Source organism: Mercenaria mercenaria, chromosome 18, assembly GCF_021730395.1.
Source record: "Mercenaria mercenaria strain notata chromosome 18, MADL_Memer_1, whole genome shotgun sequence".
NCBI classification, from domain to species: domain Eukaryota; kingdom Metazoa; phylum Mollusca; class Bivalvia; order Venerida; family Veneridae; genus Mercenaria; species Mercenaria mercenaria.
The window spans coordinates 60,006,661-60,078,749 of record NC_069378.1 but is presented as its reverse complement, the minus strand read 5'-3'; the positions used below and the strand labels follow the sequence as shown (position 1 = coordinate 60,078,749).

At 33.3% G+C, this 72,089-nt stretch overlaps 1 protein-coding gene across 3 annotated transcripts; it reads right to left on the bottom strand.

Moving 5' to 3' along the window:
- Positions 1–19,333: 19,333 nt before the first annotated feature.
- On the bottom strand, positions 19,334–51,240 carry LOC123539209 (annetocin receptor-like). 3 transcript variants are annotated; one of them, XM_045323736.2, is made up of 3 exons: positions 50,830–51,240; positions 22,716–23,716; positions 19,334–19,773 (listed from the first exon to the last, which is right to left on the bottom strand). In XM_045323736.2, exons 2-3 carry the CDS (start codon positions 23,692–23,694, stop codon positions 19,517–19,519), a joined length of 1,236 nt encoding a protein of 411 aa, XP_045179671.1. In that variant the 5' UTR covers positions 23,695–23,716; positions 50,830–51,240; the 3' UTR covers positions 19,334–19,516. The 3 variants fall into 3 exon arrangements, with proteins under 3 accessions (XP_045179671.1, XP_045179669.1, XP_045179670.1); XM_045323734.2 differs by lacking the exon at positions 50,830–51,240 and adding an exon at positions 39,174–39,619; XM_045323735.2 differs by lacking the exon at positions 50,830–51,240 and adding an exon at positions 31,769–32,180.
- Between the last annotated feature and the right edge of the window lie 20,849 nt (positions 51,241–72,089).

The following is a 72,089-nucleotide window of genomic DNA, read 5'->3' as shown; positions in this document are numbered from 1 at the left end:
AAAGTGTATCTCATTCCGTGAATAATGTAAATAGTAATAAGGACACAGTGCGAATAAGAGCAGCCACTTATTTGTTTACCGTTTAGTCTTGATGGATGCCTTTGTAATTGAATTCGATATTAACAATTTCCCAATCTATTGAACGAAGGAATTGAACTCTTCATTCAAAGCAATGAAGACAAATTAAGCGGAAATGAATGGTAGAGAGAAAAACATATACCATGATATTAGTATTGGAATTGGTCATTGAATTAGATCGAAAATTTCCCGAAATGAAAGCAACTAATTTCATTCATTTAATGAAAGCTTGTTCGTGTTTATGCTTTGGATGGAATTCGTGCATGGACTGAAATATAAGCATATCAAAGAATAAACATGGACTATATTTAAGAAATAATTTATAGCGAAAGAGTGCTTTAACACTATTTATGCACGATGAGTGGTTATTCGTCGGGCGTAATAATTTCACGAGAGCGAAGCCCGAGTGAAATTATTTGAATGACGTATTACCACCCGAGTATATAAATAGTGTTAATGCACGCTTATGCTGTAAATTATTTCGATTCTGATATGCCCTTAATCTCAAACACTAGATAAAATATGGAAGCGCTCTTTCTTGGTCGCAACAAAAATGTTGAGGTCATCGCACGTTAACGTGACGTCATTCTAGCGTAAGAGTGTTTTAGCAGAGACAAGCATATTAGAATATATACAATATGCTAAAGTATGGAATATCATTCCACAGAATATTTGTTGTGTTGATTAACTTACTTCTTTCATATATAAAAAAGTCGCAGCTTATTCAGATCCTAATATATATATATTAGGATCTGAATAAGCTGCGACTTTTTTTCTGCCATTGCTATTTATTTATTTTCTTCAGTGTGGGTGAATGTTTATTTGTGTGGTTTGACTTTTGTTTTCTTTTATTATGATGATATACAAGTGTACATATTCTTTCTAATTAAACGGAGTGTTTGACAAGAGTGGATGTTGTATTTAAATGTTTATCACTTAGATTCTGTCTTTTATTATAATTAGATAATCAGTTTTTATCTGTGTTTTTTTTTGTGTGTGTTGAACTGTGGTATTAATTTTACAGAATGCCACATTGAACTTAAGATGTTTAACACATTCTAACACTGTCATATATCTTTATGTGTCACCGTCTTTATATAAAGCTATCATTATCATTATCATTATCATTATTATTATTATTATTATTATAAGCATTTTTATTGTAAATTCTTTATCTGGCAAACATAAGTTAATCAAAAAAAATGTTCCAAAATATATCAGGTGATAAGGATTTTTTAAGTTTATCAGTATACCAACTGAACTGTTAAAATCACCTAAAACAAAAGCATTCATGTAAAAAAGGATGATTAGATACTATATTTTCTTACCTACAAATAATTATTTGGCTTTGCACATTTTTTATCCATTTTGTATAAGTAAATTACCTTTCGTGAATGGACATCGTATATATGTAGGGATTTTATAATCACTGGAACGCACTAATAGTAATATAGCTTTAGCTTGGCCACCAAAATTACATAATGTCTTTAAAACAGCATATTCAATGAAATTCAAAACAGTTTCATTTCCTTGTCATTTAAAAGAATACAAAACTGTTACAGGTGCACCTTGTATTGCCAACGTGTTATGTATTACGTTTTAGGTCGCCAGAAGGGTGTAATTGTTAACACATGTCAAATATTTACTGTTAATCGTAGAAATTCATCAAATAAAGGTTTTGTATTTGAACTTTTAAATTCATTTTTTTTGCATCTGATAGAGGAAAGTATGTGAATAAAAAAGTCCAAAAATGTCAATGGACCCCTAAAAGTGTCATTAACGTATTTTAGCTGATACGACAACCCAATGTAGCTAATCCTACAAATATTTATTATCAGGATAATGAAATTAGTGGCTTTTAGAAAAACTAGCAAAAACAGAGTAAAGTGTTTTGATACAGAAGAAATAAAATCAAAGGCTACGTCATTAATGGAATTGTGAAATCTTTCAGGTATACGAACACAAATCAATTTATAGTAGTTTGAAATTCAATATCCTTTGATTTTTAATCCTTCTAGTGGATCTGGGATTTACTAAGATCACTTGAAGGCCTATACTTAAAGCGTCATACAAGAAAACGGTCGTTGTAACGCTGATAGTACATTTTAAGAAACGGTACGCATTAGCGTAGGTCAAAAGTTTTAAAGAACTTCATCTGGAAACAGATACCTTTATGTTTTTTGTTTTGTTTTTGTTTTGTTTTGGGTTTAACGCCGTTTTTCAACAGTATTTTAGTCATGTAACGGCGGACAGTTAACCTAACCAGTGTTCCTGGACTCTTTACCAGTACAAACCTGTCTCCGCAAGTAACTGCCAACTTCCCCACATGAATTATCAGAGGTGAAAGACTAATGATTTCAGACACAATGTCTTTTATTAAATCGTCACGAAGAACATACGCCCAGCCCAGGGATCCAACTTGCGACCCCGCGATCCGTAGACCAACGCTCTCCCTACTGACCTAAGCGGGCGGGCGATACCTTTATGAGCATTGGAATGAATGAATGGGAGTACAAATTATCTGTATAAATACTGCATTCGCATAATGGTATTGAGAGGTCTTAGATCTAATTTGAACGTGTGTATGTGTTATTTTATGACAGTCCCTTGTAAGTAATAAATATGCAAATATATTGTGTTTGATTTATATCGAAGAATCTCAATGGAATAATTTGTCCAGGAATTCATTCCCTATATACCTAACTTTTAATGTATCTAGATTTCAGAGTGGGAGTGTACATATTGATATGTGGAAATAGGTCATATTTATTACATACTCGTTAAGTTACAATGGTTACACATGTATCGGAAATGTCTATATCTTCCCATCAGCTGACGCCTAAGTTTTATATCGGATGCGTGACGGATTCAAAATGTGTATCGTTGCATTAATTATTTTATTTAGTTCAGTATTGTCAATCTAACTCAGGCTATTGAACAAATTCATAATATATATATTAAATTTATACGCGTAGATACGTATGTAATAAATAAAGGTTATTATATCTTTGCATCGGGAAATATAAAATTAAAAAACCGCGCAATATTTGTGTTGCAGACGTCATGCATATTTCCCGATACAAAGCTAATGACCTGTAAGAATAACATAATTATATCTAACTGGTAAGAGGACGGTCTGAGGAATCAAAATGTGTTGCCAGCGAAGGAAATGGTATTGTTTTGTTTCATGTGAAATAACCATAAAATGTGATTTTATGACAATAAAGCTGATCCCGGGATGCCAATTTCCAATTATATAAAATTAATCATAAAAAAGTGTAATGCGCTTGTGTCAGACACGATATTTCACGTGTGATTAAGCACTCTTGGCGCGTTCACTAGAAAGCAAAATCAACATTTACAAATGAATCAGTGAATTGATTTAATTATCCCCTAACTTTGAACACAATGAAGTTAATTGCAATATAATAAATCACAACAGCTCATACACAAAGCTGACTAACTATTACCATCTCAGAAATAAATATTTATTGAATTGTTATTTTTGTGTACAGAAGAAATCCTTTGTTAGGTTTTAAATTTATTTTTATTCTGTAAAAAAAAGCTAAATTTTTGTAATGTTGTTTTTTTTTTCTCAATGAACAGATAGTAGGCGGTTTTATTTGGTTCAAATCAGACAAGGGACTTATAAATTGTACTTTGATAAAAAAAAAGAGGAAATGTTGTGTTTTAGTATTTTTGTCAAATGACATTTGATTTTACCTCAATCCTATTCGTCTTTATTTAACACACTTTATCATTACTTTTGTAACGTTTTACCCTGTTTCATGCCAGCCATAATATAAAAGATATTTAACTGAAATGCCATATTCCGGCGGTGAAAAATCTACGATGTGTTTACATAAAATAAAATCAAAATTGATTATTATAGTTTTTGCATAATATGAAAATATTTACCATGAATGATATTTTATGATTTTCCGTTATGCTCTTATAAAATTTCAAAAGTAAACTCTAGTAAACTGCAACACTAAATGCAATTAATAGGTACAATAAATAAGATTTTATCTCAGTCGTTGTTGCGCCGTAAAGGTGAGCAGTCAAAAAGTCAAGTGATGTAAATATATACTTTTAATTTTGGTCATTATCATGCATGTTTGAAAGACAAAAATAAACTGAAAAATATGTTAGGTTGACATCCTAGTATTCATTTGTCCCCATAGAAACAGAGTCCTTTTGTATGTCTGCACTCTGCAACAGCATTCATACTCTCCAATGCGTTCGTTACAAATAAGATTTAATTTAATATATGTGTTTCTTATTGATTTATGTATATCCCTACAATGCCATATCACCGTAATTCTCTTGGTCAGTTTTACTGTTTGGAATTAATTCCATGTTCATTTATAATAGAGTTCACCTTAAGCTACGGGGCGTGTTTTACGTGCTTACAGCTCATGATCAGCCGTAGTAAAAATGAGCCCGCTTTTATAACAACTGTCGAAACGCAGTTTGTTCGCCATATATTTCAAATGCATTGTTAACTGGTAATTCGTTTGAAACAAAAATGCATTTATTTGGTAACGAACAAAACATGTGCTGGTAAATAAATGCACAAAGTTATATGAAAGTATCCATTTTAACCGTTTAAGTCCGATAACTCGTATTCAAAATATTAATACTCAGCTTCATAACATACAAACAGCATTGTGCTTTTATCAATTTCAGTGACAAAAACAAGAAGCTTCCAACAGTCTAGTCTTTACACAAACAGAGCATTTTTCTTAAGGAAAAATATATAGCAAAACTTGATGTGAGTTTTTCCGTTCTGACGTCACAATATCGTCTCTGGCGTCTTGAGCGTCAATCTTATTTCGCTGAAATTTGTACCATTGAGTAGTATTTTCTGAATGCAAAGTGACAATTATTTTGTATTTTTCATTAATATGACATTCGGATCGCAGGATAGGAAAAATGCCTAGAGCATTCGGAACTGGACGTTGCACGAAAAGTGACGTCAGGGGCCATGTTTCTGATATAATAGCAAAAAACTCGAACAATATGGCGACAAAGTAAAATCGGAACTCTATCGCATATATCCTGAATTTTGTACAGTTAAAATTTCAAGATGAAATTCGGCCAAAAATATTGGGGCGCATTCCACCTTAAATTTAATTAAAAGATATGAAGGGTGTTGCACATTTATTACCCACACAAACAGAGCATTTTGATTTCTGCCTCCTTTGCTCAAAAAGGTCTTTCTTATAGATTTTGTTTCTGGAATGTAACCTTTCCTGTTGAATATTTATCATAAGTGAGGTAATTTGAAAATTAGACCTTTGACGATTTTCGTGCAATTTCAGCCCTGTGTACCACAGAAGGAATAAGGTACATCGCCGAATAAAGATATCTATAGATTTTATTATTATTTTATATTTTTATAAAGACGCATATTTGTATTTAGTTCTGCTCAAGTAGGGACTACAGAGTATAGACAGTGGCAAGCGTGTCCGCCCTCAAACAGAGATCGCAGTATTTTCTTCTTTTTTGTCGTTAGGCGACCTGTGAGTTTCCACTTGTTCTCTTGAGTGTTGTCATATTATACATGCGTGATTGTTAATGTCTACCTTGTATTCGCCATGTCTTAAATAATGCATGGAACAAACAATAAAGCACAAATTTTTAACCAAAATACTGTCATAAAGCAAAGAATAAAGGCCTCGAATTAAGAACTCGGACTAAGCGTGCTAGCACAATTTGGCGCAGATAATGAACGCCATGTTGTTCTCCAAACTATGCATTTTTCACGTTTATTGATGCAAATTATTGTTTTGCTGTTTATAATGGAAGGATATATGAATATCAATGGCCTTTAATTTCGCTGAAATATTCGCCCTTTTGATTTTATCATTCTACTTTAATCTGATCTCTAACAAATATGTGTTTCTTATGCATCTTTAAAGAATAAATACGTTTTATCATGTATTCCAATATACTCCTTTTCGAAACATATTCTTTTGTTGCACGTTTGTGAAAACTTGAAAATTGGAAAAGAAACTCAAATAGTACACCAGCCTTTCTGTTATTACATGATTTGGGATGTTTTAAGCATATGATGTATTTAAGTAATAGATCAGAAGGTACGAAAATAAACTAAGGATAATTCATGTTAAACAGGTATTACTTGAAATACCTTCATCTTGGCACTCAATTAAACATCTTTAATTACATCCTCCTGTCTGAATGTTATTGCTGTGTAATTGTTTCTGTAATTCATTTAGAAATTGAACTCTTCTTAAATCGTTATTAACATTTCCGCTTATTTGCTCTCTTTTATTTTGATGTGAAAATTATTGGTATTGCTAAACTAAAGAAAGATAAACCTTACATATGCTTCGACAGATAATTAGTGCCACGTGAGTGTTATAAATTAACATGAAATTTTACGTACTAAATCAAACTGCTGCCATAGTATCCCGAAATTTCGACTTTTAAAATAACTATGGTCATATATAACCTTGCAAAGACCAGGCCCCAATTTCGCGAAAAAACTTAAGTGAATACTTAGGTAAGTTTGGCATTTCAAATGCTTGTTGTTGCCCTTCATGTGTCTTCAATGTTGACTTTTTCATCTGTATCAGAACAGTACATGATTATTTCAAAGATCAAAACACAACAATTCTGAATTTTACAGAAAACGAAATATAGAAATAAGAAATATACTTAAGAAAATACCAAAGTTCGTTACATCGTGCTTAAATAGAAATATCATATTGCTGTGACTAAAATAAGTACTGAAGTCAAATACTACTAACCGTGATATAATTTAGCTATAAATAAATTGTTGCAAAAAGATCAACATTAAATAACAATAACCTTAGCAACAGCACGACTTTAAAATAAAATACTTCGGCAAGCAATTACTTAAGTCTTTTTGTGCAATTGAGGCCAGATAAGTGTTTTGTTTGATTAAACGTCGCAACGACACAATTAAATAATCATATGTCGACTTTCCAGCTTTGATGGTGGAAGAAGGCCTCAGTTGCCTGTCCGTACAATATTTCATCACGAGCTTCCGTAAGCCAGGGGGTAACTATCTCACATGAAGAATTCAACGCCTTGGGTAAGGCTCGAACCCATGTCGGTGAGGGGAAAGTGATTCGAAGTCAGCGGCCTTAACCACTCGGCCACGGAGGTCCCTTACTCATGAGAGAGTGGGTATATGCCGTGACTACCATAACGGTTTAAGACTTAGATCTACTACGTTGGGTATTTTTAGAGGTGAGAGAAGATCATAGAATATGACTGAAAGTGTTCTTAACTTTTCACTAGTTTGGATATATTTTGCATTTAGTTCGAGGCCTTCCGAACAGAACATACCCCATATTACATACAGACATATAGTATTATCTCCTAAAATGAAAACTTTCTTGGGAGATTCGATCCTTCAAGTAGTACGTTCGATTCTTCATAGGCCAATTCTGCGTATCTTTCCATCCGAATAATGGTAATTCACTACTGAACAAAGATACACCACACAAAAAAATGGCGTATCTATTTAATATATTACCTCCCTTGAATAATATCAGGTATGTATATTGCTTTACAGAAAACCGGACTGTCTCGGACAGAAAGGGAATATACAATAAAATATGTATTTGTTCATTACTGAATGTTTGTGGTACCAGAAATTTACGAAGGATATAATAGGTTATATGTTGTAATAAGGGGATCTGAGATAGTAAAACACGGCATACGTATAATGCAAACAGCAGAGAAAAGACAACAGGACAAGGTTTTCACAGGTATACGGCTTTTATTTACAGTTACAATTAATTTCGTCAGTTGTTGTTCACCATTCAACGACGGTACTTACGGAAAGGTAAAAAGTTTATCATATCAATTATTTCTTTTTTTATTAATTTTCTAAATGTAAAATTGAGTGAAAATATTTATGACGTACACATTATTTTTATTCAAACTCTTATAATTTGAGTTTGATCATGTATTGTTTAAGAACCCACCAGTTCTATTCGCATCTTTCTAAAATATTCAACTTTATAAAAACATAGTGATACATTTGTGTCTGATATTATTTGCATTATAAAAACGAAGAAAGAATTGACATTTAAGAAAAACGAGTGGCTTTGGTAAAGGTTCTTTAATGGGACAAAACAACTCAGTCTGATGCAGATCATTTTGGTTGTTTAGATGGTGTGTAAAATTATGATTAAAAGCGTTTGTTTGGTCGGAAATTTCCAATGATAAAATCTATACCGGGATACTTCAACACCTCTTTTCAGTGTTCAATTGAAAAAAGATTTTGTGGAAGAAAGTATTCAATACCGTTTATCAGTAAGCTATGATAAATGCATGCATATAAAAGGAACGTCTGAAAATAAAATTATCTTCATTTACAAATTCAAGTCATATATGTAAAGTGAAGCCGTGTATACAGTGTTAATATATACGTTTGCTGCTAGAAAATACATAAACATAATGAAACGCCATTAGTTAGATGTCGCTGCATTCCAAAATCGATAGTTACGTAATGTCCGGCTGTGCTGTTTATGGTTTCTAAATGGTATTCTTGGAAATTACATTTATTTTCTTCTGATTATGTCTACCTTATTTGTAGAGTAGGTGTTATATTTATACACGATTTTATTCTTTAAATTATAAAACGTACCCACACATCTACTGATATGGATTTTAATTAACCACAGCCAGAAATTCAGACACGCAGATTATGACGAAACGTGACAATTAACCAGAAATAACGCCAGACAAAAGGAGCTGCAGAAACCACTAAAAGACATTACTATTTATTGACCTAACTAAGTATGTGCCTGTAATGTTGTGATTAAAATATTAAAACTGTTTGCTACATCTTAACAACAAAATTGAAAGATTTGGGTGGACGGATAGCTCAGTGGTTTGCACACTGGCCTTCCAATCCTGAGGTCGGGGTTCGATCCCCGGCAGCTACTCGGGAATTTTCAGAAATGCTTTTCAGTGTTTCCCACCCAGCTAGAGGTGTACTGGCCAGGAACCCAGGCAATCCTTGCGTGTATCAGTGCTATACACTGGGCACGTTAAAGAACCAGGCTGTCTATTCGCAACGAGCTAGGCTAAGTTAGCCGGACAAGCCTGTATCTGATTTCTGATCTCTCTGTGGGGGCTTTGTCTCACTCTGTCCCTCTGGTCAGATCGCTCTGTGTCTGTACTAGTAGAGGATGATTTCGCGCCCTGTGTGGCTGCAGTTGCTGTAAAGCGCCTTTGAACGTGTTTATCATGAAAAGGGCGCTATATAAATCTGGTATAATAAAAATAATAATAATAATTAATTTTATCCACATAACTGCGTAAAATGTGTCTTTAATGTTGTGATAACAATATGAAAGTTCTTATATTTTAAAAAAAAAACAACAAAAAAACAAAAAAACCTTTTTACGCCGGTGTACATGAACTGTAATACGATACATGCGAAAGATTGGGCTTTTAGAAACGTATAAGGAACAACATTAATTTGACACAATATGTTGCTTCTAAACAAGTAAGAATCAAAGGCCTGAATGGCCTGAGTCGGCTAATGATTGATGTACTGACAGTATAGTCTACCAGTTTCAGTTTGTTTTTAGTTTTTTTCTTAAAATTTCATTACACAGCTCGATATTTACCCAAAATATTATATCCGGATACGATTACACTTTTCTCTAGTTTGAACAATATATTTTACAAATTGTGATGATACGAAGACATTTAGCAGCAATTGGCAGTATCTGACATTGAAGTTTACGGTTAAATTACCTCTTATTTAAATCTTTTCATAAAAAAGTTGTTTCGTTTCGTGAAAGCAGCAAACTTTCGATTTCAAAAACTACAAGAAAATACATAAATATGACAGATTACATCGTATATTGGTCATAGCAAAGGCAATTGACACAACTTAACTTCATTCATGCAGTGAACTGTTTGAAGTTTGAGAAATCTAATGGAACTACATCCATTCACTGTGTTATTTGGTCCATTTAGAGAATCGTTGGATAGCAAGGACTCGTCAAAAGGCTTTCAGCCTTTAGCCGACTCAAAAACAACAGATAAGTATCTCCCAATAACATTTTGGATTAACACTGCACTATGTACGTGGTTATATTATTCCTACGTCTAATGAGAAATTAGAGATGTCTAAATTTACATTATTATCAACACGTCGCTGTTCATATTTATAAAACCCATAAATTATTTTTTTCTCACGACTTGACAGTTCATTCTATATGACAAATATGGAACTATATCGGCGTTGATGGTCATCAAGCATTTGAGCGACTAATTTAAATGTTGTCGATCGAATAGTTACCTCGACTGAGAAATTCTATGGGGGATACTGAAAAACGTGTTTCGTTGTATCACAGTGTTTCTAATAAAAAAAACTTGTATCACAGAAAAGAAGACTTTCGGTGTTGTTATTTATTCTGTTTGCATAACTTGAAAATATACATGTAATTATGTATGCTTTTATGTTGTTTTTGTTTGCCGCAGAAAATGCAGAAAATGCAATTTTCCATCACATGAACAAAAATGAGCATTTTTCCGTGCTAAAAGTAGAGCAAAATTTCATCAGCTTTACTATAGGAAAACTTACATAAAACTTAACCGGATTGCTTAATCTTATTTTTTTATCCAAAACTGCTAAGTTACACATTCCTATTTGAAAATAAGTCTTCCGTCGCTAGTTACGAAATGTTCAATTATTCCTTAGATGTTGCTCTTTAAATAAAAATATCTAAGTAAATAAAACATTTAGAATGTAAGACAGAACTATTATGCGATAATAGATAAAATGTTTCATTCATATTGCAGCTAAGTAATATACAGCGGCAACTGCCATCTGTCCCAAACAATGGAGACATGACGATATACAAACACTTTATAACTCAACATTCTCAATATGTCAGTGACGTAATAAAAAAAGTATTGCATATGTGTACATCATCATATCAATTATACTTTATAAACGTAGATTTTATCTCTATCATTTTAAGTACGGTTGCATACAAATCAAACTAGATTTAGAAATAAGTTTTAGACAAGTAAAGGCCGTATCCAAAAGTGGTAGACATCAATGAATATAAAATATGACGAATTTTTAAAGTTATTAAAACGCATTATTCGGGAGATGATGAAATTGTAGGAAAAGGAAAATATTATAGATATAACAACGTATCTAGTAACTGAAATTCAAGATTTCGTGCCAGACAGATGATTAAATTTGCAATGCAGACATGACGAAAATAGCGAATTTAATTGTGAATTAAATTGTGAAACTGTTATAATACATTTAATGACAACAGATTACGTGTCTTTCTACATGAAAGTACTATTTCCAGATTTAAACATTCTTACATCAGACACTATGAATATATATAAATACAGATACTGCTTAAGTCGTACGTCTTTAGATGTGTAGGGAATTTAAATCGATGATTCAAAGCTTTTTTATTAAGTGGTGGGAGGTTTATTGAAATGTCTGAATAATGCTCACTATATTTTCGTCAATTCGCGTTAGAATCTAATAAAGTATAAGCATAATCTGTTATGATTATTTAAGAAAACGAAGGGGCCTCCGTGACCGAGTGGTTAAGGTCGCTGACTTCAAATCACTTACCCTTCATCGGTCTAGGTTTGAGCCTCACTCGGAATGAATTCTTCATGTGAGGAAGCCATCCAGCTGGCTTGCGGAAGGTCGGTGGTTCTACCATGGTGCCCACTCGTGGTGAAATAATGCACGGAGGGGCACCTGGGGTCTTCTTCCATTATCAATGCTAGAAAGTCGCCGTATGACCTATAATTGTGTCGGTGCGACGCTAATTTCAGCAAAATAAATAAATAAGAAAACGAAGTATGAAGTAGTTCAAGCTGGCTGACTTGTAAAACAACATACTTACAAGTAAATTAATAGTATTTAACGAGTTTTGTAACACAATTCTTCTTTCATTACTATGTCTGGAATGTTTATATCAATCTTGACATCTGTCTGATCTGATCAACAGACGCTGAAAAGTCCGACTGTATAAAATTAAATGTAAATATATCGACTTGACTGTATTTCAACATCTTGTAAGAGAAGAAACAGATGTATGTATAGGGGGAGGGGGCGGGGGGGGGGGGTTGGCATCATTCTGATTTAAATTATTCATGCTATGAGGTAAGAGGTACACTGTGTTGTTCTATACTGTGTTGTTTGATTATAAATACACCAACTAAACAAACAGCACTATTTTTGCTGTTGATAACAACACGATAAAACAGAATTTTCCCCGCGTAACCAGTTCCATGATCAAATGTTCCGTTGTAAAATACTTTCCAAATATTTAATCATCAACAAGTACATTTTAGTTATATGCAGAATACAAAAAGAACGTAAGGGGTTAAAAGAAGGGAGTGGGTGTTGGGGAAAGTGCAAACAGCAAGAATTTATATTCAAAGGGAAAGCCACGGGCTAACACGCACTATCCCTACAGCGCAAACCACTTCAGCGCTAATACGCACTTTCACAACACAGGCACATACGCATGCAGGCACGCACAAACATATACTCACAAAAACTAACAAATACACACATAACCACAGACAGTAAACAAAAAGACAGGCAGGAAACCACAACACAGTATGGATCCGACAAGGAACGGTAAGCGGCCAAATAAATGGTAGGCTACTAGCCATAGTAAAAGGAGAGGGGTAATAAATACAAGGGAGATAGGGAGGAGGAAGGAAAGAAACATTAACAACAAAAAACGTAGTGTAAATACAAAACGGACAAAATGTTGAAAACAGATGCACCGCGTTAGAACGGTCATTTACCTATATAAAGGAATACAGGTTTAAACGCATATAGGGTATGCCAACCTCGCACTTACCCTAATTGTCCATCAGTTTGTTCTCATAGAGTTTTAAAAGAATAGTTCATTCTAACTTCACTACCAGGTACTCTTACAAGGTCACAGCTGCGTCCACTTCACTTGAGATGAACATCACCATCTGGTCATCCTCCTACGTAGTTAAAAGTGCACCACAGATGACTGTGGCAGTGGCTGTGAAAATGGGATAAACATCGCTTTACCTGCATCTCGTCGACAATTTGCTCGTCGGAAACCACACTAATGTCTCAAATTTGCTGAATTATTCGTCGGTTATCTTTTAAAGTACGTTGTAAGCACAGCCAAAGACTGTAGCGACCACTGGGAGTAAGTATGTGGTGAAGCATTCGAGTGCTGTGCGCATCTCTTCCATCAACGCTGAAATATGTCATAACTAGTGTTTTGCAACATTCGCCAACATTTCGCACCAGCCGACGTTTGTAAAACGTAAGTTGCTTGAAAACGTGCGAGTTTATCACAACGGGACAAAAATTACAGCGACCACACTTTGGATAAATGTACTTAACATATAGCTGATAACTGATAACACCTTCAGAAGAATATTCAATTGCGCGTCCGTGGCCGAGTGGTTAAGTTGTCCTGCTTTAAATCACTTGCTCCTCATCGATATGGGTTCGAGTCTCACTTTGGCATAGATTTCTTCATATGAGGAAGCCCTCCAGCTAGCTTACCGAAGATTCGTGTTTCCATCTAAATGCCTTCCCAACCCCCGTGATAAAATATTGCACGGAGGGTTACCTGGGGTCTTACACCATCAAGATAAACGTAAGTCGCTGTATGATCTATAATTGTGTCTGTGCAATGTAAAGAATATTCAACTACGTTCAATAATACATTTTATCACATGTTTGACGTCGCGGGAATGTAATAAAGCCATTAAATAAAAATGATAATATACTAGTGTAATAAAGCTTGACGTCGACGTCATTTATAGTATCGGAGACGTTGGTCAAATTGTCTTATTCATATAGTAAAAGAAAGTAGACTTTTTATGTTTCGACAAGAAAGGCTATCATATGATAAAAAGAATATTACATTTGTGACTTTCCACATTGAATTTATTAAACTCGTTAATTTTACTCGTTGAATAAAATAGATAAATAGCTCGGCAGAGCCTCGCATTTTATTATTTTATTCAACTCGTTTAATAATTTCAATATGAAAAGACACTCATGTAATATCCTCTATGTTCTTTCTCCCATATACTAGACCGGTGATGAGTTAAACTAAACTTAGTCTAATATACTGACAAACAAACTAAAAAATCAATTTTAACAAGCATTTTTATTGGATATTTCTATTTTCCAGACGGAACGTTCTCCCTGACTATACGCAAACGTCGTCAAAGCAGCGGCCCATTATCACTAAGCAGCATTAACGTCAGGTTAGCGCCTTTCCTTTTTCAGTTCATACAAATTGAACGTCATAATTTTCAAATAGAAACGAATAGGGCGAATGCAAATATTTCCACGTAAATACACTTTTTTACGATTCATTTTTTTCTGAAATTGTGTTGTAGAAGTATGAAAGACAATACAGCTCTTGGAATTAACGCAATTACTTTGCTTAAGGGCATCTTACGCAAACACACATATAACTGAACTGTGTTATTCAAATTTAGAGTTCCATTATATGATTACGCAGACAAATTTGTGCTCAAATATAAATAATTATAGTCTTCTTTATTTAATCTCGATGATATCAGTTATTGTTCAATATGACCGATTTTACAAATATTACAAATATACTTCTGAAACTCTAACAATACAAATAGTATTCAAATTATTTCGAATCGCAATAGAACACGACTGTCAGAGCTAGAAAAAGAATAGGATCCTATACAGCTAGGTATACTTTTAAAATTTACGTTTAAATCATTAAATGTATCCGCAGATAACGTAATGATCACTTTTAATAATCTGTATTTAGTGAAAACTTACTGCGATGTATTCCGTATGAAGGAAAACTGTGCAAATGAATGTACTCCTCGCGGTTTATGACCGTTTTCGAGTTTTAAAAATGATACATTTGTTTACATCTCCTAGGAAAAAATAAATAAATTAGAAATTGATTACTATGAAGTGAAATTTACGCGTCTTGTAAGGTTATACCTGCAATATTAACAAAGTTAACTAGTAATGACCCTATCCAAATCCATTATTGTCCAACTTTGCAGCTAAATTCGCTTCCAGTTTTTGAAGTAATAGCATAAACTTTTATTTTTTACATCTTAGGATACTCATGTAATTAACCTGCAAGAACTACAATTTTTGTTTAGATATTTTTAATTTGGCTCTGCTTTTACTTGTATGAATAAGTCTTTGGAACTACAGATTTGCAATGAAGCTAAATGCAAAGGAAGGATAGAAGCATAGAATTATTCCTTGAAGCATAGAATTATTCTCCTCCTGTTATAGCTACTGAACAGAATTTTTAATCACCCGCCGTGGCGGAGGGATTATAGGAATGGTCTGCGTCCGTCCTTCCGTCCGTAACAAAATCGTGCCCGGTCCATATCTCCTAAACCCCTTGAAGGATTTTCATGAAACTTGGGTCAAATGATCACCTCATCAAGACGATGTGCAGAACCCATGAGTCAGCCTTGTCGGTTCAAGGTCAAGGTCACAACTCAAGGTCAAAGGTTTTGAGCCTTCCATTTTGTGTCCGCTCTATATCTTCTAAACTCCTTGAAGGATTTTAAAAAAACTTGGGTCAAATGATCACCTCATCAAGACGATGTGCAGAACCCATAGGTCAGCCTTGTCGGCTCAAGGTCAAGGTCACAACTCAAGGTAAGAGGTTTGAACCTTCCATTTTGTGTCCGCTCTATATCTCCTAAACCCCTTGAAGGAATTTTGTCAAACTTGGGTCAAATGATCACCTCATCAAGACGATGTGCAGAACCTATGAGTCAGTCATGCCGGCTCAGGGTCAAGGTCAAAACTTAGGGTCAAATGTTTGAGCCTTCCATTTTGTGTCCGCTCTATATCTCCTAATCTCCTTGAAGGATTTTTATCAAACTTGGGTCAAACGATCACCCCATCAAGGCGATTTGCAGAACTTATGAGTCAGCCATGTCGGCTCAAGGTCAAATGTTTGAACCTTCCATTTTGTGTCGCTTTATATCTCCAAAACCCCTTGAAGGAATTTTATAAAACTTGGGTAAAATGATCACCTCATCAAAACGATGTGCAGAAATTATGCGTCAACCATTCCAGCTCAAGGTCAAGGTCACAACTAAGGGTCGAAGGTTTGAGCCTTCCATTTTGTGTCTGTATCTCCTAAACCCCTTGAAGGATTTTCATCAAACTTGGGTCAAATGATCACCTCATCAAGAACTCATGAGTCAGCCATGTCAACTCAAGGTCAAGGTCACAACTGAAGGTCAAAGGTTTCAGCTCTGTATCTCCTAAACCCCTTGAAGGATTTTCATGAAACTTGGAACAAATGATCACCTCATCAAGACGTTGTGCAGAATTCATGAGTCAGCCATGTCAGTTCAAGGTCAAGGTCATAGCTAAAATCAAAGGTTTACCCTTTCACTATCCATAGCAGTGGTGGGGGATTTAGCTGTCTTTCAGACTGCCTTGTAATAAACTGATTATATAATTACCATAAGGCAGTCTAAAATATTAGTCAGTTTTATTTGCAAATTTTGCAATGTTCATTTGGAAATATTTGTGATTATGTAATTGATTTGAAGCTAGACATTGAACAAAACATGACATAAATATGCCCAGACCGTTTGAAACCATAACTTAACCTTACGTTCTGAATAGATTGTTTTCTTTTGAAATATTCGTTTATCTCTTATTGTACACTAACTGAATAACAATCCGGTCAACAGATAAAACAATGTCCCGAGATCCGAAAGAATAAAAGTTGTATTATATGTGACAAAGGGCCGAGTTATATAAGGAATGCATGTAATAAATATAAACATTGTCACAGTCCATCTGTCCAGGATATATTCGGAGAGTTTACATCGATTTACTGATAGCTTTTGTTTGATCATAAAAACTTTTTACTTGCAATGTCGCCTTTACAGGCATGAACAGTCCATGAACAGGCTCAATCAAACCGAGCCTGCAACATTTTCGTTTTTGTTGTTTTGAGCGACCTGTGGAGTCTCCACTTTTTCTATTTTAAGTGCATTTTTGCACGCGATAATGTCTTTAAAACAGGATATTTATTCAATATCATTTTCAAATCGTCTTTAATTTGAAATGTACGCTAGCATTGTTTCATGTATATGAATACTCCTTAAGTTTAATTATCAAAGGCCTGAATGGCCTGAGTCGGCTAATGATTGATGTACTGACAGTATAGTCTACCAGTTTCAGTTTGTTTTTAGTTTTTTTCTTAAAATTTCATAAAAAAGCTCGATATTTACCCAAAATATTATATCCGGATACGATTACACTTTTCTCCAGTTTGAACAATATATTTTACAAATTGTGATGATACGAAGACATTTAGCAGCAATTGGCAGTATCTGACATTGAAGTTTACGGTTAAATTACCTCTTTTTTAAATCTTTTCATAAAAAAGTTGTTTCGGGTTGCCAAACATAGACCATCTACTTTCGATTTCAAAAACTACAAGAAAATACAATTTAATGTTTCGCCGATTTGTTTATTTCTCGAAAAATAAGAATTAAAATCATTTTTAATATCAATAGTAACTAAACAAACCAGTAAGAGCTTCTTCTTTCGATAATTTATCCGTTTACTGACTGCAAAATTCAACCCACGCAAAGTTTATAGAAATCATACGATGCGTGTTTACGTTCAATGTGGGAGAATTAAGGCTGATCGGCTATGTTACCTAACGCATCCAGACGATTCAGATTTTGTTTTTAAAAAAGCATTGTGTGCGTTTCTGTAATTTTACATACGTTTTTATACGCTTAGAAATTATTAGACATGCGTATTTGCATTATTTCTATACGTAATTTACGCTAATACGCATCTTATCTGGAGCCCTGCTGGAACTATTTTTTGTCTTTCGCTGGATGTTTCCCAAGCTTTGTAAGCCTGCGCAATTCTTAAAATGCACATTTATGCTTAATGAGTTACATTCGAGAATTGCACAATTACAAGTCATAAATATGACAGATTACATCGTATATTGGTCATAGCAAAGGGAATTGACACAACTTAACTTCATTCATGCAGTGAACTGTTTGAAGTTTGAGAAATCTAATGGAACTACATCCCTTCACATGTTATTCGGTCCATTTAGAGAATCTTTGGATAGCAAGGACTCGTCAAAAGGCTTTCAGCCTTTAGCCGACTCAATAAAATTGTTAAAAACAGATACATGTTTAATAACTCTGAAATAGTCAATTTTATTGGACTTTCTTCAAGATGACAAAATTGACTACAACCGTGATATATGTAATCGGCATATTCCGGAATGAAAAACCAGTTCCCGTGTAGTTGCGCGTGTTACAAGACATTCTTCCGTTAAAGTACGAAACGTTTTTGTTGTCGGGCATTGTTCTGACGCTAACTGTTATACTAATCATTCTGTAAAACCTTAACCACTTAAGGTATTTGGTCTCCAAAAACTATAAAATGGTAACATACCCAACAAAAAAGTCTTAAACAGTGTTTAAAGTATATAAAAGTTGTCTATGTGTTAATACATGTTACAATGTAACAAGATATTTCAAATTTTATACATTCTAAGTCGTAATATTATATACATTTAATATTGCTAATAATACCTGGAAATTGGTAAACACAGTCCTTTGTTTTCAATCTTTAAATTTAAGAAAACAATATATAGCAAGAACATGATTAATAAAATTTGATTAATTTTACACGTTATATTTTTGTTATTTGTTTACTATTTAAGCAAGGCCTTAGTGTTGTTTGTCGTCTAATTTAACACAGTTCAAGGTTCAGATGTTCTGGAATTGAACAACGAGGTCGTTAGCAGGACTGGATAGATATACAAATGTAGAGGTATATGAATGATCTTGTTTGTTTCCATTATTATACAAAAATAATGAACTGAACTTTATCTATACAAGTAGTAATGGACCAGGCGTCATAACTGTTGTCAAAATGATCTCTGGTCTCCCGCCGGCTCGCTTATTGCAGAATATACAACCTTTATCCACCTGAACAAAATATTGCTATGTTAGAAATGTTTTAACCTTCAAATAGCCTAGTTTGTCCTTTTGTACTTCTATCATATTTGTAGAAAAATAGTAACCTGTGTATATTATCAAGACTATCATCCAATTAATCCAGTCATTAAACATTTTATAGGGAACGAATTAACACTACATTTAACACGAATGTATTCATAACTGAAGTATCAAAACATAACATAATCAGATATGGGACATGATTTAGTTTATTTCAGCAAATGGGTTAGCAAGATGTATATGTAAAATGCAATATATCTGCCTTTGCTTAAGACAGCTGATGAAGAGTCATTGGTCCAAACGTAAGGAAAGTGTAACCATAGAAAGCTTTTCACATATGCACAACACAACTGCAACAAAAACATATAACCAAAATCTACACGTCATCTGCTGCTTTGCAAACATCTTTGTCATCAAAAGAACGTGTAAATGAAGTCGAGTCTGACGTTATTTTTCGCATACGCATTGTTTCTCCAGCTTCTGTAGTATACGTGTTTACGCTTGACATCCATGTTGTCTTTGATCTTGGTCGTTTTTGGCGCTTGCAGAGTCTTCCAGAGAATGCCAAATATATCCATGGATTTGTGCACGAGTTGAGACTCGCAAGCAAGGTGGCGATAGCCATGATATGACCTGATAAAAGTCAAGTTTGATAATTAGAATATTAATTTATACGGCATTTATGGAAAAAATATTACTGAATATTAATAACAGAATACAATAATAAGAGGGTCATCATGACCTTGGACCGAGTAATATGAGCTACATGCATCAAATGTCAAACTAATGCTAAAATATTAAGAAATTAGGTCAGTAGGTTACATTCATGGTCAATGAAAGTCAATTTTAAGATCAGTGTGCAAAACTGTACATGTCAACCAAATTTCAAGGCTGTATCTTAAAAAACAAGAAGGTAGGTTGGGACGTAGCCTTTTTTCAACCTAGGTGCATAACTCAAACAATTTTGTTAGAAATCAACTAGGCAATATGTACCAATTATCAAAGGCCTAGGCCTTGAACTTTCAGACAAGAGGATTTTTTTACTTTTTTCATATATAAGCCTACGTAAAACATGGAACACTCTGGGCTGGGCATCTTTTCAACTAAGGGCGTAATTTGAATAATCTTGGTATAGAGGACCACTAGGCAATGCAACATACCAAATATCAAAACCCTAGGCCTTCCAGTTTCAGATTTTTCCTATGTAAGTATATGTAATTATGGACCCCCAGGGAAGGGCCTCTTTGCACCCCAGGGTAATAATTTGAACAATCTTGGTAGAAGACCGTAAGGCAATGCCACATACAAAACATCAAAAGCCTAAGTCTTGTGGTTTCAGAGAAGAAGATTTTTAAAGTTTATTTTTCCTATGCAAAAGCTAATAGGTAAGGGTAGATTTCTCGGAAGCACAGAGCACCAAAACACAGCTCCAGATCCGCGCATTTACATAGTAGGCCCACAACGAAATGAAGCTGTAACGGAAAAAATATTTCAGACGGGTTGCTTCAAACATCCAACAAGTGCATATTAATTTATGTTAAATATTGATTGAGGGGAAGGAAATGGTAAGGGGTGAAATGGGGTCGGGGTTAGGGAGGGGGGTGGAATCCGAAGGGGAAAGTTGAACAAGGACGAATATACAAGGGAATGCCATGTTCTTTAAAAACAGGCGCACTACAACGTAAACCACAATAGCGCAAACACTCATGTACCAAAGACAAACACACAACTACGATCAACTGAATAACATAGAAAAACAAACAAGCAACACATAAGAAAACAGTAGGGCATCGTTATAGACTCACAAGCATTCAAACGCACCCACACAAGTAGGAAAAAACAATCAATTACCGTCTTGGGATTCGGCTGCCAAAACAAAGGGGAGCCACAAAAACTTACTAAAGGTAAAGTGTGAGGGGATGCAAAATGTAGCGTAAATGCAAGGGAAAGGAGAGAGCAATAGGGGGAGTGGGGCGGAGGAAAAACGCTTACAACAAACAAGAAAACATACGCAACAGACAATACAAGACAGACAAAACAACAAGTTGAAAATAGGGACACCGCCTTGGAACGGTCAGTAACCTAAAATAATGAAACTGGGGGCGGGGGGTTAAACGCGTTTAAGTCTATTTAAACAATGTATCCAAGGCCTGGGCAGGGCAATATTTGTCCCTAGGGGGATAAATTGACCAAACTTGGTAAAGGACTGATAGATGATGCTATATACCAAATATCAAAGCCCTAGGTCCTGCGGTGGGGGGGGGGGGGGGGGGGTAAACGCGTTTAAGTCTATTTAAACCATGCATCCAAGGCCTGGGCAGGGCAATATTTGACCCTAGGGGGATAAATTGAACAAGCTTGGTAAAGGACTGATAGATGATGCTATATACCAAATATCAAAGCCCTGCGGTTTTTGACAAGAAGATTTTCAAAGTTTTTCCCTATATAAGTCTATATAAACCATGTGAACCCCGTGGTGGGCCATATTTGACACTTGGGAGATAAATTGAACAGTCTCAGTAGAGAACCACTAGATGATGTTACACAAAAAGTATGAAAGCTCTAAGCCCTGTGGTTTTGGAAAGAAGATTTTCAGTTTTTCCTATACAAGTCTATGTAATAAAATCTGTAAAAAGATTATAAACCATAAGATATGTAAACCATATGACCCCAGGGTGGGGCCATATTTGACCCTAGGGGGATAACTTGAACTAACTTGGTAGAGGACCATTAGATGATATCAAAGCCCTAGCTACTGTGGTTTTGGACAATATTTTTTTTTTAATTTTTCCTTTCGGTTGCCAAGGCAACCAGATTTCTGCATGGAATTCATTTTTTCGGACAAGTTTGATAGGGGCACCCAAGTATAATTTCTGTGAAGTTTAGTGTATATCTGCCCAGTAGTTTTGAAGAATATTTTTTAAATTTAAGATGGTCATATAGGGAAAATAAGCCCCGCCCCCTGGCGGCCATGTTTTTAATAGAAACAGAATTTGGTAGAGGATCACCTATAGATCATTTCTACAAAATATTTTTGAAATCCGGCTAACAGTTTCTGACAAGAAGATTTTCAAATTTTTCCTTTCGGTTGCCATGGCAACAAGAGTTCTGCATGGAATTAAATTCTTTTAGCAATTTTGAAAGGGGGCCACACAAGAATCATTCCTGTGAAGTTTAGTATAAATCTGCCCAGTGGTTAGGAAGAAGATGATTTTTTACAAATTGTTGACACACGACGCAAGACGCACGACGGACATCGAGCGGTCACTACGTCACAGGTGAGCTAAAAATATTTGAAACACGAACATTAAATGCAGATTTTCGTTATCGTTTGATAAATGTAATGAGCCAATAACCATAGATTTTTAAATATAAGTCTTAATGATAAAGCAGACGATGCAGACAAACATGAAAACCACATTTTAAAGTGACTTTAATATACTCCTTTCAGAAGAAAATGCGCAGAATCCGGACATTCAGGCTGTCAATTGACCTTTTTTACAAAAAGAAGATAATGTTGAAAATGCTGTTACGTATACACAGAAACAAACACATATACCTACATACATACTTACTTGTATAATACGGAGCATTCAAATCGAAAGCTGACCACATTTGCGTGATGAAAAATGGAGCCCAACATATAATGAAACATAATACAACAGTGAGAGTCAGTTTTACTGTTTTGATTTTGGACTTTGACATCTTTTTGGAATGTGCTCTAGGCTTTCTAATTTCCCTTTGTATGCTTGCGCTTTTATTCAAGTATTTCTTTTGTTTCCCGGAATTACTGTGATTTTCCTTAGCATTAACACTAATCCAGACAACATGACATATTTTGCTATAGCATACTGTCAATATGACAAATGGAATAGCGTAAACAGACACAAAAATCCATAGAACATACGCTTGCAGTTCCCAGTATGCATTTTCGAAATCAAAGTTGTCAATACAGTCGTAAGCCTCATTATACGGACTTTTACCGTACGAAAAAATGATAAGTTGCGGTATTGAGAACAACCCGGACAATATCCAAGCGATCAAAACCATAAGATGCACACGCCTTGTCGTCCATGTTTGTGACGTCAGAGGGTGGCAAATAGACATATACCGATCGAGAGCGGTCATGATTAAGACATATGTGGAACTGTACATAGTTGCAACTTGCATATACTTTGTGAGTTTACACAAGAAATTATTTCCATCAAATCTGTTAGTAATATCCATAACTAGTTGAGGCAATACTTGAAACAACGCTACTGAAATATCCGCTATTGCTAGATGTATTATAAACATTTGCATCCTGCTTAACTTTCTCTTTCTGTATAAAAGTACAATAATGACGATGAGGTTTCCGAAAAGTGCCAAATACAATATTGTTCCAAGGACAGCAATTTCGGCTTTTGCAAGTGTTTCGTTCCTTTCGTATGCTGTTCCAGTACCATTTGAATGGTTAGTGGTATTTCCGATGCTGTACGTATTTGTTGTAACGACAGTATAGCCATCTGGATCAGATGGATTGTCTATGTCTGTCATATTATTTGCCTTTGCCATGATATTCAGTGGGTACTGATTTCTGAAATTAAAAGAAAGAATAAAACATCTCTAGCATATGAATGTCTTATTTAAAACACATTAAGTGCTTTGTTTTATATTGTTTGTCAGAAGGTTTTACGACGGCCGCATGCGTATCAAATTATTTGTTGGTAAAGGAAGTAATAAAAAGATAATTTCCTTTGCAAATATATATTCTATTTGACAATTAAATGAATAAATACGTTCAATTACATAGAGGCATCAGAAATCCACGTAACAGTTATATTAATATGATTTCTAACATCACTGGCCATGTTTAAAGCATAAAAAGTGCAGTTTTGCAACTTTTTGATAAAAAAAATGAAAAAAAATATTCTCCAAGGCCATAAAATCATTTAGGGTCGGGCCAAAAATTTAGGGTAGGTCGGGATACCGAAACAACAATTTTTTACGCCTAATAAGGTCATTGTCAGTTCTATTACAACAGTGAATGTATATTTTATCGTTAAAGGAAATATATTCTGAGATGACATTCATTTTAATATGAATTAAATATTTAAATGGAATGTAACATGTAATCTACATAATACACGAATTGCATAATATGAACTAATTCTGCTGTTTAAAGTAGGTCAAATACATGTAGCTTATCAAGGTCAAACAGGTTATAAAACTTTTTTAATCCCCCGCCACAAGTGGTGGGGGTTATAGAAATGGTCTCCGTTTGTGCAAGGTCAAGGTCACAGATAAAGGTCAAAGGTTTACCCTTTCACTATCCATAGCAGTGGCGGGGGATTTAGCTGTCTTTCAGACTGCCTTGTTATACTTTTTTTATTGTGTTTCGTAATGCAGACATTTTTGACGTGTTCATTTCCCGTTTCCTTAAGATCTGCCGATTTTATTAGCCCTTTGAATAATAAAAGTAGACAAATATCTAGATTGTGTGAAGTTATGTGATTAGCAATTGATGCATTCCTATGTAAAACAGGTTGAACAATGAAGCACCTGAAATGATTTATATTTAGTTAAGCGGTTGCTCGCACGTTACATCAATAAACGTCCGAAGGATTTGTAAGAAACAGGTATTTCAGGAAATTAGCGTATTATGTAACTGGTTAACCGACCTAAGTTAATATTTATGACCTACTTACCACTTCCCCCAACTGTAAGTAGCGTTAAGAAATTATTTGTTATTTGACTTATAAACATGAAAACACAGATGCAAAATAACGGAAACGGACTTAAGTTTGTTTACATAAAGATCAATCAAATGTTGGTCATTCTTTAAGTTTTTACAGCTCTACAGAATCAAATATTTACAAAACATGCCACAAACAGAATATGTTAAGTGTACCCGCAAGGGTTATACGAACTTTGTAAACTACGATAATTGGCTTGGTCAGAAAAACTCAAGTGTTGTCCATATCTTAATGGAATTTTAATCATGTATAAATTATTTTTTCTGTATTTTTCCAGTTTCTTTTAACACAACAGATCACTTTCATCTATTGTTTCTCAATAAACTAAAAGTCAAAAGTGCAGATACTTTATGTTCAACTTGTCGAAAACTTCGATTTAACTTCTAGTGTTTTTTGCTGCAGTAAAACTCATAACACTAAATATTATCCATTTAACATTTTAGACTGGTTCTCTGATAGAAGTAAATGTTATACAATTTCGAAGTTATGATTGGGTTTAAAAAACATGAGTGCACCACTTAACATTTTAGAGTTGTTTCTCTGATAGAAGTAAATGTAATACCATTTCGAAGTTATGATTGGGTTTAAAAGACATGAGTGCACCACTTAACATTTTAGAGTTGTTTCTTTGATAGAAGTAATTGTAATACCATTTCGAAGTTACGACTGGGTTTAAAAAACATGAGTGCACCACTTAACATTTTAGAGTTGTTTCTCTGATAGAAGTAAATGTAATACCATTTCGAAGTTACGACTGGGTTTAAAAAACATGAGTGCACCATGTAACATTTTAGAAGTGTTTCTTTGATAGAAGTAAATGTAACACCATTTCGAAGTTATGATTGGGTTTAAAAGACATGAGTGCACCGCTTAACATTTTAGAGTTGTTTCTTTGATAGAAGTAAATGTAATACCATTTCGAAGTTATGATTGGGTTTAAAAGACATGAGTGCACCGCTTAACATTTAAAAGTTGTTTCTTTGATAGAAGTAAATGTAATACCATTTCGAAGTTATGATTTGGTTTAAAAGACATGAGTGCACCACTTAATATTTTAGAGTTATTTCTTTGATAGAAGTAAATGTAATACCATTTCGAAGTTATGATTGGGTTTAAAAGACATAAGTGCACCACTTAACATTTTAGAATTGTTACTTTGATAGAAGTAAATGTAATACCATTTCGAAGTTATGATTGGGTTTAAAAGACATGAGTGCACCACTTAACATTTTAGAGTTGTTTCTCTGATAGAAGTAAATGTAATACCATTTCGAAGTTATGATTGGGTTTAAAAAACATGAGTGCACCATGTAATATTTTAGAACTGTTTCTTTGATAGAAGTTAATGTAATACCATTTCGAAGTTATGATTGGGTTTAAAAAACATGAGTGCACCACTTAACATTTTAGAGTTGTTTCTCTGATAGAAGTAAATATTATATCGTTTCGAAGTAATGATTGGGTTTGAAAAAACATGAGTGCACCATTTAACATTTTAGATATTTTTCTCTGATAGAAGAAAATATTATAACGTTTGATTGGGTTTAAAAACATGAGTGCACCATTTAACATTTTAGATATTTTTCTCTGATAAAAGTAAATGTTATACCGTTTCGAAGTTATGATTGGGTTTAAAAAAAGTATGAGTGTACCATTTAACATTTTAGAATTGTTTCTTTGATGGAAGCAAATGTTGTACCGCCCCCCCCCCCCCCCCCCCCACACACATTTTTCTACAGATTTTTTTTTATAAAAGAATAAAAACAAACTAGATACGTCTGTATATCAATCATAAAAGTGTCATTCTTTCTGCAATTGTTCGTAAGAGTATAAAATCTTACAGAATTCTTATCGATAGTTAAGTGTTCACGTTTTGAATGAAGCAGGTAAATGCCTGTAATTTACAACCTGTTTAAACAATATAATACACATTGCTCAGGAAAAAGGTCTTGTTTATTTACCAAGTTGTCTGCAATGAGAATTTTGGTTATACTTTAATCCTAATTACGACGGCGTTAAACTTCAGTTTATAAATCATTGTTGCAGCTGGCGCCCTACCACAATGCTTAAGGCTGTACAAAATAGTCTGTGATGACGTATTTCTAACTTACTAATAGAAGATTAAATTTTTCGCTGCATACTGACAAGGAATATCTAAAACTAAAACTGAAACTGAATAATTTGATTAAACGCCTATTTTTATACAATGGTATATTCAATGTACATAATAATACTAGTTGTTGTAACAATATTAATAATGACAATAATAATAATAATAATAATAACAGCCTTATTGTAACAAACAGTCATGACCGCACCCCTCCCCTTGAGGTCATTTTACCCGTATTGCCAATACCAGTGCTTAAAGCATCTGGTACGCCTAGAAGAGCTGCATATAGAGGATCAAATCCTCCGGTTAATGGTGCCATCATATACTATTTAAGAAAGAAATACTACACACTACCCTACCCATAGAGCCTTACCAACAAGTGCGCTAATCAAACAAAACTTGGAGATATAAATGTTGAAATGGAAAAACCTTACAAAAACCTACCTATCAACAACATATCGCAACCGGTAATACAGTACGTCTTGTTCTAACGTGTTACACGTTTTTTTTTCTGAATGTTTGTCTTACAGATTATGCAGATTTTGTAGCACCATAAAGCAGGCAGTGTCCTTGTTATACCTGATTAGCTAAGCTTTTTGTAAACAGATTTAATACTTGCAAGCAATGAAATAGTTTCTTTAACCTTTGATTGGTTTAGATTTTATAATTTGTAAATTGAGTTTGTTTTCCCTTTTCTAAATAGGAAGTGATATGAAAATGATGGCAGTTTTTGCAATAACTTTCTGAAAAAAAAAAGTTAAATAATCAGGGCCTTTTAACATGTTTAAAAAAATTAACTTAATGTCTTTGTTCCCATTTTGAAGTTAGATTTTATCAACGAAGAAAGACGTACGAGAGTGGAATTATTTATGATATGTCTGGAATATGATTGATTAAAAACGTGCATGTCGTTATCACATTACGAAATTAATATTTCACAGATTCTAATGTAGGTTTCCGTAATATAAACTCTAAACAAAATCAGTCTTCAAGAATGCAGGAGCCTTCCGTAAGTTTAAGAAGACATAACTCGGTTAATGAAAATCATATCTGTCAGTTTCTCTTTAACAGACAGATTTTTCTGAAGTTTTGCCCATTTGTTCATTTCTACAAATAAACAAACAAAAAGCGATATAAAAGGCGCTTCAAGCCTTTAGTTTCCAATTTACTGCATGCATTTTTCTACCAAAATTTTCAAAACTACCTTAAATTCCTAATCTGGTTTTAACATTTAAACTAAAATTCCTACAAGTTGTACAATAACTGATATATTTACCGTTCACCTAGACAGATTTAAGAAGAATTATAAATGATATGAGGTAAAAACATAAGCCCAAAATGATTTAAAACAATTTCTGGAGCAAACAAAAAGTGTCCAAAAATGTGCATAGACATTTTTTGTTTAAAATCAATAAGTTTAACTAGAACTAAGTTTTTTTTTTCAAAATGTATGAAAACATGACATGTCACATTGCTTATTTGGATATTTAAAAAAAAATAGCAAATACTTTCAAAACTCGAAATATATGGGGTTTTTTTTAACTTCAACATTTGCTGAAAACTACCTTTTACAATGCCTTTTATAATTTTATCTATTACAAGCATTTCAACCTAAAAATAGGGTATATTTTCCGAGGAAAATGGCCGCAAAATTAACAAAAAAAAGTTATTTTTAAGATGATACTGACGATGAAATTTTAAAATAGAATAAGTACCAACTGTATCTGATAATGCATGATCTGTCATACTAATAAACTATTTAAAAGTGATTTTGATATCAAGGAAAAATGATTGTGAATATGCATAGAATACATGTTATACCTGAATTCCTGCAGTTTACATGTTCGATCTATCATATACCGGTATATTTTTTGTTGTTTGATTTTGTCTTATCATTTCCCAAATGAAAGATGTTATTGTCCGTAAGTACTGACCTGGCACTCATGAATATTCCGTATATTTCCGTAAATTAATTTTCGGTGTCCGAACATAAATAGCGATATTATATAAATATTGCATTTCTGAGAAGGTGATATGAAAAATGTTCACCGCGAGATATATGAATATTGACCGAGGCGCCAGCCGAGGTCTATATTCATATTTCGAGGGGTGAACATTTTTCATATCACCCTCTCAGGAATGCAATATTCATTTTATTATACCGAAAGCTTATAAGGGTCAAAGCATTTACTGGAAAATCAACATAATAATTTATTTAACATTAAAAAGTAATTACTAACCAAATAATGAAGACAGAATTAAAGAGTCTTTACTTGTTAGGACTCATAATTTTTGGCGACTTTGCTGTAATAAGATTTTTTTGATAGATTTAGTCGAGACGATTACATATCGCTGACATCTAGCTATATTTATTCTAATATTTCAACATTGCGTCAAACAGTAGCATTCGAAAAACGGCGATAACTTTCTTCTTTCTAAATGAAACATATAAGTGTGAGTACTCATTTTCTTAGTTAGATCATTTCCAAACTTATTGTTGAAGTCTCGATTCAATATTTGATGAAAAATTGTTTTCGAAATATTTTGCACGTAGCTTTAAAAAGAAAATAATCAATGCGAAAGTATCAATTTCTCAACGGGTGATATGAAACAATAATATCACATGCGCAGAAAAACAAAATAACGCTGTTGCGCATGTGATATGAAATTATGGATCATATCACCTGCGCAGAAAGTGAAAATAACGATTTTTCGCATGTGATATAAAATCACTGGGGAATATGATATATTATTCAAGTTGAACTAATGGGAAATTTGCATTGGACATTTATGTGAGGTATAATAAAACTAAATATTACATATATCGTTCTTAATTGATAAACTGTCACATGTGCAGTAGTTGTACGGACAAAGCGTTTACCTGTCAATACCACAATATCAGGATTGTGGGTTCGAGTCCTACGTCTGGCCATACCTTTTTTTCCCTCAAATTTTATATGCAGACTTAAGTACTACTCATTTGATCAAACGTATCGTGATGTTTATGGTTCATTTATTAAGAGTAATCATATTTTCCCGTTGTAAAAAAAGGGAATAAAATTGTTTTAAAAGTATCTTAGATATAAAAGACAAATTACCTGTCGCCAGCGTTCCGAAAAAAAAAGTACAACAAGAGAAAACAACTAAAATTCATAAAATATGATACATAAAATAATGTAAACGATAACATTACAGTACAATAATTGAAAAAAAAAGAGATCTATTCAGTAAGTGATTTCGAACCCGTGGTAACGTGCATGGAAGTCAGACACCTTACCTCTACGCCAGCGTATCATCGATTAACTTTACATGTTACTTTAGTAATATGGATACTTTCAGGATACTAATATTGCGTAATTTAACGAAAACGCCCGAAAATATCGGCGAAGATTAATGAGTGCCAGGTCAATACTTACGGACAATATTTGTTTACAATTTATGGTAGGACCGTTCAATTTCATGACAATACTGTTAGTAATACGGAAAATGCTTCCGAACGAGGTTTGCTTTAAAAACAGTAAATCTGGGATATATGATGCTAGCTAAGATGTATTGAAACGTAATTCTAACACGATCCGCAGCAATTGCTATATAAACATATAGCGGAATCGCCTATACATGAATCTACGATAAAATATGGTTGGCTGTTACATTTCAACCCCCTAGGTTTGTAACATAAGAGATTCTACTTCATTTCAATTACATACGAATTATTTCAGGACCAAACGGCTGAAAACAGCATTTTAAAAACATAAATATAATAAAAAGTCCTACTGACTTATGTGTAGGTCCGTAAAACACGTTCTGAGCTCTACGAGCGAATTCAATTAGCTTAATTGTGATTCCGCCGTGACGTCATAAATGTATGACATAGAGTATGACGTCATAATGATGTGACGTCATATAAAAGTTAAGCTCGTCACTCGTAACACAGGGTCAACTCGCCTAATTTGATGATTCTGTTCATAATTAGTTTGCGAGCTGTTAGATTACTAATTTATGAATACTTCTCAAAATTCTGATAAAAAAGAAACAAATATCTATACGTTCCATTGGCTATGCAACACTTTCTAACCATAGGGGGTAAATTGTAACTGCATATGACCCGAATGTCGTATTACGCTGAAAATGTAGTACTGTAAAATGCGACTTATTTTGCGTTGTTAGAATCGAAATAATAAATATGTTCCAATAATTTTATCAATTAATAAAACATGGGCAGTCGTTTGGATGCGAATAATTAAATCACTCGTGCTACGCACTCGTGATTTAATTATTACGCATCCATACTCCTGCCCATATTTTATTAACTGATAAAATATAGGAACAGATTTATTATTTCTTAAATAATAATCAAACATCCGAGTAGAGTGACCTGGAAATTCATTATAAAAATGGCGTTGAAAATGAAAAATATATTGCGGACTGTTTCTAATAGTAAAATTTACGTCAGTCATTGGTACTTTAGAATTATACAGTACAATCAAACAAAATACTAGCAGACTCAGGTTCATTCGAAATAGATGTACTATTTTCAGTCAATTTATTACGATATCAATATTTTTAAAGTCTTAACTGAACTTTAATTTTCTTCAAATATGTTAGAAACAGCTTCCGAACAAAGTATATCTTTCAGAATCATATTTTACATATGTTTCATGCACTATTGTTTCCCCCCATATAATTGCATTTAGTTGTTTGCAGTTAACCGTTTACAACAAAGATAAGTGCTGCAATGAAACAATAAAAAAAAAAGAAATAAAGGTAAATTAGATATACTTACGGAAATGATAAATATGTACAAATCCAAACTTTTGAAATTATGTCTGTAACTTACATACTTAAATTCCTATCGTAGGAATGAACGTGGGCTTCGTGTATTTTTGTTTTAATTATGAACAATGATTTTTCAATCTGCTCCGACAAACAAGAACAAAGATATTTTTAAATGTTTGACCTTTGTCTGATATTTTCTCACTAAATCACAACGCTTTCATCTTTCCGTCAATATCACCAAAAGCACGCTGTAACGTTTGAACAATTCTTTCTCTTCTCAATTCATTTTATCAAAACAAGCATGAATGGTCCATCTCTATTGTTTGTTAATGTATGTAATTGATCTAAAGCAGTTTTCTCATTCACCGGACTACTTCAGTCACGCCTGTATTATCACAGTGTCCCTCTCACATTCCGATAATGATCTACTCGATGATTGTGTTGCCACTTCATGAGCCTGTATTGGAAATAACTAGAACATTTTACTGGTTGAAAGCGCGGAGTAAAATATCTGGAGCGAGGGTATCTGTGTAAGTTCGTAAGAGGATCTGCATCTTTTACATTTCTTTTTATTACATACCGTATTCTTTAAATAATAGAAGAAATAAGATGAAACGAATATTTCGCTTTTAAACACTAATTAAAAGTAACGTATTAATTTAAGCATTCATTCAAAAAGTTTAGTACGACAGTCACCTCACACCCTAGGTGTAAGACGAGTTTTTCAAGCACAGGCGAAACAAACTCCGCAAAAGACATGTAATATAAGAAGGTAATTTTCATGCTAAAAGTAATCTTGACAAGCAAAGCATATTAACAGAAATGGTTTTAACCTTTAGCATGCTGGCGGCAAGTAATTTTGCCTTTGCGACCAGTGCAGATCAAGATCAGCCTGCACATCTGTGCAGACTGATCATGGTCTGCATTGTTTGCTATTCAGTCAGTAAATTTTCAGTAATCACCATTTGAATAGTAAATGGTACTGCCCAACTTAGAATCAGTCCAATTTAGAAATATCGCAGAAATAGTTTTGAAGAATGTATAATATTTGTCCACAAATCTCGTATGATATCGTTCGACTGTAGTATGCATTGAAAATGTACTGATGATGTCAACATAAATCCACAAATTGCCCTTGGAAAATGTAATAAAAAATATAAAATCAAATCTCCCGTAGATTAATTATTTTGCAGCCTATTCGCAATGCCAAAATTTACTTAGACGCGTACTAAACAATGTGATAATAAATCAGTAAAAATGTAAAATAATGTCTTATAAATATTTATGAACAACATATATTTTACCGATTGTATATCTTTTGCATCAGCAAAATGAACATGTGAGCATGTGCATATATATATTTTTATTTCAACAGTCGCTTGCTGTAAAATGACTGCACTCGCTTTCCAGAATAGTGCATTTTTTAATTATAATACATTTTTCTTTTGGTTTCTCTCCCTTCAACTTTGAAAAAAGATCGTTGATTAGTTGGGTTTTATCTTTTGTTTTGTTTTTGTTTTTTGTTAACACTGATTATTTTACTCTTACTAAGATTAGTACCTCTTACATTTTTAGTTTTAAAAGATATTATAATTTATTATATCGCATTATTCCTCCACATTGTTTCAAATACTTATTTGCAGGTATATATATATATATATGCTGATTTAAACACGTTTGTAACTGTAGCTCATTCAAACATGTTACATATGTATATAACCTTAAACGTTTTCACGTTGAATAAACTGATATAATGGTGATAGAATTTAACAGTACAGTGATGAAACAGATATCCACTTGGTTAGGTTTATATTGGACCAAACATACACAACGTTTTTATATGTGTGTGCAATCTAGTTATCCTATATTTTTAAAATTTATAAAATCTAAACACTGTTCTAATATAGCGAATTACATATTCAGAGGTCAAGTTCGTATCTTCAAGAGTATTTTAATAAAACGATGATACTTTTATTATCAAGTGTGAATTAAACAGAAAGTGTTTAGTTCAAGTAAAAGAAACCCGTTTAACAATTTTATTTAATTGGCGTTAACGTTTCAAAGCATTCAAATTTCAACATTTTGTTTGGAGCTTGTTTTTACACGATGGTTATTATTTTGGTCCTTTTAGTTCAACGAAACTGAAATGAATATTTTAGATCTTTAATTGTGCAAATGTGTTGAAAATAAGGAAATAACTTATTTCATTTAAATCAAATGTCAATTTTTTACGTCGTACAAATAATTTCACGAGGGCGCAGCCCATCGTGCATAAATAGTGTAGAAACACTCTATTGCTATAAATTATTTCTTAAATGTAATATAATTATCCTAAGAAAAAATGTTGTTTATTTACTTAGTTGTCTTAAATGATACTTTGATTATTTCAAAATTCTAATAGCAACTATGTGTTAAATAATTTAATGCAGCTGTCTATACTCCATGCCCTACCAGAATATTCTGAAATGGCATTGCATAATATTTAAATGGAACATTCATTCACAACGAATTTTCTTTTCATCTTTTCAATTATATTGACACTAAACAAGAATATCAACATCTTGCTAAACCCTGCACCAACAAACAAACACTTCTGTATCATTATTACGACCTTGAAGCTTTGTTTGTTTTGGGTTTAACGCCGTTTTTCAACAGTATTTCAGTCATGTAACGGTGGGCAGTTAACCTAACCAGTGTTCCTGGATTCTGTACCAGTAGAAACCTGTTCTCCGCAAGTAACTGCCAACTTCCCCACATGAATCAAATGTGGAGGCCTAATGATTTCAGACACAATGTCGTTTATCAAATAGTCACAAAGAACATACGCCCCGCCCGAGGATAGAACTCGCGACTCCGCGATCAGTAGACCAACGCTCTTACCTACTGGGCTAAGCGGGCGGGCTGCGACCTTGAAGCTAGACAGTCTATCATCTTATTACAAAGTAGCAACAATTCCTTCTTTACAAAACAAATATAATAATTACAAATCGTTCTATGTGTACTATTTCAACTCCATCAAGTTACAAATGGAAATCCGGTTCTTTATCATGCCTCTGCCTGGATTACTTTCATTAATATTCATGGTCGGTAAATAAATATTCATTTTGCTTAAAAGGATTATATAGTCAGTTTCGGTCTTAACAGAAAACCACAAGTAAGGGAGAATAATTATATAATAACAGGTAGCTTGATTGTATTTGACAGAACTGGCAAAATCCACACTAACGAAAAATAACCTCCCAGATCAGTACAGTTATAAACTGTTATATCATTAGATTTGGTTTTGTTTCCCCAAACACAAATGCAGATGCAGTTTAGAGTAATATCACACTGAAGGACTCCATCATTTATTTAACTTCATAATCAAGAGCTCGCCTGTGTTTAAGGCGTCAAAATAATCTATATCCCACACACATTGCGATATATAATTTAGCTGCTGAGAAATTTGAAAGTAATTTGTAAAATAGCAGGGAATAAAAATGAAGAACTAAAACGAAACACCCAACGGATATTAAATGTTTTAGAGTTAACTGTACGTATGTTTTTTTTTTTTTTAAAAAGATAAAAAAAAAAGAATATACAAAAAATTATAAACCTGAATACTGTTTTCAAATGAAACGTTGATATAGACAAACATTATCGTCAATTGTTTTATGCGACCTATTTGTATAGATAAAAGATTGCCGTGCAGTAGGGCTGCCTCTTTGAGAGCGGAAGGTCTTTGGTTCGCCCCCAAGTGACATCATACAAAAGTCGTGAAAAGTGGTTCCCATAGCTCCTTCTCTTGGAGCTCAGCAATAAAGGTAACTGCCGCCTCTACTGTCGGGAGATACCATCAGGAATGAGCTGTCAAGAGTAATATATATATATATATAAACTGTAGAACTTCAACGCTTTATACATATAATGCGTTCAATGGTAGGTACAGACTGCTTGGAGTTTGAACTAGCATACAGGTTATCTATCATAAAATACATTCTGATGTAAGAATAATTCCACTGAATGCTACCTTTATTACCTCAATACGATGGTAATGTGCAGAAAGTCAATCACGAAACGATTATACCAGATTACACGGAACTGGCATTTTATCAACAGGTTTTCTCTGTTATTTCATGAATGATTTTTTTTCTCATACTTCAGTATAATTGAATTCATATGGCTCAAAAGTTTTATCAATTAAATGCTTCTTAATCAATTATATATTTACCCTTACAAAAGACTTAACTTAATGAGGATGTATATTCTACACTTTAATTCTATTGATGAGAATCTTAAGGTGTTGCATTTAATTAATCAAAGCTATCCGTTAATCGTGATTTGGATGAATATTGTTAGCTACAGGTGTTACCTTGTACAGATATAATTACAGTAAGTTCAAACGCAAATAGAGCTTAATGACTTTATTATTTATGTTCGAACTTAATGACTTTCTTCCATAGAATTATGAAGAATGGCAAGCAACTTTCGTTGTAGACTGGCTCCCGTCCCTATGTTTGTTCTTACTTACATATATCAGTTTTCTTCATTAAGAGGGAAGTAACTCCAGAAGGTTGTTTCTACATTGAGATTTTTTATTGCCCCTGGCTCCGAACATAGGTGTATGGTTCAGCCATCAGATAAAATTGTGCTAATTTAGAGGCGTAAAATTTTCTTACAAAATGTTTCCAGTATTTATATAAAAATAACCATGCAGCCAGGGAGCCAGGCTACTTTCGTTGTAGCAGCATGTTTACTGTGAACATCTAACTATCATTTCGTCTGGTTTATATGTATTTATTCCAGACGGAAAAACGGTATTGACTTGCAGCAATAATACTAAAATGCTTATCATGCCTAGTTTTGTTTTTCTGCTAAGGCATGATAAATTTGATAAATGTTTAGTGCCCCTAGTGGGGAATGCTTTGTGTTGAATGAATGAAAAGCGTTTTCTGTTGTTGTTTTTTATGAAATAATCAATCCAGTCGTTTTGTCTTTATACGTTCATTATTTCATTAAAAATTACTACGTACGTTTCCTTAGCAACTTTCATTAAATGAATGATGCTTTTGTGCGTTCATTTTATTTCATTTTTATTGGGGATTCTAAATGTAAAATCTATGTAATTTAGTGAGGTTCCTGTAGTATTTATCCAATATACAAAACAAATGCTTTGTACGCAATATGTTGGAAAAAGTAGAGACAGAAGTCCAACTTGAAAAGACACCAACACAAAACTCCTTAGTAGCCGCACATTTCTGCTGTATAATTTATATGGTGTCTCAACAGTTTCTCTATGCGGAGGTTGTATACCGTGCTATTGCTTATGTGCAGGATAAAATGTATATTTGGCAGGCTGCAGTCATTGTTAATTTTAAATTTGGATTTTTCAAGATAGCTAAATAACTTCACTACCTTAAATGTAATTCCTATTTCAGCCACTGCCCGTGGTATTAAAATAGTTTCGGAAAGCCGTTGAAAAATATTGCAAATAAAATGAAAACAAAAATAAGGTAGCCCGTCTGCTTAACACAATAGCGAGAGCGCATATCGAAGGATTACGAGATCATGAGTTCGATCCCCGGGCGGAGCATATGTTCTCCGGGACGATTTGATAAAAGACACTGTGTCTGAAATCACGTTTCCGCCACCTCTGATTCATGCGGTGAAGTTGCCAGTTTCTTGCGGATAATAGGTCTTTACAGGTACAGAATCCGGGAACACTGGTTAGTAAATTATCTGCCTAAAATACTGAAAAACGGCGTTATTAAACCCAAAACAAACAAATGAATTTGAAGATGTGTTTCATTAGAGAATGCGTATTAATAAAACAGGGCTTAAGGAGAAGAACTGCATTTAAATTTTATTGTAAGCTTACAGCGTTAGTGTTGAAGCGACGTAATTAAAATTATGATTTGTTTTATTATCTCTAATTCTGCTGAATGTAATAAAACAAACCAATTGCCGTGTTGTATATTTTCCTTTAATTTCTAAAAGAAACGTTTTTATGTGAATTTTCAATTCAACGGACTCTCGGATTTTGCATCTACATTTGATTTATTTGATCAATGCATTGGACCAAAATGTCTTAATATTGATCAGCTTACAAGCCCTGAATGATGTTATAACGAAAATGTTCATACTTTAGTTACTTTCGTTTTAGATATTGTAAATATAGCTTGAAGTATATTTGGAAATTAATGACAAAATGAGTAATTAATAGAGACAAATATTTAAGTATCACATTTTATTTGACCCTCATACTTTGATGTATATAACAGTTTACATAATACCTTACACATTCAATCTACAACAACCATTCACCATTATAGAAAAATGGTATAGAAAGAAAAAAAAGAGATTTGTTACATATAACTGAAACCGTCTAGTAAAACAATGCATTTGTTGTTGTCCAAACCCTCGCACTACAAGCATATTTCACATTAAGACAACTTGATTATGTACACTTTATACACTTGTGACTTTGAAATCAAATTAAAGTATTTTCGGACACCAGTTAAGTTTTTATAATCAACAGTTAATTATATACGTAAAAGATAAACATACGAGTGTCTGAAAAAGTTGTCTTTACACTTAAATTGAGAGCTTATAAATATATTCAACATTTACAGCCACAAAAAAGGTTATTTCTCAAACCGTTACGATATTAACTCGCTATTAGATTTCTGCTATTGTTTCTAATTCAGACACGGACTGAAAAACTGACCCATTCTATTTGCAGAATGCAGAAAGCAATTTTTTACAGAAAGTTGAAAGTAAAATGAGCCGCACCATGAGAAAACCAACATAGTGGCTTTGCGACCAGCATGGATCCAGACCAACCTGCGCATCCGCGCAGTCTGGTAGGGATCCATGCTGCTCGCTTTTAAAACCAAAGAATTGGAGAAGCTGTTAGCGACCAGCATGGATCCTGACCAGACAGCGCGGATGCGCAGGCTGGTCTGGATCCATGCTGGTCGCAAAGCCACTATGTTGGTTTTCTCATGGCGCGGCTCAAATGTAGTATAAAGTGGAATTCATTCCAAAATTCAAGAGTAGAAGGGAGTCAAAATCTATTCTTCTAGTTAAAGAAATCACATAATTACTACATTTTAAGCTAAATGGAGAGCTCTCACCTATTATGGATGGACAGAATCCGTTCAGAAATCTGGGAAAGCAGTTATGTAATGGTTTATAGATACAGTGACGTCACCTTATGTATTTGTTTCGAAAAAAACAACATTTCGTACTAATTTAGTTAAACGGTTTTAAGTAGTAAACTCGAAAAAAAAATAACAAAATCTGTATCATATTTTTGTATCCATTAGACCTATCAAAACTTGCAATAATAAACACTTGTTCTGATAGTCTCCTTCAATATTAAATGCATGTATTATTTAGATAAGTACTAAAGTGAAAAAGAATGTACTTACATGAATATAAATCCTTTCAGTAATCCAACTGCAGAGAGATTTTAGGTCTATACATGTACATTTGAAATGATAAATATCTTTGCAAAAATACAGGATAATAATATTATCTTTGTTGGCTTCATTTTACCTTATTTTTATAAATGTTGGGATTGCACGTTTTGTTCCCTCTGAAATATTATGTTTATATCATCTCTCTTTCTACGTATTCATCCCAGGTATCTCGTTAAATACACTCAAAAATGTTTGCTTAATTCTTTTTGTATCAATACAACATTTAATGAGACAACTATCTAATTGTTAAGAGACACGGGATATATCTAACACAAAGACTGACGTGTATTATAGCGCTGTCTCTTTTAAACTCCGATACTGTGTGCTTCAGCGACTGCAACACTACTTTATATGTAAAGGATCTTCGTCCAATATTGAAAATTCTTAGCTTTCAAAAGCATTGTCGGCACACTGCATCTCTGCAGCATGTGGCACAATTTGACGCGTTTAATGTTTCTGCTTGCAACAATTATATTTTAAAGTTAAAACGTCAAAGTTAAGATGTCGCGAATGTGGCAGACATAGTGACCAAGCTTACAAGCTTATTCTATCACGTGACTTTTGTTTCTAAACAGAAGCACATGCTACTGAGCACTGCTATGAAGAAGGGTAGAGCGTATTTAGAATAACAGAACTGGTATAGAAAAGAAAACAAGTGTTCTTAAGCAATTTCATTCCTGGTATTTTCTTTTGTTCAGTGTTATCAACAAATACAAATTACATTGTTAGAATAATCTGAACATTCCTATAACATTTATGAGGGGTGTTCCAAAAGTAATGCAACTGAGTTTGCATTCTGACGACCCTTACGGTAGCCAATCAGAGCCTACTTACATTTTGTAAGCGAAAGTAAAAGTTTAAAAAATCTATATTTAGCCTGGGTTTTTCATATTTACAATTCTTACGGCGACCACACCGCGACTACGCCTTCGTGTTTTGAGAGAAAACATATGTCATGGTACAGACTTGGTCACGTAAGGTGTGAGACAGCCAGTTAGCTCAGTCGGTAGGGCCCTCGCCCTGTAAGCGAGAGATCCCGGGTTCGAGCCCCTGACTGACTGCACATTTTTCTCACCCTTTGACGTTCGATATCGGAAATCCAAAACATACAGAAGACGGATGCGTACTTAAACAAAACGCGGGAAACCAACGTCCATAAGCAGGAAAGACGTCATGACTTTTCAAAGACAAATGACAAAGTTTAGTTCCGGTTTTGTTTTATCAGTTTCAGCGTAACGTTATTATTTTTTGATAAAATAACGATTTTTCAAATCGAGAAATATACTATCAGGAGCAAGGAAGACCTGTCAAGGTATTGGATTATGAAATGAAATATAAATTATTATATAAATCTGCTACATATATGTAGTTCGTAAGCACTGGTAAAAATACCGTAAATCCCCGTCTGTTATGCAAGAAATTACGTTATTGCCTGCATAAATTTGTATTTCATTATTGAAAGTATACGTAATTTAGCTTTATAGTTCACTAGTTACAAATTTCAGTGTTCACTGAGTTTCTAAAATTTGAAACAAGTCAGCAGATTTATTTTCAAACCGTGTGATTTTGATTGCGTATTTTTTCCAAGTCTATTTCTATACAGAAGCTCTGTTCGGGTTTTCGTCTCTTCCTGGACTAGGCGATACCTATAATTAGAGTCAAGATCCAGATGGGAATTACATGAAACCAAAGATTCCAAAAGGTAAAATAATCGTTAAGATTTATAGAGGAAATATTACATAATTCCACTTTTGATTTTCAATTACGAAGCCCAGCTACATCTTAACAGCCATCCAAACAAATTGGCTACACCAAATCAGCTGGAAAATCAGACGGTGGATAAAACAATAAGCAAATCAAGTTATTCATAATTTTAATCCGGTGAAATTGGTACTGAATATAACTAAATTGTCAATTTGTAGACCTTTATCTGACTTAAAAGCTAACAAATACAATTATCGATTATATTTGTTTAACATCCCTTGTATAGGTGCTGAAGTTGTAGCGTACATTGTTGGAACACCCTGGGCTTTGTAGATATATAATCACGTTAATATCAACTTTGAAAATACTTACATAAACCTTTGTTTCGAAACGCTATATGCTAAGTTTCGATTTTGTAGAAATGTGCTCGTATATTACAATATTTTTTACACCATTTGTTTGAAATATAAAGGAAACTGATAATGATAGGCAAGATTTGCTTTCACATAAACTTTCAACGAAATTAATCTATTGGATTATTCACGCAAAATGAAATAATTTAATGAGGGGTGAATTTAAAAGTAGTTTAGTTTCCGCATGAATAAATAGAACATATGCTCATTAAACACAGTGTATTCTATTCACGCACAGTTATAACTACATACAATAGTCTTTTAAATAGAGTTTTAGTGATATTTATCTAATAGATATTTTCTCTAGACAGCAGTATATTAGCCAGTTCAGTTTGTATATGCGAATCGACCTGGTTGTATACCACACCACAAGCCACTAACTATTACACGTAATTTAACTGACAGCATGGACTTTGCTCCACAGGTCAGTACATATTCAGAAGTTTTTCTGTCAACACACTTTTATCGTTTTTAAAACACATAAGCATCTGTCACAAAATCTGGACATAAAATACTTTTTTTCTATATTAATTGCGTTCTGTAAAGCGTTTAAGTGTTTAAAATTCATTCACGTGATATACTATTAATAACTAAGAAAGCTATCATCAAAATAAAATACAGATATAATATTATGTAAATGGCTGAGGATCGATTTTTAAAACTTAAGTATCAGGATATGGCGTAGCAGAGCAACAATCTATGACGAATTGCATAAATATGAAGCCGTAGTCAAAAATGTTGAATATACTCTACTGGTTCGATATCAAAGTATTTCAATTTTCCGAAGCATTGTCTGCATATTGCATTTCCACAACGAGGGCGTATTGAATATAATGACTTTGGTAGAACTATTTTCGTGTTGAATTATAAAAATATTAAAATAAAATTTTATAGTTAAGCAATTATTTCTTGCAACGATTAACTATTAAATTGGCGAATTCGTGTGTGCATATCATTTTCATGAAATGCCCATTTAAAAACATACTTAAATACTTAATTAAAATTAAAATGAATTGTAGAATGATTTTCAAAAAAAAAAAATTAAAGGAATCGGAACACGAACTTTTCTTTGGTAGAGTTAATGCCAATGACTTGGAATCACTTGCTGTGCATATGTACAGGTATGGACCTGCGATGGGGACGTGGTTCTTCAGTTATCGGCTAATGATAAATACTGTTAAGTTAAAGCAACAACGCAGTACATATTTTTAGGAGAAGACAATCAAAAAGCCACGCTACACTGGGCTGTCTCTCAGCTTGAATGATTTAACAATTGCCAGTTGAAGGAGAAATATGAACCTACATTTTACTATACATCAATATTATCTATAATTTTGCGCATCCATATTTGAATCAGATTAATGAAAAAAATTTAACATCGCACTAACATTCCTCATATAAAAATTGGGGATGAATTAAATTTCAAAATCGAATAGTCATTTGGCTCTCCATCACTGCTGCTGACAGGCTCTTTAATTAAGATAATCTAGCAACCGATGTAGAAATAATAAACTATTAAAGTTTTAGATGAAAAACATTACACACAAAATAGCACAAGTTAGCAAGTGTTGCTGCGGTAAGATCTGAAAGATGATAAAAATCTATGCTGATATATATCTATTCTGCATATCTCATTGTCTGTAGCTGAATTCTTTACATCTTCATATAAAACGTATTCAAATTATATGAAATATTACTGCAAGAAATGATTCTACTCAGTTTTAAAATAATCCAAATTACTTTTTCTAGTAAGGCTTTGCATGTACTCTAGATTATATTTCGCCGATACATGAAGCTCACTGCAGTGTCAAACATTACCACGTGGGAGCTGTTTACTTCTCCAGAGTTCACGACCTCATTAGCTCCTTCCGGCTAATTAAATATTTTTGCAGTAGGTTTAAAGTAGCTTTTGAAACTATGCCTCATACGTCTGAAAACAAATCTGAACAAACGAAACTGAGTAAGTTCATGAAATGCATCCTTTCTAAGTTTGTACGTTGATTAAATTATATCTTCTATGTAAGTTATAGACTATACTTTTACTTGTTTTTGTCCATTAATTTAATGAATTGCATTTGATTCAGTCTTCTGTTTCGTTTCGTGGACTTTTAAATAATGATCTATCTGAAATTCCACTTTATTTCCCAGTTTCAATCCGAATCATGTTACAAATAGTTTGACCACACATGCCACCTATATCAATTAAGGACTTCGGACACTTTCTATTTGAATTTGCCTACTCCAACAGTGAAAAATAAACCACTAAGAAATAAGTATTTAATTACATACACCATCAAAATACATATTTGAAATTATTTCTTAAAGTCAAATTTTCAATATTTGTTTCATAAAACGGTGAGTTTTGCTCTAAATAGAATTACGTACCCTGTTATTATACATATAAAAGCTATTTTGTTTTATACAACATTGTTCCCACCCGTGCATCAAAACCATATTTGGCCAGCACATGTAGATATTAATTATACACATTTTCCGTGATTATTGTGTTGATGCAAGGGGTGGAACAGTACTTTTAAACAAAAAATATAACTACAGGGTGTTCCTAAATATAAAGTAACCAATACTTTTTACATTCATGTTTAATAATTAGGTTGTCACATATTTTTACATCTGTTTGTAACTCAAATACTATGCAAATGTTTGAGAGGGTACACATAGGCATTTTATACATGTATAGTAGTGAGAGAAGCAACTGCTGTGAATATTATTCGTTGGGTTAAATTTTCATTGGCTTATCCTGGTTGTTTGTTGCAGTAGATTGGCAAATGTGTGCTGTTAAATACTAGCAACACACCAGCTAATCTTCTGCATGCCCTCCTCGCGACGCGCACGCCAGCCATTAGCGATGAGGATGTTATTTGTTTTCCATTTTGTTTTTATTATTTTTTGTATTTTTATATATTTTTCATTTCTTAATTTTTTTCATCTTCTTCTGTGCGTTTATATTTATTTCTTTTAGACACGAACTAAATGTCACACGGATTCATTACTTCATGTTCTTCCTTCTGTGAAAACTGAATTGAGTATTGTCCTTTGCGACGGACTAAACACCACAAAAAAGAGTCAATATGTGCACAGCAGATAATCTGATCCTGACTATAGTCCATCAAACAGAAATAACGCTTGCTATTGATATGCCTGTGATGCATAGGTCCAGAACAGTAGCCTCTTGGCAGGTCATGGCAGTGACGGTTTCACATTCAGTGTGATGTCACGAAAGTGATGTGTCAAGTCGCGTTCCATGCAGATGACATATACAAATACGGTCAGACGCGAAAACGAACTGAAAGGTCCAGCCGAGTTTAAGGTGGAATTTTTATGCATCGACCTGCTTCTACTTTAGCCCTACAAATGATACATTTCGAATGTGTTTTGCTCACAACTTCTGCCCTGATTAGACAACATTATCTTTAAATGGGCTGTTGTCAGACTTATCCCGATTTAACTTTTTCCAATACAGCTTCCTTAGGCAATCCCCACAAAGAACTGTCATCTCGGATACATTTTTATTAAATGTTTAAGCCAAATGAGCCGTGCCATGAGAAAACGAGAAAACCAACATAGTGTTTTGCGACCAGCATGGATCCAGACCAGCCTGCGCATCTGCGCACTCTGGTCAGGATCCATGCTGTTAGGTTTCAAAGCCTATTGGAATTAGAGAAACCGTTAGCGGACAGCACAGATCCGTGACTAGACTGCACAGATGCACAGGCTGGTCTGGATACATGCTGGTCGCAATTGCAATATGTTGGTTTTCTCATGGCGCGGCACAAATATTATCTGTGCCACTGGTACTTATTCCAAGCAAGAACCCACCCTACTGCTTGATAAGATGACTGCCTTTTCGTAGTATTAATGTTATACAGCACACAAATACCTGCCATCACTTAAAACACAGCTATACAGACATGTACATGTACTTAAATAACTACCTGAACCACTGTAATAAAACTGACCGGTCACTTATACATGTATATCTATTCATACATGTAATGCATCAATAACTTTACATTACGAACAGTGTATACAGTGTATAGATAAATCAAGTACAGGTTGTTTGCAAAAATATCGCTCGCTTTTTTATTTATTTTTAGGATTTTAATTTTAAAATGTTATTTTTTCCTTAAATAAACAGATTTTGTCACTTTTTACGACTGGAATTTATATATTTAAAACATCCGTAAAGTGATGACATTATATTTTTACGGAAATTAAACATTTTATTTTTTCAAGAAAATATATCCTGACTAAGATAAAATAAGAAAAACATCTTGATAGGAACAGATAAAAACAGTTTCTGCTGTAATAAGTTAACTAACACATTGGTTTATCATTGGCTCGAAACGATTTGGGTATTGTTTAAATACTTATGGAGAATTTTGCATTCAAAATGTAGGCTAGAAGCATATGATAGTGTCCGAAGTCCTTTGACTTACCTATACCATACTGTCAAACTTAACAATCAAATGCTCACAGATGTTTTGTTTGTTTATTTTTCTGTGTGGCCCTCCACAATTATATTATATTTTACTATTTTATTTAAAAAAAATGATATCAAGGTATTTCATCATGCCTGATATAAATTATACTTCGATAAAGTAGATTGTTGGAAACCAATTTATAGATGTAGATTTTGCTTAGTGAGTATAATCATTGTTGTAGTGTACATTTTCTTGACTTAAATACACATAAATATAATTGTTTATATAAAGAGCCTCGATTATAAAATGTTATATGTTTTACCTCATGTTTTCATGTATGCCATGAATTGAGAGAATAAAAGAGTTTGAGTTGAGTTTTTGGTTTAAAAACTAATTACCCGAATTGATAAAGAAAGTTTCAATGTGTATTGTTGAAATTTATTACATTTTTTATTCAGTAGAGAAACGGCTTCTGATGTGAAGCATGTATCGTGTATATAAAAATGCCCCAGCGCCATATCCTGGCTTTTATACGGCAGTTAGGCTTTAATAGACACCAATTCCAAGCAAAACAGTTTAAATATTTCTCTAATGACGAAACTTATTTTAAGACCTGCATTACAAATCTATTGTTAATGACAGCTGTATATATAAATGACTGAAGTAATTAGTTTATTTCTGCCTAATTAAAATATTTTGTACTGATTAATACTTGTCTTCAATATCGTTTACTCCTGATGGTTTAATTAGCATTTGCGTGAACGTCTCGCAGCATCAACACTCTCACTGCATCAACACTGGCAGTAAAGTTCATGTTTTAGATAGAACAAGCTGTCGGATTAGTGTACGGATTCTGCCATACAATCTACTTCTGATTCTCATTTGCAGTTCCCTTTAAAATGTCATGATTTTCTAGTAACAATGTAATTATATGTGTTCGTTATACCTTTAAACAAATATTATGGGGTTATCGGTCATACTCTTGTATTAATGCAGTGCATAATCGAGCCATGCGTTTTTTCTTATGTGTTGGTAAATATACACCTAGTGCAGCACTTGCTGGAGAGATGGCTTGGCAGCCCCCTATAGTACGTCAATATAAAACTGTTTCAAATTTTTGGGTGCGTCTTTGTAATACATCTGCGGATAGAATTAACAAGCGAATTGCACAATGGGCTATTTCTAAATCACGTGTGTCATGTAAGAATTGGTTTTTCTATGTTAGAAATATACTAACTGAATGTAATTTAAACAACTACTGTGGCATAAATAACCATGTGTCTAAACGAGTTGTCGTAGAAAATGTTGTGAAGATATCAATGGAAAAATTTGTACACAATTGGGCATACTCTATTAACAGAATTGACAGCACGTCTGGTAGAGGACGGAACAAACTTAGAACTTACTGTATTTTGAAATCCGGTTTTTGTGTAGAAAGTTATTGTAAAATGATAATGCCATTGCAACATAGGTCAGCATTTTGTAAATTTCGCTGTGGTGTTGCACCTATAAGGTTGGAAACAGGCCGGTACGAAAATTTAAGTCTGGAAGATAGAAAATGTCCATTTTGTGATGTTGTAGAAACAGAAAAACATGTAATTCTTAGTTGTAGCTTGTATGATGATTTGAGGGAGACTTTATTCCACCATGCATTGAATGCCGAACCTAATTTCCTTGCTTTATCAGAAACTGAACAGTTTATTGTGTTGTTCACATATCCATCATTAGTCAGAAGATGTGCCAAAACCTGTAGTGATATTTTACGTAGAAGACAATTTTATCTTTGTAAATAATGCTAAGGTACACTTTTACAATTTTTTTACCTCTGTAAAAAAAAAAAAAAAAAAAAACGTTTAGCTCCACTGTTCGAAGGAAATGGGTGCTACTCTCCTAGTGCCCTGTTGTCGGCGTGTGCCTTTTCTTTTTGGCTAAGTTTTTTTTTCAGCAACCTTTGCTTTTCTTTGTTCTTTGTGCTTAAAGCTTAATGTAACTTCATGTTAACATTGCTCCGCATGCAAATTAAATATGCAGGGGCTGGGCCGATACTTAAGGTCAAGGTCACCAAGGTGTTATACTTAGATTATTTTCAAGGAATTTTTTTTTTTTTTTTTTTTTTTTTTTTTTTTTTTATTATATATATATTTGTTACTATTGCTTGTATGCTATTGATAAATTGACATAAATACTGTCCGGCATGCAAACGGGGTATATGAGGGGACTAGGCACACTATACCTAAGGTCAAGGTCATGTTCCCGGATGCTTCCTTTATAGACATAGTGTTAGTATGTAAGTAGAGGTCTTTATTGTGAAATAAATTTATTTTACCTTCAAATTGCTGAATAGTGGAGCAAGCTGTCTTGTAGACAGCTCTTGATATTTGAATGATTGTTTTATTTTCATGTATAATTTTTGATAAGAAGTGGGTGCTAATTAGCTCATCAACAATTTGATGAGATAAAATCATTTTACTTTTTTTCAGTACTGCTAAATTTTAATTTGGCTGCTTTCTTATATATGGTTTTATGGGCATGCCTCAACATTTTATTTGAGCTTATTAGCAGCTACATCTTTCTTTTAACATGGTGTTTTAATAGTCAAAGTAATACTGATATGTTTTAGCTATAAGTCTCTTATAACTCTTTTATAGAGTGGCAGTGTGCATTTTATTGATATTCTATTATGTATATTATGTAATATATGTTGTACACTGATGAGACTGAAATAAAGAGAGTATATATATATTCAGAATTGTCTCCCTTATCGGTGAAGATATATTTCGATATCACACTGCAAACAAACAAATTTTCTTTTTATTTTATGCTAATTGGTGCAGATCAACGAATTTTCTGTTTATCACATGCTTACATGTTCAAATAAGACCAATACTTCATGATGATATTAGGATTTGTTTAGGCTACCGTGTTACATATGATGCATCCGCTAAATTACCATGGACACTCAGGCACATTGATATCGAATATTGGTTATTAGGTCCATGAAATCAACACGACGCCATTTTGTTTTTGAAAACAAAAACTGCATTTAAAATATTTTGTTAAAAAATGCACAATCCGCGGCCAACAGACAGTAATTACGTATACGCATATTTAAAACTTTTCGGTCAATTCCGTCAGTTCGTTAAATAACCGGAAGCTTGCTTTGTTTACAAACGCTGAAGGTCAGATTAAAAAACAACCCGAAAAACGTAAACAACGGGAATATCGAAAGTCCTTGGAAAATCAAGCTGCATAATTAAATATCATCATGGATTTAATGGAAATATTGGTCTAGGAGCTGTATAGCATAACGAATAGCCTCACAAAAGGATGGAATTTGGAACACAACTGGCTGGGTGGGGAAGAATTTCGACGAAAATGCTGGCATATTACGTAAGGTTGAGTTGATAGGATTGTCTAGCTGTTCATGTCTCCTGTATGGCTTGAATGTTAGGATTATAATAGGATGTTATTGTTATAGGATACCAGCAATTATAAAGGCAACAAGGGGAGTTAATTAAAGAATATATTTCAAGGGAGATAATTTTATCTGAAAAAAAGAAGTTCGGCACTGTGAGTGATATAGAGAAATATCTCACTGATATTTTTCAGCATTTCACCAGTCAGCATAAAATAAAAAATGTACATTCCGTTACAGTGTTCAGACATACACATTAAGCAGCATTTGTACCATTTACATTCTTATTGTATAATCAAATGATAATTTTATTACAAAGGGTACATTTTCTACTTTCAGCGGAAATGTTACTACGAAGTCAATTACTCAAAAGCTATAGGATGGCTTAATATCATTTATATACATTTGTAATATGGTACATTTACTCCGTACCTACATGTACGTGACTTAATTCTAGTATAATAAAAACATAAATATAATAAATATATGTGCGCTTCACATAAACTGTTAGTAAAATGCTCTAAAGAAATTATGTACACTCAGTTCCAGAAGAAAGTATGCACTTAGTTTTCTGTTATTTTTTCTCGGTTATTTTCATGAATGTTTGGTACCAAAATTTAAATCAGTTCGTAAACAAATTGTTGCGCATTTTAGATTTTGAGTTATACCTGAGAGTTAGTGTATGAAAAAATGAAACAAAAACGTCAGGAAATTTTTTGAAATATTTAAACTTAAAAAGTGCACACTTTCTTTTGGAACTGAGTATAGAATAAAATCGTTTAACAACTGGAGAATTTAACAATACTATAATAGTTTTCACATGAATACATATAGATAACATGCTAGTACGACCGTTTGAACTGAATTGCATATCCCATTACGTTTTTACTACAATGGAGATAATGTGATCTATAATAATTCAGATCCATGGTTTGTAAGATGTTTTGTCATTTTAGAGTGGATTACAGCTGTCGCATTCTTGCCATTTAAAACTAAAGGTTCCCCAGATCCTCGGAGTGGACTCTTAATACATGTAGCACTCGGGAATTTCCGTTTGATTACGTAATTCTTCGTATTCAGGTTCGGAATTATCCGGTAATAAAAGGAACGCCAGATATCTATATGAGCTACAGTATCGTCCAAGGAATTCCGAAACGCCATACAGTAAACATAATCGCAAGGAAATTCCGATGCAGACCGCAACAGATATAAAATATGAAAACTTTAATACCATTACTTTAGATTTAGTATCAGTTTATTTAGTTTTACATTATAACAAATTGTCCCACAACTGTAAGCATATTATTTTTCTATCATGACTTGTTTTATCACTTAATAAAACTTGTGAAAATTTGTATGAAATCTAACAATCATTAAGTAAAACTTGTAAAATGTATGAAATCTAACAATCATTATTTTAAAATTTTATTTTCTTCAAATATGTAAGTGATTGCTGCCGGGCAAACAATAAATTAACTTCTTAACATTCTAATGATAAACATATGTTTCTAACATCAAATGTTATTATCGCAAGATTTTATACAATCCTTGTTGCTTTCAATGAAATGAAGTAATGCGCAAATATTTTTTTTTAGATTTAAAATAAATAAAAATACTAAGTAGATACTCACACGATTCAGCACATAATTTATCCCACGTCGATAAATCTTGTTTGTGTTTTATATTCTTTCAATTTAGCAAGCCATATCTGAAAAATAGGACCATGCTATATCTTTGATTTGTCTAATGTGGCATCAATCACGGTATTCTATACTCAGTCAGCTTCAAAGAAAGCGTTATATTAATATTATCTTTTGATGTTATAATTTATCAAATATTCCCGCTATATAATCAAACATTTTGTATCATCCTATCACTGCAATATCGTCCTTAATCACACTATAATATTGGAATATATCTATTTATTTCTAAAAACATTTTATCAAAGCATTTTAGAGGACCTATTTGCATTGTGTTTGCTAATGTAACAAATTGATATGAAGCAGTTTTCGCAAACACAGGACTCCTTCAATCACGCCTGTATAATCACGCCGTCCTACTCAAACTCCGATAGTTCGTTTCAGAGATTGCTCTGCTACTTCATACAAATGGAATTCTCCTCCAATATTGAACATGACGGGCTTTCAGAACTTTTTTCCGCATATAGCATCTTTGACACAAGTGAAACATTAGGCATATTAAACATAATGACTTTTATATTACTAACATGATTACTAGTGTAAATAACGATTCCCCTTTTTTGACCTTCCAGTGACAATGGACATTAGGGAAAGTGTACATGTAGCGCTTCCAAAAATTATGGTTAAGTATATTTATTCCACGTTCTCTTCGCGAAATGTATCTTGGAGTGAAAAACAAAACTTCTTTGAAAATGTCAGGGTTAAATATTAATGATATCATATACGCATGTTTCCATAAGAATTCGTTTTAGATATTAACTGTATAAAGCGAAGAAGATGCTCCCAAACTGAATCTGACTTATAAACAAATTATATAGAGTTTATAGTTAGGAGGAAGTATACATTTTTAATAACGTACCTAAATGTATATATAGTTTGTACATGTATATACTGTTTTCATCTGACACTGTACCGTTTACACAAAAATATTCGTTTTATGTTTAGTATAAACGTACATATAATTATACTATGGTTCAAAAATAAATTTTGGTGTGGTGTGCCTTTAAAGAACCAAAAAATTATCTAACTAAAAGTGTTTAAAATGTTATAATTTAAAACTGTAATTACTGTTAACAAATGCTTTAACGCTACACTTATGGTTTTGCCAATACCATTCAAATTATTTTATTAACACTTTTGTAATTGTACCCAGATTTTCCAAAATTAATTATTTCAACTTTGGCAACGAAAGAGAATTAGGTAATTACGCAAATTCAATTTTCAGCTTAATACTGGGACTCATTTAATAAAAACCTCTAAAACAAATAATCAATCGGGACTATTTTAGGAAGCTCACTTACATTTTGATTACAAGAAATGGAGCTTTATAAAATATTTCTTAAAACTGATTGATAATAAGAGAGATAATTATTCTGACATGGAATTTTGCAATTTTAATCCGTAAAGTACGAATAGAAAGGGGAATAACTCATCAAAAACACAAACCATTGAAATTAAGAATAAACTGTTGTTTTTTGGCCAATTGCTTATTACGCGATGTCACTTCTTTTGTAACTTTTGAATTTGAATGTAACTCTCTACAGATACGATTAGAAGATAAAGTACATAAAGATTCTCAGGAATGGAAAATTAATGCGAGTAGCTTTAAACAATAAATGAGTATAAATATGCAGATTTTACGAACTACATTAATATGCACTTTGATGTTGTCAACGAGTTTTGTCTTCAGGAAATATATATCACCCGCATATTAATAATTTTGATCTCTATAGGTTTTAATCTCTCAGACAGACGCAGTCGGGTATGTCATCTATGACCTTTAAGGTATCCTAACAACAAATATGTTAAATTTCGATGCCTGGTGACCCAATATGGTTTGGTAAATAACTATCATTTGAAAGACTGTCTACCGAACAGGAAGTAGTAATTAGGCTGACCATAAATGAAATGGAAGAACCATTAAGTCATGTTTTTTTTTACTGCGAAATGATGTATTTTACACTGTAATTACTGGATTTTTACTATAAAGTAAAAAAAAAATATATCTGTAACATCTGTAACACAGTTTTGTCATGTAATTTATATTATCTATTTCAGTAGACAACACACTTTCAAATGATACCAAAATCGTATGAGCTTACCGGGCATCAGAATTGAATATATTTTTATAGCACTGCTTATTTGTTGATCGGATACCTTAATACAATGTGATATACAAAGATATAAGAAAAGGTTATTCCTCTTTCTATTTTTTTCACTAAGTTTTGATATAACTCCTAAAAATATCTGCTTATTATAAAATGAATGACTGCTATTTACGCATTAACGTTGCCTCATGAATAACATATCTGCGGCAATAATGTAATTTCTTTTTAACTGTACCGAATACTACCTACCTGCATAGATACATACATGCACCTGTTTAAAAAGGAAGACTCTGGAATATTAGTATAATAATTCTAACTATCGTAGTTAACTGTTTTAGAAACAAGAACTTTGTGAAACATTTAAACTGATGTGTTGTGTAATTAACCTTTACTGTAAATCAACATTTCAAGAGCATAGACCATTTGAAGGTTACATAAAATAAACACAATACATAAAGTTGTAATAAAATGATAAAAAATGACTGTTGGAATATTTTTAGACCAAGTATAATTGATACCGTTTAAACAAATATTGTATACTATTTTCTGAAACTATTATGAAATGCGCTTTGTTCTTTCTGGAAGTACACTTAGGCCTGTCCATCAGGAAGTTGAAAAATATACAAAGAAGAATTTGTATGACTGCATAGTAACAACAAGTATATTGTATTACTCCAAACATATTTCAGCCGCTTATCACTGCGAATGTTATTGCTCAGATACTATATTTCAGCTAAACTTTAGAATAAATATTGAAGCGACATATAATTCCATATAATGTGAAATCAGATAATTTCACGGATATATAATGGCTTGGTTTTGGCCAAACGATTTTGTAGATTTCCACTATTAAAAAAAATGTATAGAATTTATTTGTTCATTTGTTATTAATTACGAGAATTGACTAAAAATCAATGATTTCACAGTGTATATATATATATATATATATTTATATATATATATATATATATATATTTCCTTTCTTAAATGACATTAAAATTTACACAAATTATTATATGTTATCGCCCATCATTGAACACCTAAACAAACTCCCTGCAGATTACAGATGTAGAAAGTAATTATGTGTTGTTCGACATTTCTAAATGTCTAAATTTTCAAGCAAGTTATAGTCATTTAAGTGTGTAACTGTTCGAGTTTAATGTCTTTTGTAACAAGTTTTCAGTCATATGAACGACAGTGTCTGCTTGTAGCAGCGATCGCTGTGCCCAACTTCGTAGTACGGCCGCATGGAATATCACATCGACAACACGTGACATGTACCCACCCAGTCACATTATACTGAAAACTGGCAGACAATGCCTAATTATATTATCCTCTTAATGTTTTATGTATCAGAATTATATAGTAAGTAACCAGCTGTTCTTTGTATAAATTAACGATCAAATAAAGATAGTATATGGTAAACAATTAATTCCCTATATTGACTTGACTATTATCACCCGGTCGAATGTACGCATATGTCGCTCCCACTGGCACCAGAACAGAAAGAAAATGCAACTGTACAATAAAACCTCTCCAGAACGGCTCTCTCTTAAGCAAAAACCTCTCCATAACAACATCATCAAAACTTCCCTTAGCTGAAATATACTATCAGATTTACCTCTCCAGAAAAACAACCTCTGCATAACAGTAAATATTTGATCACCCAAAGGGTGTTGCTCTACATGTTATACCCTACCCCTAGGTATACTTTAAGACCCATGGTCATGAAGGGGAAAATATACTAACCCATTTCGATCGCCCATTTCATATCTAAAACGCACAGTTCGGTAAATGAGTACTATGGATACAGAACAATTGGTAATATATATTTATATTCCATTGTTTACCAGTCACGTTTCTTCAATATTTCTTTTTTTAGAGAAACAATGCATAGTTTATAGGTTTTTTTTTCAACGTTGCAGAAAAAAAAACTTGCTTGAACTTCCCTGGCTGAAGTTCTAGTCTAGATTACAAAACTATTCCGATTGGCTGATATGAAAGTGTATGTCAGTCGTCGTTTAACTACACGTGCATGCTAAAATATGTATATGCAGCATAAATGTGCAATAAGAATTAGATAAACAGTACAGATGTATGCCAGTGTATGACTTCAAATTCAAATCATTTCTAAAATGAATTCTATTCATCATTTTAAATTTTATTGTAAAACTGCGAATGGTTTGCATTCTGTTTTTGTTTATTTACATTTCGCCAAACATGTGTACACTGCTGTGAACTCTAGACCGGATGTTCATTAGGGAAGTTCACGCAAGTTTTTTTTTTCTGTAATGTTGACGAAAGAATAACATATGTGGAGTACCTCTGCAATATGAAATATTTAAACAATATGATTGGTGCACGATGAAAGATAAATTACCGCTTTATATTCTTGTATTCTTACGAATTTCCGGTATGAAATGCAGCCTCTATTTCCCTAATGAATACAAATCCCTTTACTCAACTCTAGATAGATATAGAAAATATTCAATGGTAAGACTTTATGTTTTAGCTGCGACATTCCACCGTTTCAAACGAGATTCTATTTGTCTAGAAGTATAGTCCATTTTGGCTGATATTACAGTAGAAATACTCCAGTTGCTCGTGGGATCCACGCTTGACGAAACCACATCGAGCCTCCACACAACAACATTGCATATTACAGTACTGTTATAAAAACTTATATCATTGTAGATCTTTCAAATATAATTTTAAAGGATTTATAAAGAATATGAGTAGCTTATCCTACGTTGTTATATGCATATTTAGTAAAGACATAAAAAATCTGTCAGAGACTCAGTATTTGTTAAAGTTGCTTTCATCTCCTAATCTTTTACTCTAATTTTCTCTTTTTGAAGTCTAATAATATAAATTTCACAAGGATATATCAAACTTACACTACAGTGGGATATAGGATGCTCTGTTTAGAACATCATATGTTTCGCTATCAAACTCGAATGATAAGGAAACACACTTCACATTTTTTGATTGACATGTAAAATGTGTTACAAGCGTGTTACTGAATGTTCCTGAACAAAACGAAAGAGAAAAATACTCCAACACCTGTCCGTTACAGTACCTAAATAAATGTAATATGCAAATAATTTGAAGCTGTCCCACTTACACGGTGTTATCTTATATCTTTAGAAATGTATTAGGGCCTTCGTGGTAGAGTGGATAAGTCAACTTACACCGACACCTGCCCTTCACTAATGTGGGTTCGAGCCTCACTCGGGACGTCGTATTCTTCATGTGAGGAAGTCATTTAGCTGACATAGGGAACGTCGATGGCTCTATCCAGGTGCTCACCCGTGATGCAATAATGTACAGAGGGGCACCTCCTGGTCTTCCTAAACCATCAACGCTGTTAAGTCACAATATGACCTATAATTTTATCGGTGCGACGTTAAACCCGACAAAAACAATAGAAACGTATTCCTTTTAATTACTTCACACACTTTAATACAGTATGTATTTATACGTGCAATAAATACAAAATTATATAATTTCAAAATTAATTATTTCGTTTTCGCTTTTATTGCTTTTTAATATGTCCGGGTTTGCTCGAAGGCAAAGTGAATGTTAACTTTCAAAACTGTATTAGAAAACACATGTTTCTTGAATATGAAGACATTAATATACAATTAAAAGCACTACCTGTTGCGTTTAATTTAATAATAAACATTGATATTAAGAACGGAACTATTACGAAATAAGAAATCATGTTAACAAAACAGGTGATCAAGTAGCACGTGCATGAATAAAGAATTCGCAGTTATAGAAGGATTGGCGAACGAGTGTCTTTTGTAACTTTATTAGTTTAATCATCTCTATAGCACAGAACAATTTATTACGGCAATTCATGCTCACTACGAGAATCGGTAATAACAGTTTGTTGTTGTTTAATTTCTCTCGCAGTAGATCTTAAAATAGACTTGCATTAGTCGTTAGAGTCCTGCAGATCAAATACTTCTACCATAAAATCCTCTTTAATAGCACTTTCTTAAAAAAAATTGAGCCTAGAGAGAAAATGGTTTTCTGAGAAAGAGTCAGAACGAAGAAAGAAATTTACATTATTACAGATTATTTGATCAACAGACTTTGTAAGTCTAATCTTGAACCATTTACTGAAAATTTTCTGGTCGACAAATGGAACATAAGCGGTTGAATATAAACCATAACACTGCGCCTGTAGCCATCGACTATCAGCAAAAATGTTACGAAAATATACGACCAAATTATACAAAGATTGCGAATTACAATGATATATATTAACATTGCACTATACACAAGAGGCGGCTAGTGGAAGCAAAAGTCTTTGTTTTCTTTTTTATTTCAGCCCTATAACAAGTATCGGTTATAACAGTTTGTAATTTGTTTGATTGTAATCTAAATATTGTACTTAGAACTCATTATTGTCATATATATTGCGACATTAGGCTCTATTTTTTCTCTTCTCGGTATTGTTAAAGAAGTGGCCACTAACGATTGGTTCATGTCTTTTGCTATAAAACATTACTGCAAACGAAGACTCATTGAAAACCCATATCATGCTGGATTTCAAGAACATTTCGAAAACTTAGGGGACTGTGCCAATATCATATTTGTCTTGCTCTGCATCTAAAATCTCTGAAATAATTGAGATGTTGTGTATAACAAATTTAATGGCGATCCATTTGTTATCCAAATGAGAATTTAACAAATTTAGAATTATAAATAGAAAGTGTGTGTTTGTTTCAATATGGGAGTTAACACCTCATTCAATAGTTTTACGAGAGTGCGAAACATTATTTTGGTCTTTCATGTAAAACGAGTTTGGCAAATTCTCTTCTAGTTTAGTGTATTGCATTTCAAAAGTTGCAATATTCTATTTTTAAATGTAAATCTATGTATTGTCTGTTTTTCTGAAAAAACTGTGATTAGTAATCCATACTAGTCACACTATAAGTGATTTATTGTATATGGCATGGAATTTGCTAGAGGAATTTTTTTTTACATTCTTTTTTTTTTCAAAATGTTCTGTTTTATGTTTTGTTAATAGAGAATTTGCGCTTAATTTTGTTCGGGGATTACTGTCATTTTTCACTAGTTTCGCAAGAACATGATTATCGCTATGCTTTAAAATATATACCATGTGATGCTCTAAGCACTGGTATTCGCAGATAGGGATAGAATGGCCTCTAGTGGAGGGGTGCGGTCATGACTGTTTGTTACAATGAAGCTGCTATTATTATTATTATTATTGTCATTATTTATATTGTTATAACAATAATAATTATTATTAAACAATAATAATTATTATTATGTACAACGCCGTTAAATATATCATTATATAAAAATAGGCGTTTAATCAAATAATTCAGTTTCAGTTTATATATAAACGAAAAATATGTTTAAAACAGTTAACAGGCAAAACATTTAGGCACATATAAAGCATTTAGGACTTACATGAACAAAATATTTTAAATCAACAACTTTGTTCACACACGATAAGAAATGTCACATTCCTCAAAATACGTATGAGCCGCGCCACGAGAAAATCAACATAGTGGCTTTGCGACCAGCATGGATTCCGACCAGCCTGCGCATCCACGCAGTCTGGTCAGGATCGATGCTGTTCGCTTTCAAAGCCTATTGCAATTAGAGAAACCGTTAGCGAACAGCATAGATCCAGACCAGACTGCGCGGATGAGGCTGGTCTGGATCCATGCTGGTCGCAAACGCATTATATTGGTTTTCTCATAGCGTGGCTCAATTATATTGTGTGTGAGATACATTATATAATAATGCTTTTGACTATGTTTGTCGGTGTACTTGTTGTCTAGTTTTGCGAGAAAAACGGGATGAAAGTTGTTGTCGCGTTTCTTTATTTATATTTATATTTCTCAACCACAAAAAAAACAAAGAATAATAGCAGACTCGGTTAGATTGAGTCTGTTCATGAGAGATAATAAAATGTGCAACACCTCTCACGCCCCCTACCACCGGCGTATTCTTTACGTTATGTTACGTTATACTATAAAAAATAAATGGAGCTCTATGTTTGGGCCATAGCATACATAAAGAAAGCATAAGTACGGGCGAAACGTTACATTTATTGTGTTATTGAACTGTATCACTGCAAATGAATAGGTTCAGTAAAGGTCTTCTGTGGCCGAGTGGTAAAGATAGCTGACTTCAAATCACTTGCCACTCATTATGTTGATTCGAGCCTCACTCCGTGTGTTGGATATTCCATGGTAGGAAGCCATCCAGCTAACTAACGGAAACTCGGTTGTTCTATCCAGGTGCCCGTTTTTGATACAGTATTGAATGGAGGTACACCTGGGGTTCTTCCTCCACCATCAAAGGTCGGAAGGCGCCATATGAACTATTACTGTGTCCTTGCGACGTTAATCCAACACACACACACAAATAAGTTTAGTAAATATCTAAATGAATTTAATGTATTTGAGTATCTTATTGAAAGATGAACTCCATTCAATGTTTGTAACGCTATTTTTGCAGACAAAAATGTCTTTTGCGAGGGGAAAGCGGGCTTACAGAAGATTGAGTCGTACTGTTGTGCCTGGATTATGCCCTTAGGTGAGCATAGGATTTCCCTCCATCAATAAAAGTCGCAAAATACCTAAATTGTAACCGTTATACTTTAATTCAAAACAACATATGTAGACGTTTGGCAAATAAGACAAGTTTGTTTTATTTCAATAAATCTGTTCAAAGAACCCAAACACAAATCATAATTTTATATCTGTCGTCAGTTTTCAAAGCAAAAATAACAGACAGAAAAGGCAATAACTAAACGCATTAAAATTACTTAAAATAAAACTCATTTGATAACTTTTTATTAATATGAAATTGCAAATCATTTCAATAACTTGAAAACTAATGATCATTTTAAGATCAAATTTGTTTTACTTCTAAATCAAATTTTAAACTTATTGCTTTCCTTTCACGCAGATGAAATTGCGACTCCTTCTCTAGAAATGGTTTTAGATGAACGTTATGATTAATCATAAAAATATATTCCTAGAAAAATTAACCGGAAAGATATTTTCATTAAAAATGAACATCTCCATACATTGTCAAGTTACAATTAAATTAATAATACGAAAATCTGTACGACTTTGAAGATAGAAAGAAATGTAAACAAGTATTTATAGATAATAAGGATAAATTTTATAAATAAAATGCTCACAAACTTAATATACAATCTGTAAAAGATAATGTTCATGACTTCCAGAAACCACAGATGCATATAATACGACTTTAACGTTAGACAAAATGCTAAATAGATATTCAAGTATAAAATGGGTAACTTTTATTTGTATATCGATTTGTAGAATTTTGTGTGCTTCCACTAACCACAGGTGTTGCTTGTAGGCTAAATTCCTGATATAATTTACAAAATACAGGTTTAAATAAGGAACTAGCTTCAGTTTTACATCTGTTTAACATAATACGGGATGTGCCGGTCAAGCAAGTGGCAAGAAAAACTTAATTTTCAGATAAATGAAAGCTCTGGCCTACGACGATCACGCAAGTTGCAAGTAAAATGAGTAAAATTCTAATTCTTTATACAATTTAGCGATTTTATTTCTTATGGTTTGTTTCTACCGTTGCTGATATCTCCGAATGTTCAAACGCTTATCAGAAAAAATATCATGAAAATATATGATTTATTGCGAGTCTGTCTTGTGAGACGGCGTTCATCGGCGTACGTCAAAAAGCCCCGGGTAATGCCTGGAAACAAACCGAATGCATATTGCCAGCAGCGAAGCGGCCTACGTCGTGAAAGTGAAACGAACCGGCCCTATTTCACTCAGACGTATTCTCACTCAGTGTACCCGTAATTTATGTATCGTCAATATTACCCTCCCTCCTAACTAATTAAATAACCATGATCCTGGAATAGTCTAATATGCCTGCTAATTACCTAGAAGATGATGTGATCTTCTCTTTAAGATATGTTTTGATGCAAATTAAGATACACAGTATTTGATTTCTATCACCAGGTACCAATACAAGTGCAATCAACAATCATGTTGGGCGTATCAATGAGGTACCATGTAAATAACAAGGACATAATTACAATAGAAACCGCCATGTTCAAGACAAACTACTCTCAAAGCGAACCTCTACAGCAGCATGTACGGATGAGTACATCGTGGAAATTTAATTACTTAAATATCCACAGAAAGGCTTACATGATTGCTCTATCGTAACAATACAAGTCAAATCTTCGACAAGTGGCAGCTACATTCGTTCCAAGGAAAAATACATTACTTGACGAAAAAGTGCATTCTAAGACATGACTAAAATGATATAAAATAATAAGTGAATAGATTTTTTATTGAAACAAATCAAACATTCAATGTCATTTATTCATAACTTTGTATTGAAAACAATTGGATTTATGTTCGGCACTTTTCCACTGTTTATAAAATAATAATAGATTTATGATTTCCATCATTTGTCCACGGGATATAATTTTAGATTCCTATTAAGTCTCAGAAACATTATCGTAATGCAATATACTGACATTAACTGGAATAAAAGGCTAATGTTCTGCCTAATGTCTTATATATTAACCATTTTAAATAAATAGCTGTATGATCAATCGTCACATTGACAGCAATTACAGTACTTTGCTTTCTATATCATGGAACAGGAAAAAGAAAAAACTATTAGATTTTTGTGTAATAAATATTTGTGAGAGGGAACATTTTATTGAAGTTATATGTTAGTATGTTTGCTCATGATTTAAGCATTTTATCAGATGAATTATTTATAACAGGGAATGTTCATTTATCAAAAGCACTAAACTAAGAACTATAAATTCCGATACTTCTTTGTGTTGATATTTTGTACATGTAAAAATAATTTAAAGAGTATATCCAGCAAACCTGTAAATACTTCCATTAACAAATAACGGTTTTATATTTCTAAATCACTTACTCATTAAAAAGAACTATTTAAAATAATGGTTATGCGTCAAGCAATTATGTATGCATGCGATTCGACCTCACAGACTAATAATTTGGGACATAGATTACCGATACATCCCGCTGAAATGAAATTTAAAGGAAAATCCAGCCGGAGGCCATGCTTCGATTTATTGTGAATCATGTTATTTATGAGGTATATGCATGTGTGCCTTACCTTAAGTGTCCTAAAGGCTACTAAATGATTTCCGTAAAACAAGGATAACCCATTAGAAAAAGATAAGTAAATCTACACTATTTCAGAATTTGCAACATAAATATGAGGGAATTAACGGATGTTCCCAGAACTTTGACTTTGTTACAAAGCATTAAATGTAGATGGTCATTGTTCTATGGTTACGCGTAGGTTGATAATATCATACATTTGATTTAAATCATCAATAATATCGAATCATTTCTTTATTGGCGATGGCTTACAAAGAACCAAACTAACACGACTAAAACAATGAAATGACCAGTATGTTTTGCTGCTTTAGGATACCATATGTAATTGTATAGGGAATGTGCAAGAAGTATGGAGGCATTTTTCTGTCTTGCAACCTTCTCTTGGGTTGGGCCAATAATTACAACATCATATTTAATGTTCTTAGAGGTAATATTTTCAACGTTGTGTATTTTTTCAAGTGTGGATAAGGCTGATACATAACTCACACATTTGATTGGCGTATGATGAAATATGATTACGATCTTCATTTCATATCGGATGACTCCGATTATCTGAGTGAAATGCCTTTGTTTCAATAACTTTTGCAAGTTCAATTATATTTAATGTTAAACCAATCGGGGAAACGCTGGATTAAGATAGTTGACACGTAATGACACTCGGTAATTTCCGTAAATGTTCGTAAAATGGGCTTAACGCAAAAATGATTTTACGCTTAAAAAATCGGGTATCAGGTAAATTGCCGATTATTATTACAGATCAATTACCTAAATTTTAATAGCGGGTACCTTTCCAAACACGATACTTCCTCAGTTAAATGATTAACACGGTACATTTTTAAATTGAGAGTCAGATCAATACTATTGAATCCCAAGTACAAAAAATACAAATCTTACAAGTGCAGAAAATACAAATCTTACATCAAGTGAAATAAATTTCTAACATTGTACAAATGTTTACAGGAATTTAATGACTAATTCTTTCACAACCGTAGACATACTTTTTTAATTTAGTTACGTTTTATATAGAATTTCGAAAGTTATTATTCCACCCTCTTTTATTTCCTTTTAATATGTTAATATGTGTGAGACTGCTTTAGGGCAAAAAGATTGTTATCCGTCTAAAATGTAACAATAAACACATGCGCCTTCAATACAAAGTTATTATCAGGCCATGTGTAAGAAAAGTGTAGTTACTGTAACCAGTGTGTTTATCAAGAGCCCTGTATTATTAGGGTATAGATTTGATAAAATTGCTAAATACTTATTAATAAATAAGACCAACAATGTTGATACAATTGTTTCTTTTTTAGATTACAAACGAGATATAAATTAAAAATGAAACATCGACACGTAATATGGCGGTTCCATAACTCTATTTTACAATTTTGGGATTACCGCGGTCGAGTGGTTAAGGTCTCTGACTCCAAATCACTTATCCCTCACCGATGTGGGTTCGAGCCTCACTCGGGGCGTTCAATTCTTCATATGAAGGAGCTATCCAGCTGACTTACGGAAGGTCGGTGGTTCTACCCAGGTGCCCGCTCGTGATGAAATAATGCACGGAAGGGGCACCTTGGGTCTTCCCCAACCATCAAAGCTCAAAAGTCTCCATATGAGCTATAATTGTATCGTTGCGACGTTAATCTCAACAAAATAAATAAATTTGCGTCTTTACAAAATTATGCCCCTTTCTCGACTAAGCAAGTTTTTGTATGTAAGCTGGTATCTCAGTACCGACTAATGGGAATTGATTGAACTTTCACACACTTGCTCACTGTCATGATCTGACATGCAGTGCACATGTACATTTAAATCTTCTTTAAAAATTACAAAATTATGCCGGTTTATCAACTAAGCAGTTTTGGGTAAAGTGTTTGTACCTAAGCTGGTATCTCAGCACCCAATAATGGGAATAGATTGAAAATTGTGCACTGTCATGTTCTGATATACATTAAATAGGTTCCTCTGTTTTGCATTTTTACAAAAATATGCCCCTTTTTATGCCCCCGAATGTTGGCATATTAAAATCGTACTGTCCGTCCGTGTGTGTGTCTGTGCGTGCGTCCGTCCGTCCGTATAAATACTTTTCCGGGATGTAGTTCTGTCAAGTTGAACCATAAAGGGATTTTGAAATAACTTTACATAAATGTTCACCATAATGAGACGACGTGTCATGCGCACGATCCAGACCCCTATTTCCGAGATCAAGGTCACATTTAGAGGTTTAAGGTTAACAGGATCTGTTTCGGGTCCGGTCCATAGCTCTGCCTTTCATGAAGAAATTTTGATATAACTTGGCATAAATGTTTACCATAATGAGACAACGTGTCATGTGCAAGACCCAGACTCCTAACTCCAAGGTAAAGGTCACACTAAGAAGTCAAAGGTTAACAGGGTCTGTTTCGTGCCCGGTCCATAACTCTTCCATTGATGAAGGGATTTACAATTACTTGGCATAAATGTCCCCCACAATGAGCCGACTTGTCATGTGTAAAATCCAGAGTCCTAGCTCTATGGTGAATGTCAAACTTAGAGGTTAAAGGTTTACATGGTCTGTTTCTTGCCCGGTCCATAAATTCACGTTAAGGTCAAGAAATGATGTGTGTTTTTTTTTTGCGCAGACAACTGTACCATTCTTGGGCATGATTCGGGCGCATTTGTTATCAATAGCTATTCGCTAAATAATATTACCCTTCTTGCACCTTTATGTTTAGGAATTGAAAGGACACAGTGTTTTTTTTTATATATTGTTTGTTAAATGCATATATTTACAGATCATGACATTGTCATTTTGGCCAGTTATTTTTGGCTGGGTTAACACCTGTAGCTGATTTTCCCACTGTTCATACTGTAACTAGAGCTACGTGTCGGTTCAACTTCCGTTCTATTTTTAGAAAGTTATGTTTTAAGGGGAAAACCCACTAGCCATATATTAAACATGAAACATATTTTGGAAGATGATCAGCGCTTTCGGCCCATGAAATTTAGGATTTTTTTAGAAAACATAATAATAAATTTTATTTTTTTATATTATATGTAAAATTTAATGTTCTTCTTATTTTATCAAATTGAGTTTGAAATCATTTGCGATATTTTTTCTTTTCTTTTTTGATTTTCTTAATTGTAGACATACGTACGCTTCCAAAAACAGAAGTGAAACACTGTTTTAATGTTTTAATATTTATTTTGAAGACTTAGTTGTCCACACTGCAATGATTAAAATGATTTCAGTGTAACAAATGACGATATTACAACATCATTGAAAAAGTGACAATTATTTTATAAAAAATAAAGGCTACTGACTTCAGACATTTTTGATATCTTGTTAATAAAATTTAAGTAATATGTCATGCCATAGAAACTATCACCGTATATGTATCGTATGTGTGAAATACAGAAGTAACTTTTAGAAAAGGGATTTTGCCGTTTTACTTGACATTTGTAGATCTGCACATTAATAAATGACATTTGCAGGTGCTTCCACTATAATAATAGATATAAATATTTTCCAGTATTAACGTTGTTATAATTTATATCATTAGTGGGAATTATTTTGCACACCTTCATGCACACGTGCGTAAATCTTACGCACCATAACGTGTAATTACGATCTGACAAAGTAATCAACGTGACATCTTACTTCAAACGCATGCGTGAATAATGTTTTAACAAATATTCTAAATCAAAAGATATCAATACATTTTGGTGACTTTAATAACAAATAAATCATTTAAAACTGTGTTAAGTGCCAAAAATTAAATGTTCATTGGTTTTTTTTCTCTTTTACGATGTATAAATAACATTTTTCCCACTTGAATTGCAGCGAAGTGTAATCGCGACAGCCAATTAATCCAACTTACAATTGAATCATTTTGTCTTTTAATGGCTGCTTTTAAATCATTAATACCATAACAGCTTATCAAAGTTAAAATAATGTCATAAAGAATGCTTTAATTTTAGTATTAAATTATTCGAGTTAAAATATGTAGATCTTCTATGTGATGACATTTTGCTAAATGATTTATGATGCACTTAATGAATTGTTTCCAGAAATACATGAGCGTTTTATGATGGATTTTCCTTGCCTAATAAACCTTCCTTTGACATGAATGCATCCAAGATTATAGGCGTATATTTAACATAATTATTGCTAATAAACACAAATATGAGAATCTTTTGAAATTTTGAAATGACTATAGAATGCAAACAAGCGCAAAAATGACGATGAATAAATTTTAAAACAAAAATAGCAGACTCGGTTTGCCGGTGTCTTTTGTAAGAGGTGTTGAAGTTTGCATTTCATCCGTTGTCGTCTAGCATCGGCTTTTGCAACAAGATATCTAGAAATACGTGAGCCAAACACACTTTAACAGTTCTCCTTTATCCACATATGATATGGTGTACAACTGTACATGTTCCTTCTTGAACAGCGCCATGTTTTTCTCTATTGACGTCATTTACACTCCATGTAAATGACATTCACTGCCAATGTTATTAAAGTCAATAATAACGGATAAGAATATTGGACAGTATAAGATGATGATAATTCCTTTTTCAGGAGACTTTATTGTTGAAAGGACATTTGTTACTGCAGAAAGTGATAACCTGGATGTCGGACAAACAAAATAGATATTTGATTGGAAATTGAATCGACGTTACCAGTAAATATAACAGCAGGTTAATCTGGACAATTTTATTCGGCTAGAGTGAATTTTGCCATGCCTCATATACACACGAGTGCAATATAATATTCGACATATGTTTTCTTTTGATCGGCACCCAAAACAGTAACCTTGTGTAATACAAACAATTTTATTTTTCATTTTGCATTCATATTTCATCGTAGATAAAGGTATACACGGGTGGTAACCGCGCAATTCATTTCCTGCTGGGAATACGCTTAAAATGGGTTGCGCAACGTCCGGTGCTGGTGTTGCGCGTAAAAACAAACAAAACTGAGGTATGTGAAGTCACGATTTTGCTCAGTATGAGGCAATAATAAATTTTCTCGAAAAGAAAGCAAAATGCTATTCGACATAAATATGATAATACATCATATACTAGTATGTAAAATTTTTAGATTGTAATTTATTATTCGGCGCTATTATCACTGAAATTCTGGGGACACGAAGCGTGAAATCTAAATCAATAAAGATGGCAGTTTCCGAGCTTATATGCATAATCTGAAGATATCCGACGCTTCTAATGATAAGCTTTTTGTAATAAAGTAGCGAATAACACATTTATTTACCGGTATTTATTTGATTCGAATCCTGATTATGGGTACATAATTGACAAAACATCATTGCAAATGGGGTTGTGCCATGTGAATGGAGTTGCTCGTCAAACTTTTCTCTCGCGTATTTGACCTCGCAACAAGTTTGCGCTTACATATGTACTTGTAACTGTATCGTTTCAATGAAAATAATAGTCTGAATTATTTCAAGAAAAATGGGACCATGATTTGGATTCCACCGAAGATAAAAAACACACACGCATTGCATCATTATACGTACCAATAATACAGTGGACTGAAATGTTAGTGTAATCATAATTGAAATACAGTCCCGAGGAAAACATGCATAAGTACTATATTTCAAACCGCGCTATCATCACTGTCTATATCATTTGCATAATTATATGGCAATTAGCAGAAAAACAAAGGTGCAACGTTTGCATTTCTGGACTAACATTGACAAAATGCCATTGATTGCATATACATAAATCTAATATTTCATTGTTAAGAAATGCTGCTAGTGAAGTTTCTCGGCATTTCTGGACACTATTTGTCGGAGTATTGCTGTTGCAAGAATTAAGATGTGCTCCTGCTTAAATGTTGCTTCACAGTACAGGTCGCACGATTACAATCCTCCGATCCTCGAGTGAGCTTATGGTCTCTGTTATGATAAAAGACAATGACTCTGAAATCATTTGTCCTTCAACTCTGATTCATGTGAAGAAGCTGGCAAATACAGAGAAAAAACATGGTTACTACGGATACCGAACCTCTGTCTAGGTTATCTGCTCACCCTAACTTAAATGAAACACAGTTTAAAACGGCGCTAAACCCCAAAAGCCAACATCAGGTTTCCTGCTCTAATGTCGATTAAGAATATTTTAAGTCAAATTTCTTGAGGCAAATGTTACATTTGTTTCAACCTCAATAATAACATCTAAAACTTAGTGTCTGCGTTGAGTGTATCTTTTTGCAAACAGTCCAATGGATAATCTTCATGAGTTATTGTGTAGTTGACAAAGAAGTTTTCTCGCCCAAAACTAACTAAATAAAAATAACATAAGAAGGATTCAAAGACATTGCAAAAACAACTGAGACGTAAAAGAGATTATTTGATTATATACAAATGTAATGTATACGAGCAACTCTATTCCCGGGTGCAGCCCCATTCCCGATTATTTTTTCCAGTCTTGACACCGCCCCCCCCCCCAAAAAAAAAAAACAATATTATTCAAGTACATGTAATATTCATGACTGTTCTATAGGCGTTTGATCATTAGAAGCGTCACATTTTCAGAGTTAAGGCACAAGAATTAGAAAATTTGCATTTTTGATAATTCCATACTTTTTTGACAGTTCGAGGCAGCAGAGTTTTCGTGATTACAGGGCTGATTCAAATTAATAAGCTCGTAATTCGCATTTTATATTCTTTATTATTTTTGTGTTGAATAGCATTCTGCATCTTAAATGTGTCATTATTAAAAAAAATACAAAAACCAACCTACTTCGATTTGGTATATGTTTATGCACAACACCAGCACTGGACGTCGCGCAACCCATTTTGAGCGTATTCCAAGGGGGAATTGGATTGTGCGGTTACCACTCGTGGTATAACGCAGATGCTATTTCAACACTTTCTTTCAAATGTCACATGAGAAGTCATACTTCAATCTGTAAATTTAGTATATTTAAAGTCAAGAATAATAGCAATACTGATCTTTAATTTTTTCCTTGGTTCCATACTCTGTGTTCGAAAGATTTATATATCATAATATTAACTATAACAACAACAGTTTTTAAATGTTGTACTGCTCCCTGTACTTGGCCAAATGTGTTATATTTCTCGGTCCTTTGGATTTCTGAAATTCATTTGATATTATCATATTAGTCAAAAGGAGTTCCACTTAAGGTGGTACTAGGGAGGAGGCATATTGGGTTGCATTTTTCGTTGCCTGTATAGTGTGACTTATACAGTATTTCCTTAATTGGTTGTTTTACTATCGGATACAATAGACTTGATTCTGCCTGCTGGTACATTTACACAAGAAAAGAATAGGTTATTATATTAACGCCAGCACATTTGGATGAAAAGAATGTCCAGCAGGCAAAGTAACATTCAAAGAGCGCAGCAGCTCGTTCGATCCTCCACATGGTAATTAGTTTCGTATAAATGAACTCCATGCTTTATTCTGTAATGAAAAACACGGAACTACCTTGATATATAGCTTCAGATATTGTTTAAATGATTTGTACCTATACTAGTACATGTATATATTTCACGGCTGTATAGGTTTCATTTTCATAGTTCACTGATTTAGCATAAAAATCTATTTTCTTTGCGAATGTTTGTTTAGCAGCATCACAATAGATTATTTTTTATTATATCAATCTACTATTTTGATTATTCTTTTATGATACTAAAAACTCTATCAATTTTCACTGAAAGGAATAACATACGATTGTCCTTTTCAGTCTGTCACCATTTATGGATTTTTGCGTCAGTAATTGCCAAATGTAATTAAGTAGTCAAAGCTCAGTGCCTGTAATTAAAAAGCTCATGATCTGTATTGGTTGTATTAGAGGTTTGGTTGATAACATTTACATTTGAAAACAATATATTATATCAACATTCTCTCGTTTCCGATATATCATTCTTGTAATTTATAAATGGTTCATGTCATGAAATTGTTTTACCTGCCGGAGGCCGGTATTGATTTCATCTTTACTTCCTGTTTATATTTGGGGTGAAGGTAATTTAACAGTTAATTAAAATTGTTCATTTTGATTGGTGGATAAAAATTTTCAAAGTTCCGAATGGAATAGATACTATTTTCTTATGGGATGTACAGGTGCTCTGATCTATAATGTTAGACAGTATAATCCGTTGCAAGGCTCCTGTGGAAACAACTTGTAAAACGTCATAAACCCTAATACAGAGGGATCTCCTGCAAACGATTTTAAGTCAGCTCGTCACCACCCTAGTAAACTCGTTCCACAGTCAACTCATCCCCATTTTGGTCATTTTGTATCCCTTGCCGGTTTCGCCCCCTCCTTTTTACATAAAAACATGACAATTTTACTTTAAAAACTACATTTTTCTTTTGCTTTATAAATACCGGAGCGTATGTAAAAGCGCAGAGTACATGCACGTTTCTTAGCTTAAACTGCTGCCGTGTATCTTTTTTAAAGATACATCTTGTTTCTGATAATCGTGACGCTTTGCTGATTTAAAAAAAAAGCAACAACATTTAAGTGGTCATAAATTACAATAAACTCATAAAGTTAGAACATCCAGTACTAAGAACGTATCCAGAAATAAAACTTTCATAAGTGTGTGATTATTAATACTTTTTATACAGAACTTGATTATATCCAACAGCTAAATGAGTCTCGGATAAATTAAGCACTTCGTCCATCATAAATTATGGATAAACTCTTGATTACTGATGATTTTTAGCTCGGCTATTCAAAGAATAGTTAGAGCTATCGGACTCACGGTCGGCGTCAGCGTCCCGATTTGGTACAGCTTTTGTTTGTAAGCTGGTATCTCAGTAACCACTTGTAGGAATAGATTGAAACTTCACATACTTCTTCACTACGATAAAATGACTTATATTGCACAAGTTCCATTACTCTATTTTGTATTTTTACAAATTATACCTCCCCCTTTTTGGTTAAGGTATTATGTAAGCTTCTCAATACCTACTGAATAGGCAGTGTAACTAAAAATACAAACTTCAAGTGGAACTATCTGTTTTAGATATATATGTTGCTAACTGCATCAAAGTATGTAGACTGACAAAATATTTTAGTTATCATTTTCAGAAAAAAAGTTATTTGAGCTGAAAAAAAATGATCCCGGGTAAAATATTTGGGAAAAAAATGGAGACAACTCCGCTATGACTTTACTGTATGCTTAAGTGGCTATTGACCTAGTACCCCATGCGAACTATGCACTTTTTACCTCTACGCAGGGAAAAAGCATACATGATTATGCATAATTGCGACAAGGATTAATAATCTGAATAGAAAACTGTATAAAGATCAAATAAGTTAATGCCCTGGCGAAAGTGTGACATTTTATGTGGTGAAATTTGTCAACACAGACGATTATTTTGAAAAAGTCAAAACCCACAGAATTTCAAAAGGTAAAAAATGTTGAAAAGGCTACTGCTGGAAAGAGAACAATCTCTACTATCCAAATATATGCGTCAAAGTATGGGAAAAACATCTAGAAATATGAGAAAATCAAAGAAATCAATTTTAGGACTGGTTGATAGTATTTAACATAGATAGATTACTTTTCCATTGCACTGGTATAACATAGACAGGATTACGATTAACAAACGGTGTTCACTAAACAATTTCACTATATAAACAGATTGTTTCCCTTGCGTAAAGAGGGGTTAGGGTAAATCTCTAGGATGGATTAAATCATCACATTCACGATTATCTGACATGCAATGCACAGGTTCCATAATTATAAATTTATGCCCCATGTTTTTGAATAAGAAGGGTTTTTTTGGTTACTTTTTTTGTATATAAACTGGTATCGCAGTACCCACTAATGAGAATGAATTGAAACTTCACACAATTGTGCAATGTCTTAAGCTGATATGCATTGTACAGATACCAAAACTCTGTTCGGCAATTTTACAAAAAGCATGGCCCTTTTCG

Excerpts from the sequence above, each read along its gene's own strand:
- LOC123539209 (XM_045323736.2), bottom strand. The coding sequence starts at position 23,694 with ATGGCAAAGGCAAATAATATGACAGACATAGACAATCCATCTGATCCA. Across the intron at positions 19,774-22,715 it reads GAATGCTCCGTATTATACAA|GTCATATCATGGCTATCGCC; the intron begins GTAAGTATGTAT and ends GACTTTTATCAG.